The sequence below is a fragment of the Bidens hawaiensis genome, unplaced genomic scaffold (genome assembly GCF_021521415.1).
Source record: "Bidens hawaiensis isolate Kalapana, Puna unplaced genomic scaffold, B.hawaiensis_p1.1 tig00008841_1, whole genome shotgun sequence".
Taxonomy (NCBI): Eukaryota; Viridiplantae; Streptophyta; class Magnoliopsida; order Asterales; family Asteraceae; genus Bidens; species Bidens hawaiensis.
This window is the reverse complement of record NW_027491637.1, coordinates 800,082-855,939: the sequence shown is the minus strand read 5'-3', so window position 1 is coordinate 855,939 and position 55,858 is coordinate 800,082. Positions and strand designations below refer to the sequence as shown.

The 55,858-nt window shown below is 38.1% G+C and overlaps 3 protein-coding genes and 1 long non-coding RNA gene across 6 annotated transcripts; 3 read left to right on the top strand and 1 right to left on the bottom strand.

The window, feature by feature from the left end:
* Positions 1-25,323: 25,323 nt before the first annotated feature.
* LOC143530108 (EPD1-interacting receptor-like cytoplasmic serine/threonine-protein kinase) lies at positions 25,324-32,138 on the top strand. Its single transcript, XM_077025738.1, has 4 exons — positions 25,324-25,777; positions 25,865-26,000; positions 30,971-31,107; positions 31,361-32,138. The coding sequence occupies exons 1-4, from the start codon at positions 25,412-25,414 to the stop codon at positions 32,027-32,029; spliced, it is 1,308 nt and encodes a 435-aa protein (XP_076881853.1). The 5' UTR covers positions 25,324-25,411; the 3' UTR covers positions 32,030-32,138.
* A 2,643-nt stretch (positions 32,139-34,781) lies between these two features.
* Positions 34,782-36,795, bottom strand: LOC143530077 (multiple organellar RNA editing factor 7, mitochondrial-like). 2 transcript variants are annotated; one of them, XM_077025700.1, is made up of 6 exons: positions 36,418-36,795; positions 35,691-36,020; positions 35,518-35,615; positions 35,351-35,416; positions 35,064-35,227; positions 34,782-34,959 (listed from the first exon to the last, which is right to left on the bottom strand). In XM_077025700.1, the coding sequence occupies exons 2-5, from the start codon at positions 35,942-35,944 to the stop codon at positions 35,085-35,087; spliced, it is 561 nt and encodes a 186-aa protein (XP_076881815.1). In that variant the 5' UTR covers positions 35,945-36,020; positions 36,418-36,795; the 3' UTR covers positions 34,782-34,959; positions 35,064-35,084. The 2 variants fall into 2 exon arrangements, with proteins under 2 accessions (XP_076881815.1, XP_076881814.1); XM_077025699.1 differs by having other exon boundaries at positions 36,423-36,434.
* A 10,580-nt stretch (positions 36,796-47,375) lies between these two features.
* LOC143530074 (uncharacterized) lies at positions 47,376-52,370 on the top strand. Its single transcript, XM_077025698.1, has 5 exons — positions 47,376-47,574; positions 47,663-47,770; positions 47,837-47,900; positions 47,990-48,088; positions 52,181-52,370. The coding sequence occupies exons 2-5, from the start codon at positions 47,691-47,693 to the stop codon at positions 52,271-52,273; spliced, it is 336 nt and encodes a 111-aa protein (XP_076881813.1). The 5' UTR covers positions 47,376-47,574; positions 47,663-47,690; the 3' UTR covers positions 52,274-52,370.
* On the top strand, positions 49,363-51,545 carry LOC143530073 (uncharacterized). Of its 2 annotated transcripts, XR_013134790.1 has the most exons (5): positions 49,363-49,698; positions 50,152-50,223; positions 50,638-50,734; positions 50,879-50,951; positions 51,345-51,545. It is a non-coding gene; the product is annotated as an uncharacterized LOC143530073 (long non-coding RNA). The 2 variants fall into 2 exon arrangements; XR_013134789.1 differs by having other exon boundaries at positions 49,363-50,223.
* Positions 52,371-55,858: the final 3,488 nt, after the last annotated feature.

Genomic DNA, 55,858 nt, shown 5'->3' with positions numbered 1-55,858 from the left:
CACGGTACGGGTCTCACCATACCTAGATAACCTTAAACGAGTTATAACATCTCACTGTTTTAAAAATAAATCTCGCCAAGCATTTGATATGCAAATCTTATAAAGTAGGGATATACTAAATATTAATATCCAGTTTTTTAAGAAAAATATATTATTTATAATAAGAAACAATTTTATAGTAAAAAAAATAAACGGGTCATGGGTCTCACCAAACCCATATCTTTTAAACGAGTTATAACATGTCATTTTTTGTGAAACTATTTCATCATCAAACCTAAGTATATTATTAATTTTTTTATAATACATAAAATTAAAATGCAAAAAAAAATATGAATATTAGACACGAAAAAGAAACACAACCCCCGTAATACGGGGGATAAAAACTAGTGTGTGTATATATATATATATTGTATCTCCTTAATTCACACCTCACCGAACCCCTTAACAGTTGATCACCATGAGCGCCGAAGAAGTAGACAGCTCCAGTTCCGCCCATCACAATCGCCACATAATCTACACCATATTGCTTTAGTCTTTTCTTCTCAACAATCTTTGTATTTATATTCATATATACACATTATCTTCCTCATCTTGATCGCGTGCGCATTCGCCTTCGACGGCCCCTCCCCCAACTTCACCGTCAGCAACGTCAAAATTCACGCCTTCAACCTCTCCACAACCACCTCCACCCTCACCTCCGACTTCCAAATCACCCTCAACTGCAAGAACCACGACCAGACCGGTTTCCGCTTAGACAACATTAATGTTTACATGTCGTACACGAGCCAACAGATCACGCTGCCACAACGATTCCTCCAAGGTACCTAGACGTGTCGGACGTCATGGGTTGATCTCCGTTGGGACTCAAGTTCTCGTGACCCCGGGTCTTGCACTGTCTTTGGCACAATACAAGACCGCGGGGAGTATGATTATTACTGTTCAACTTGTGGCACGTGTGATACGGGAAGAAGCATGTATTTATACTACTTGTACCCGTCAATCGCGGTTGAACATACATTGCCCGGTGCATATCATGTTTGGGAACACCAGCAATAGTGACGTTCTTGGTTGGGTTGTTAAGGATCCATTTGTTGGAGATTGTGTTCAAGTTTAAGCCTTAAGTTCTTTTATTCGTAGGTTCATAATATTATCATTATCATCATCTGTATAGGAACTTAATAATCTCAAGATAACATTATGCTCTTTATGACTTTGTCATCTCTCTATTAATCTCTATCTTTTGTTCGTATATCATTCAAGATTGTCCTCTTATCATTCAAGAATATTCTCTATTGAAGAAACGTGGATCTACTCACTGGTAGCAGATCTAATTTCCTCGGGTATGATTAAACTGTTTCACCGATGGTTCCTTTGAATCCGTGTTCTTCCACCTACAAAATGAACAGCGCCGTTACTTACCCCTCAGAAAGGGACAGAGGGGTCCTCTTTGGGGTAACCCTCCGGCGTGAGAATCAGTATCTTTGTGGAGAAGATAATAAAGTGTGAGTCAGTGAAATCTCAAGAGTATTGCTGAATCGCTGAATACTCTTGATTGTGTGACTGTGTGTTTTTCTGTAACTGACTGTGAGTGAATATAATTCAATATGATTGAATGTGATATCACTGCTTGTAACTGTCAATGATTGAGTGTGAATGAATGTGTCATCAAAGTGGAGTTGATGCTGTATTTATAGTGCTAGGGTTTCCACTGGCTGGGCTCAGCCTCGTTGGCCTCCTCCAATCGCACTGCGCCACGTGTCCTCTGGGACACCTGGCGCTTTCTCGTTGGTTGAAATCATGTGGTAGCACATGTGTCATGCTGAGTTGTCGACCTTTCATTTGGCAGCTGTCAACATCAGCATATTCTTACTCCTTAAAAAGATGCCTTCTAGAAGAGTGTCTGACGTGCACAATCAAGGTTGCCCTGATCCTGATTTGGATAAGGACGAGGTTGATTATGTGCACGTGTGATATGCGCCCATCCTGAGGATGCGCGAAGTCTTCTTTTTATTCTCACGCGCAGATATTTCATGCGCAAGCATATGTGATGTGCAAGAGCATGCGATATGCGCCGCGCGCATATGTGATGCGCGAGCATATGATGCCTGAGCATGTTTTGTATGCGCGATGCGCCTGGGTTTTGGTTTTGTGCCTTCATAATGTCTTTATCTTGTGGGTTGACCCGCCTTGCTTGGTGTTGAGGCGGGTACATACCTCTTCAAGCCCCCCCAGTCTAATGTGTGTCTTATCTTGCGCGAGCGTGGTAAGATAGATATTAGACTCACTGAATTGTCCTTTTATAGGGGGTTTTGTCGTTTTCTTTGTTGTTTCCATCGTCGCGCGAAGTTCTATCCATTTGGTTGAAAACGAAAGGTCCAAACACGTGGTTGGTTGGTGATGACGTGCGCCGTAAACGTGTCAGACGTTTCGTGTGCTCGAGGTGCTACAGTTGCCTTTCACGTCCCCTCACACAGCTGTCTTGAACACGTGTCGCACTCGCATTGGTTAGTACCTGCGAGTGGGGGCGCGTCTCTGTTCCGTGGCAGGTCGGTTACATCTTTTTGTCCCCTCACACAGCTGTTAGGGACACGTGTCGCGCCGTCGTTGGGTTGCCCCTGCGAGTGGGGGCGCGTGAAACCCGATCAGCTGCCACATTTCTCTCTCCTGGGCCTATAAAAGCAGGCCCTTAGGAAATTTTTATCTTCATCTTCATTGTTGCTAAAATTCAAATTTCTGCTTTCACATTCTGATTTGAGTGTTTACATCGATTCGAATCCTCGATTATCGGCTATTACAGTTGTATGTCTGATAGTTCATACTCGTCTAGCCCTTCAATCACCTCCGTTGCCTCTCGAAGACGCCGTGTGAAATCTGTGGTGATGTCGACATTGAAGCAAAAGGGGAAGGGGAAGAAGGTTGTTGAGACCACATCGGAGGAAGTAGGGAGGACCAAGGCCACCAAAAGGTGGAATGAAATCCCCTGCAAATTGAAGCAGGCAGATCTCGACAACCTGATCACCTCTCAGGGCTTTCCCACCCTGTTTGGCTGCATGTTGCCTAGGTCCGGGCAAACGGCGGCGGACCCGCCTGCCGGCTATATATCCCTATATAGCCACTTTTTCTCCCACTGCAACCTTCGTCTCCCGATGACAAGGTTTGTGGGTGCACTGTTGAAGTTCTATGGGATTCACATATCCCAAGTCCATCCGTTTGGACTCGTGCGCGTGACTCACTTTGAGTTCATGTGCAAATCCCAGCGCGAGGAACCCACTCCTCGGCGCTTTCAATATTTTTATAAGGCCAAGATCCAAGACAATTGGATCTCTTTTATTCCTCGCAGTCAGAAAGTGAAGTGCTCCACTGTTTCATTCACGAGCCTTCATGACTGGTCTGAGAGGTTTTTTTACATTAAGGCCGGTGTGATCCCCATCCGTATGACCATGCGCTCTATCACTTCTGCGCCTGCGGATGAGGGTGTCCTCAAGAACCCAACTGGCGCATGGGTTAAGAAACTGACCGCCGAACCATCCCCTGCGAAGAAAATTTGCGAGGAGGCGCTGGTTGGGGTCGGCATGAGCAGGCTCTGGGCCGACAGCGCGCTTGAGCCCGTTATCCAAGTCGACGGGTTGTGTAAGTTTTTTTTTTTTTTTTTTTTTTTTTTTTTTTTTATATTTGCGCGAACATCGTTCTTTTGCTGATATCATTTAACTTGGCTTTGCGCAGTCACCAAGGATTACATCCTTGCCGCTTATGATGAACATGTGGAGGGCAGCTCCGTCGAACTTGGCGCTGGGGAGGTTGGTTTCCCGGATCGCTTCGATGACCTGTTCATCCCAGTAGATCTGGATTTTGACTTTGACGGTGACGCGCCTGGTAAGCCTTCGCACTGCTGCTCATTCCTTTAGAATACCCAAGTTTATTAACATTTCTGTCGCTTGTTTTTGTAGATGCGCTTGAAAACTACGAGCTAGAGCTCGCGGAAGAGGAGGAGGAGGAAGAGGAGGCGCCTCTACTAAAGCGCAAAGCTAAGGGGAAATCTGGCGCAGGGGCCAGTAAGAAACAGAAGAAAGAGGACACCCCTGTCGCTCATCCCCATGCTCAAACGAAGGGACCTAAGGAAACCCAGGTGTTTACCACAAAGGTTTCTTTAGCTTCTCTGCCTGTGAGAGTGGGCAGACCTCCTGTCCACTTGAGGTATGGTGGCGTCGCCTCCTCCTTTCGCGCGGCTGAAGAGAGAAGCAGTGCCGCGCCTGCAACAGGTATACTTTATTTATCTTCATCTGGCTGAATTGTTATTAAACCTTTGCTCCTTTAAATGTTTGCAGAGGCAGCGACGGTAACAGATCAGCCGCAGGCGCCACAAGGTGCCACGGCTGCGCCGGGGACTCCATCGAAGTCCCCTGTTCTACCCTCTGAAAAGGGTAGAATGGATTTTATGGCGATGTTCGATGCGCGAACAGAATTGCGCCAAGGTAAGTTTTGCACATATGTCTTCTAAATTTTTCCCTTTGGAGTCAGTCATAAACAATTTTTCCTTGTTTATTTGTTCATAGGAGTTGTAGCTGGCGCAACAGTTGCTGGTGATACTCCCGGCGGCACTTCCGGCGCCGCTGGTTCTGGTCCTGCTCCTGCTAGTGCTGAATCTCCCCTTATTGGGATTACCAAGGAGCAGGAAACCGTATTGCGCGCCGAACTGGCGGCGTCGAGACCTCCCTCGCCTCCTCCTGCACGCAGCCCTCCCCGCGAGGCTGGTTTGGAGCCTTCCAGGTCGCAGGAGAAGAGGCCTGTTGAAGAAGACGAGGAGGACGAGGGGGTTCAAGTTGAAGACTCCTTGGGAGACCGCGCCAGCCCTGCGATGCCGCAAGTGTTCGCAGCGCAGACCTCTGGTGGGGCTGGCGCTGACTTTCCTGCTTCATCCCCGCAGGTATGTATTGATTTGTTGGTCCGCTGCGCGTATCTCCATATAAGTATGTTTATGACTTAGAACTTTTCTTGTGTTTTGCAGGAAGGTGTCCCCGTTTACCGCCCGAGATGGAATATTAATGAAGAGAGTTCCTTTCAATCCATGGGCGTATGCGAGGACTTCTGGGCTCATGCCGTGCCTCCTACTGAAAGGAGGTATCAGGAGGAGCGCACCCGCGCGGACTTGCTGAACGACCATGTTTTCGCTGGGTCGGCTTTCTTCGCTGCTTCCCAAGAGCTTCGTCGTGATTATGTTAAAGTACGCGACGCTCTTGTGGAAGCCCAGCGAGAGGCTAAGGTGGCCGCCTGGAACCTGTCTGATGCTCGCGCGCGAGCTGAGAAACTCCAGGCGGAGCTCAGTGAAAACAGAGCAAGTGCCAACACCGCATACATCAAGCGCGGGCATGAGCTCCAAGCTGCGCGGGAGAAGCAGCAGTTGGCGGAGGCCGAAGTTGCCAAGTACGCGCGCAGAGTGCGTGTCTTGGAACAGCAGGCCGAGGCGCGTGACCAAGCTATCGTCCAGAGTATCACTGAGAAATCATCACTGGAGAGCGAGGTTGCGCGCCTGAAAAGGGATTTGGCGGCCGCGCAGGCCGATAGAGATGAGGCCTTAGCGACGGCGGCGTCTAGCCAGGAAGCACTTGGTGCTGCGCAGGCGGAGAAAGAAAAAATTTTGGCGGCAGCAGCGTCTGATAAGGAGGAACTAAAAAAGACTAAGGAAACTGTTGAGTTATTAAACTCTCAGGTTCCTGCCCTCGAGACGTCTGTTGCTGGCCTCGCGCAGGATCGCCAATGGCTGGTGTCACAGGGCATGGCTCGCTGCGCTTTGGCGATGAAATATTCCGCCGAGTTTCAAGCCCTTGTGATGGACTGCAATGCCGCCGCGCATTTGGTGGGCCGAGCTGAAGGGTTTACGGATGGGTATGAATATGGCATGTTGAGGAAGAACCCATCCGAGTACCCTTACAAGAGCGATGCGGCCTGCGCGGACATGGCCGCGGTGGGGGAAAAGTATATGAATACTCCCATCCCCATCCTTATGCAGGTACCTTGATCATAATGAGTTTTTCTTGACTAACTTTTCTAAGTGTTTTGTACTCATTACTTTTCTAATGATTTACAGATAGCTGCGCTTGCTGACCAGCCCGACCTCGGCGCGCTAAAGAAGTTGCTTGATGATTGCGAGAGGGCTGGTGGCGATGATGGTGGCGCGGGGGATGTTGCCCCTGCCAGCGGCTCTGGCGCGGCGAAAGAATCTGCTCGTGACACCGTTGTGATCGAAGACTCCAATGAGGAGGAAGAACTTGACTATGGTCAGTTCGGGGATGAGGAGCAGACCGCGCCAGATGCTGCGGGAGATGATGAGGGTGATGAAGCGGCTGACGTCGACGTGGAGACTTGAGAAGCCCTTCATCAAATTTTGTATATTTATTTTTTATACTTGTAATTTGTAACTCATCATACTTGTAAATTTCGATCCAATGGAATGAAACTTGTTCTCTCGTTTTCATATCTTGCGCATTTCCATTCATCTCTTCATGTTTGGTTGTATAGATATAAGATATGCTTGCACGTTAAAATAAGAACAAGGTTGTATGGAAATTATTCACTTAACCTCTGTTCTATTTTGTTTGTGGTTCTCGCAGTATCTTGCTCATGCTGACATGCGCGCTAACTTGTCGTTATTTTCTTTTTCGCGCGTCGTTGTCGCGCGGACTGGAAGTATGAGTTTAGCCATTACATGTCAGCTTGTGTTACTCAGATATCCACTATGATTCCGCGCGCGGCCTCGACCTGAGACCTTAACATGATATGGCATGTACTTTGCCTTAGTTGTGTTTAAGGATTTTTATGATCAGGCTGCGCGTGATGTAAGATGGATGTTTGTGAGTGTTTTGAGCTAAGGCTCTTTGTTTTGGGCTAAGGCCCTGACGTTTTTAGAGTTAAGACTCATTAACGTGTTTGAGCTAAGGCTTGTAAGTTTGGGCTAAGGCCCTGACGTTTTAGAGTTAAGACTCGTTAACGCGTTTGAGCTAAGGCTCGCGCATGTATGTTTTACTTCGCTTTATTTTGTTTTGAAGTCAATATAGTGTTGTCATATTGTTCCAATTTAATAAAGGAAGTGTGAAACATGTATGCAAAGGTAATAGAACAAATATTGAAAGATAGCGCGAATCATCATTCATGATGGCTTAAAAGCCTTCATTACAAATTTGAACTTTTACATGAAGCATTTTCTAAGTTGTGCCGCGTTCCACGAGCGCGGTATCTTTTTTCCATTCAAATCTTTTAAAGCGTACGCGCCTTTCCCCAAATCTTCTGAAATTTGATAAGGTCCCTCCCAATTGGGGGACATTTTTCCTGGGGGTATTGCGCGACTAGCTTCATTGTTTCGAAGGACAAAATCATTTTTCTTGAAGTGGCATTCTTTAACGCGCTGATTATAATATTTTTCCAGCTTTTTCTTGTATCTGGCTTCATTAATGATAGCCGCTTCTCTGCGCCCTTCAAGCAAGTTAAGGTCCAATCTTCTTTCGCGCTCGTTATCAGTTTTGCTCATCATGAGTACCCTATGGGATGGGCATCCAATTTCTGCTGGGATCATAGCCTCTGTCCCATAGGTTAGGCTGAACGGGGATTCGCCATTGCTAGTTTTGCTTAATGTCCTGTGCGCCCACAGGACATTAGGTAACTCTTCGACCCAAGAATGGGATTCTCCCTCCAACCTTTTCTTCAGCCCATTTAGCAAACTTTGATTCGCGCGCTCCACTTGACCATTCCCCTGAGGGTGGTAGACGGATGTGAAGATTTGGTTGATGTGCAATTCTCTGAGCCAGCTTGATATCTTCCTGTCAGTGAATTGTTTGCCATTGTCGCTCACAATTTCCATGGGAAGGCCAAAACGGCAAATGATGTGGCTCCAGATAAATTGCTTCATCGCCTCAGCTGTGATTTTTGCTAGTGGCTTGGCCTCAACCCATTTTGTGAAATAGTCTATCGCCACTACCAAAAATTTCACTCGCCCTTGCGCTTGCGGCAGGGGCCCTACAATATCAATGGCCCATTTGTGGAAAGGCCATGCGGAGGTGACTGGAATCAAGTTGTTCTTTGGACGCATGGTGTTTGGCGCGTAGCTCTGACATGCCTTGCATTTTTGGATTTCTTTTAGCGCATCCAAGTACATGCCTGGCCAATAGTAGCCTGAGCTCATCGCCTTGGCAACCACCATGCGCGGGCCAGCGTGAATTCCACAGATTCCTTCATGAATCTCCCTAATCACATAGGTTGCTTCTTCAGCATCCAGGCACTTCATGAGCGGTCCAAGATAAGAGCGCCGATATAATGTACCATCAAGTAATTCATAGTTCTGTGCCTTGTGTCTTATCTTTCTCGCCTGTGCGCGATCGTCCGGTAACTTCCCCTTCATCAGGAATTCTGTTATTGGAGTTATCCAGGATGAAGGGGTTGTATGAATTACAAGGACCGATTGCGTTTGCACTGACGGGCTGCTCATTACCTCCACCCTGACATCTTTGCCAAAGTGATCAAAATTAGTTGATGCCATTTTACTCAACGCGTCAGCGGACTTGTTTTCGCTGCGCGAGATGTGTATTATTCTGAAGAAGTCAAACTGCTCAACGAGCTTTTTTGCCTGCTCTAGATACAGAGGCATTGTGTTCTCCTTGGCGTCATATAGGCCGTTGACCTGAGCAGCTACCAAGTAAGAATCAACATGCGCCTCTAGTCTTTTAACCCCAAACTTGCGCGCGATGCGCAGACCAGCCAGCAGGGCTTCATACTCAGCCTCATTGTTGGTACTCTTGAAGTCCAACCTGATAGCATAAGTATATTCACGATTATCAGGGTCCATCAGTTTGAGGCCTGCGCCGGACCCTTCGCTGTTGGAGGCTCCATCAGTGAATAGCCTCCAAACATCTTCTTCATCATTTGCTCGCGGAGGATCTACCTCGCGCTGAGCTTCTTCAATCTTTCCGTCTGGGATTTCCGTGATGAAATCCGCCAAAACTTGACCCTTTATCGCTGGACGGGGCTTATAAGTGATCGTGTGTTCACCTAATTCCAGCGCCCACTTTGTCAGCCTTCCGGAGAGCGCGGGGCGTCGCAAAACTTGCTGGATGTTGTAACCAGTCAGAACTTCAATAGGATGACCATTGAAGTATCTATGGAGCTTGCGCGACGCGTGTGTTAGTGACAAAACTAACTTTTCCATTATGGAATAGCGCGTCTCAGGGTCTGTGAGCACCCGACTCACATAGTATATCGGCGTTTGTATCCCCTTGCGATCCACCAATAATACTGCGCCGATCGCGCGGTCTCCAGCTGACAGGTACAATGTAAGGGTCTCGCCAGGAAGTGGAGCTGTGAGCGCTGGCAATTTAATGAGACATTCTTTTATCTCAGTGAAAGCTTGCTCAGCCTCAGGCGTCCACTTGAATTGGCTCTTCTTCAAACAGTTCCTCAAGGTGTTAACGAATGGAGTAGATTTGCTGGCGTGGTTCGCTAGGAACCTGTTGATTGACACCAATCTACCATTCAGCTTCTGAACCTCTTTCATGGTGGATGGTGAAGGCATGTCAAGGATGGCTTCCACCTTTTCAGGGTTCACCTTGAAACCATCCTTAGTGACCATTACACCAAGAAATTTCCCCTCTTCTGCGCCGAAAGTACATTTGCTTGGGTTGAGCTTCATGTTAACCTCCGTTAGGCGCTGAAGGGTTTCCTCGATGTCTTTGAGCATTTGTCTCTCCTCCCTGCTCTTGATCACCAAATCATCGACGTAGACTTCTAGATTTCTTCCGATTTGTTCACTGAAAACCGAATCCATAAGTCTCTGATAGGTTGCGCCCGCATTTTTTAAACCAAAGGGCATTTTTGTGTAACAAAAAACACCCTTGTCGGTTCTGAAGGCCGTCTTGTCTTCATCCTGTGGTGCCATTTGAATCTGGTGATAGCCTTTGTAGGCATCCAGGAAACATTTTAGCTTGAATGGCGCCACGGAGTCCACCTTTGCGTCGATGTTTGGGAGGGGGTAACAATCTTTCGGACATGCTTTGTTGAGGTCCTTGAAGTCAATACACATTCTCCATGACCCGTTGCTTTTCTTTACCATCACAGGATTGGCTACCCATGTCTGGTATCGAATTGGGCGGATGATGTTTGCGCGCAACAGGTCCTCCACTTGCTCATTCATGGCCTTCGCCTTTTCATCCCCCATGATTCTCTTTTTCTGTGCAATTGGCTCCACCGACTTAAACGTGTTAAGAGAATGTTGCGCCAAGTCTCGCGGGACCCCCGTCATATCGGAGTGTTGCCACGCGAAAACCGACGTGTATTTTGTAAGCAACTTTTTCATTCTCAATCTCGTTTCGTCTGAAATGGTAGCGCCAATTGTGACCGTTTGCTCTGGGAATTTTGGGTTTAAAATCCACTTCTCTGGCGCATTGTCAGCCATTGTAAGTTTCATTCTCCCTTCCCGCGGCGTGCTTGTCACTGCGCACAAATGATCGCGGTAAACAAATGCTACGCCTGTTGGTGTAGGGATCCCCAATGCGCCGTGCGCTGGCGACGGTACAGCATTAAATTGGGCAATCGTTCCCCTACCCAGGATCATATTGTGGCATGACGTGGTGGGCAAGACCAAGAAGTTGACAACTTCGGCTCGCTTGTGCTCATCATCCCCCATAGTTAGTTCAAACTGAATCTGGCCTAGGGGATGTATGATTTCATTTGAGACACCACAGATCGGTGCGTTCACAATTTCGATCCGCGCTTGGTCTGCCGGGTCTAACTTTCTGAAACACTGCTCATACATAATGTCAGATTCGCTTCCAGTGTCCACCAGGACCTTTGACACTTCGTAATGAGCAATGTGTGTGGTAATGACTAGAGGACTGCTTATTGAAGGGCCTCCCCTGATTCTTGGGAAGATGACTTGCTGCTCGCGCCAATCTCCGTGAATTTGCGCGCTTCTCTTTCTTGACGTCTGCCCTTGTCGTCCCCCCTCAGCCACACAGATTCTTTTGTACTTCTTGCTGGCAGAGGCTCCCTCCGGTTGCTCATCTTCTATTCTTTGGTTTTTTACCAAGTGAGCCAGCCTGCCCGACTTTACATCCTTCTCGATCGCATCCTTTAAATGATGGCATGCGTCGGTGTTGTGGCCCGGGGACCTGTGAAATTCACAATATTTGCCACTGTTTTGCGGTCCCTTGTAGTGTAGTTGTTTGGGAGGCTTGAATTGGACATTCTCAGTACTTAACACCTGTGAAGGTGTTTTAGTGAGGGGAGTCCATATTCTTGGCAGAGGTCTGCTGGGATCTCTGCCGCCCTCCCTCTTGTCACCCTCCCCGTGTTTACGAGCATCCTTTTGGGGCTGGGGTGAGCTTGGTTGCGCTTGTTTTTCCGCGGAAGAAAAACTTGTTGGCTGCAACCTGGACCATACAGAGTTCTGTTTGGCCCTCTTCTCTTTGCTGCGCGGTGATTCAGCCTGATGCGCTCTTTCTCTTGCCCTATCTTGGGCAATCTGTTTCTCATTTCTCGCGAAAACTCGCGATGCCTCCATTAACTTGGCCCACGTGGTGGGCATACCATCTTTGCTTACGAGAGCTCGTCGTAACTGATCACTGCGCGCGCCTTGTATAAAGGCCACGCGCAGGAGCTGCTCAGTTATGCCCCCGATTGCCAGGGACTCCTGATTGAAACGAGTGATGTAATCTTCAATCGTTTCATCATTCCTGCGTATGCAGTGCATGATGTCATCAGGATCGCGCGTGTGCCTGCGCTGCTGTACGAAGTGGGCTTGGAACTTTTCTAATAGTTCCTCGAACCCATCAATTTGCCCTGTCGGCAAGCTTTCGAACCATACCCGCGCAGCGCCCGTGAGGCAGCGAGCAAACATATGACACCATGTTGGCATCGTCCAGCTCTCTAGGTTTCCCGTGTTATAGAAACCCTGCAAAAAGTCATCTGGATCTGTTGTGCCATCATATTTGCCCAGACCACTTGGCATCTTGGTCTTGTGCTGGATGGGAGCCTGCGCGATGCGCGCAGTAAACTTTGAGTGTTTTACCAGGATGGCTGGTCTGTAGGGTGTGGTTACGTCAACTTGCCCTCTGACCGGTGGGCTGTATGGCATGTGCAGATCCAGATCTGCTCTGGCCCCAGGCGCCATGTTCACAGGCGCGCGGAGCTGCGAGCCTCCTGCATGAGTATCCCTTGTCTTCCTCATGCTATGCACTTCTTCATCACTGAACTCAGTGTGTGCAGTGTGAACAGAATGCCCTTCTTCCGGCGCGCGCAGCCTTTTTGTAGGCTGCTTATCAATCGCTTGCCTTTGTGTTTGGTCGGCTAGCTTCTTCTGTTTGATCATTTCAGTGTACTTTTCCATCAGACGCCGCTGCTCATTTATGAGCCATTCATTCGGATCGTTTGCTTTATCTTCTGGACCCATTGGTCCTTTCAGCTTCGCGCCGGCCATATTTTGTAACGTGTGATCGTCTGGAGGAGTTTCAGTCTGGCCGTGAGGGGTTGTGACGAAGGGACGGTTGCTGGTGGTACGCGTAGAATCACGCGGAACCCTCAGAACCTGCTGTCCGTCGTTAACACCCTCACGTTCAATATCCTCCAGAGCTTGATCAACGTTACGAACTCCAGAAACCATGGTGATTGATTTTTTTTTTTTCGTAGATCTGGATGAGATCTGATTGCCGTTTGTAACAGTGGATGGCGCCAATGAAGAAACGTGGATCTACTCACTGGTAGCAGATCTAATTTCCTCGGGTATGATTAAACTGTTTCACCGATGGTTCCTTTGAATCCGTGTTCTTCCACCTACAAAATGAACAGCGCCGTTACTTACCCCTCAGAAAGGGACAGAGGGGTCCTCTTTGGGGTAACCCTCCGGCGTGAGAATCAGTATCTTTGTGGAGAAGATAATAAAGTGTGAGTCAGTGAAATCTCAAGAGTATTGCTGAATCGCTGAATACTCTTGATTGTGTGACTGTGTGTTTTTCTGTAACTGACTGTGAGTGAATATAATTCAATATGATTGAATGTGATATCACTGCTTGTAACTGTCAATGATTGAGTGTGAATGAATGTGTCATCAAAGTGGAGTTGATGCTGTATTTATAGTGCTAGGGTTTCCACTGGCTGGGCTCAGCCTCGTTGGCCTCCTCCAATCGCACTGCGCCACGTGTCCTCTGGGACACCTGGCGCTTTCTCGTTGGTTGAAATCATGTGGTAGCACATGTGTCATGCTGAGTTGTCGACCTTTCATTTGGCAGCTGTCAACATCAGCATATTCTTACTCCTTAAAAAGATGCCTTCTAGAAGAGTGTCTGACGTGCACAATCAAGGTTGCCCTGATCCTGATTTGGATAAGGACGAGGTTGATTATGTGCACGTGTGATATGCGCCCATCCTGAGGATGCGCGAAGTCTTCTTTTTATTCTCACGCGCAGATATTTCATGCGCAGGTGTGATATGCACGAGCGTGTGATATGCGCCGCGCGCTGGTGCGCCACGCGCATATGTGACGCGCGAGCATATGTGATGTGCAAGAGCATGCGATATGCGCCGCGCGCATATGTGATGCGCGAGCATATGATGCCTGAGCATGTTTTGTATGCGCGATGCGCCTGGGTTTTGGCTTTGTGCCTTCATAATGTCTTTATCTTGTGGGTTGACCCGCCTTGCTTGGTGTTGAGGCGGGTACATACCTCTTCATCTATTATTATCATCGAAATTGAAGCCATCTAAGTAAGCATGTTAACAAATAGGATGTTAATATATGAACTGGTTTTGAAGATTTCTTAGTTATTTTTCCGAAAGGTAACTTTCATTAAAAAAGCACAACTAGCAAGTCCCTATAGGCTAAACCAAGAAAATACAACTTAAAAAGAAAAAATTACACCAATCATTACAAGACAAAGATAACCAAAGTTATGCCAAGGACTTGATCTTCTCCATAACTTCTAAGAGGTTAAACAAGCTTCCTAAAAAAACGACATCGTTCCTCTCCTTCCAAATGCACCAACAAGCCGTAATAATGATGCCTAGCAGAACCTTTTTCTTTTTGTAACACAACAAGGTGGGGCACGAAGTAAAGAGATGGCAGGAGTTCTTAACACCTTCACCACACAAATCACAACCAATCGAACCAACATGTATGTTTCTGAAAGAAAGGGCCTCTTTAGTAGCCAGTCTATCCATTTCTGCCTTCCACATGAAAATATTTAATTTCTTTGGCACTCAATTGTTCCAAGGTAACACAAAGGAATCAGAATGACCATAGACTTTAAACAAGGTTGTCTTCATGGAAGCCACCGTGAACGTGCCCGAAAGATCCCCAAGCCAAACACATTTGTCTCTAATATCCGAAAGCTCAACTTTCCTTAAAAGATTGTTCAAATATGTGAATTCCGCAATTTCAATAACATTTAAGTTTCGTTTTTTCCACTTCCAAAACCACGGTTGGTTTTGCCCGTTAAAATATTCCGCAACCATCATGTTCTTGTGACGTTCTATAGAAAACAGATTCGGGAACTGGAGTTTGAGCGGTTGTGGCGCGACCCAAGAATCAACCTAAAACCGGATATTTTTTCCGTCTCCAATTTTACCTGTGATAAGTTTGAATAAATTGTTGTTAGAGGAAACAAGGTAATTTTCCAGCTTTTCAATGGTGTTCCACACTCCAGGGAGACGTTTGGAATGTGGTAAAACATGCGAAGTTCGATTTGTTCCATGTTTCGACAAAATAACTTTTCTCCAAAAAGCGTTTTGCTCGGTTTTAAACCACCACCACCATTTCATAAGGATGGCGATATTCACATCTTGTAAAGGCGTGAGGCCCAAACCGGCCGCTTCGATCGGAGTCATAATTTTACCCCAATTGACCCAACAAATTTTATTGTTCTCCGCATCACCCCCCCACCCAAAAAAAAACTTCCTGCGTTTAGCCTCTAACTTGTCAATAATATTAACCGGGGCCTTATTAAGCGAGAAAAAGTATGTCGACAGGGTCTCCATAGCTGACTTCAACAACGTTAGGCGACCCCCGACCGACAAAGTAGAGGACTTCCATCTAGAAAGCCTAGTATTGAACGTATCCAAAATATCATCCCAATTTGAGATTCGGTTCATATTAGCTCCCACCATGAGACCGAGATATTTGAACGGCATCGAGGCAGGAGAACAACCATTAGAGTTCGCTGCGTTTGTAATATCCTGACGACCGACTTTTATACCAAATAAATTAGACTTGTTGAGAATGATTTTGAGCCCCGTTACCAAATAAAAACACCTTAACAAACGGCCCAAGTTAAGCACTTTATATTGAAACCACCTGCCAATTAATAAGGGCGTCATCTGCATAGAACAAATGGGAGAGCAACGGTGGGAGTTTGAATTCCATGAAAAATACCTTCTTCGCTAGCACACAATATCATTCATGATAAAGCTTCCATTGTGATTATAAACAGGAAAGGGGATCCCCTTGACGAATACCTCTTGAAAATTGGAATTCAAAACTCGGCGACCCGTTGACCAACACCGACGACCGAGCCGAAGATAGGATACCCCTAACCCACCTGCGCCATTTGTCGGGAAAGTTCATTCGAGATAGGACCGAATCCAAGAAGTCCCAACTAAGGTGATCAAAAGCTTTCTCAAAGTCAGTCTTGAATATAAATGCTTTTTCTTTCTTATTTTTTAGCCATGAACACACTTCATTAATAATCAACGGCCCATCTATTATGTTCTGATCTTTAACGAAGGCCGATTGGGACTCCGAAATCACTGAACCAATCACAGCTTTTATCCGATTCGCCAAAAGTTTGGATATAATTTTATTCAAGGAACCGATTAAACTAATGGGGCGGAAATCATTGAAATCGTTAGAGTCGGACACTTTAGGGATTAAGGCGATAAACGAGGCACTGCACCCTGGAGACAACTTCTCAAAAGATGAAAAGAACATCACAGCATTTCAAATATCAGGACCAATAATCTCTCAGAACCGTTTGATAAATCTGAAGTTAAAGCCGTCCAGACCCGAGGCACGGTCAACCCCGCAATCCCACACTGCCCGCTTTGATCTCAGAAATGGTAAAAGGAGTGATCAGGGAGGAGGCATTCGCATTCGAGAGTTTCTTGATATTATGACAATTTAAGAAAGGTCTGTTACGATCAGTTTCTTTGAAGCGCGAAGAAAAGAACTTTAGAGCTTCTCGTTTTACCAACTTCGGATTGTTGCACCATTCACCATTAACATACAAGTATACGACCCATGAAATCGGGTTTTCAGATTCTTGGCCTTAATGATCCCATGAAAGTAGGCTGAATTTTCGTCTCCAAACGAGGCCCATTTAACCCTGGTTTTTTTTGTTTCGCGTCTTTTACCCGTTGCGAACCCAAATCTAAAAGTCGAGCCATACATTCTTCGTGAACCCATTGATCTTCTTCGGATAAAGGAGAGGATTCTAAAGCTTCATCTAGGATAAACAACTCTTTAGAAAGACAAACATACAATTCCTCTTCTTTAACCTTCGTCTCACCAATCCATTTTTTAGTTAAACCGTGAACCGGAACTTTATTAGCAATGAAAATTTAAAAATTGTTACTCGGCTAGATAGGCGAAAACTTAGGTAAATTAATACATCAAGTTAGTTTAACAAAATTGATTGGCCGGGCCAATATACCATTCAGATAAAAAAAATAGAAGTGTAGAACTCGAACTTTCATTGACATAAACTTTCGTCGGACCCAAGAAAAAGATAACCTATTCCTAGTTATCTAATAACTAATGAATGTACTCAAAAATCACCAAGATAATATTTGTGTGAACGAAAGTGTCTAGTAGCTATATCATGGTCTCATCTTCAACCTTAAACTTCTGTATGTGCTTGGTGGAGACGAAGCGAACCAAGGTACATTTGCTTGATGTCTTGTTCTCTGTCACAACCTGGGATCGCCCGCCAGCTAGGTGGAGCAGCATTGTATGACTAGTTATATGGTTCATCATCTATCCAGTTCTCACAGACATATACGTGTGAAAGCAGTTGTCTATTAGTTCATCGTTAGTGTTCGATTGAAATCCCTTTTTGAATATGGACCATTCATTCTACTATTATTAGAGCAATAATGAATTGATTTTATCATAGAAATATGAGACATAATTCATAGGGGTAGTAAATCTCGCTTGGGTTACTTTAATGGTAGTCTCTACACTATCCCATTCACTCGGTGATATGGGGAATAAGTGAACTTTAGAAGCACTTCTAATTTAGTTGAGGAATTAAACGATATCATTCTCTAGCAATAACATGTTTGACTAGAACTGACATTTACACTAACCCTCAAATTAAGTAACCATCTTCATGTCGCATTTTTCATTGTATCTCAAACCCTTAAAAATGTGTTCACTTTTCATCCCGTTTACAAAAATCATCATATCTAATCTTTAGTATACATAAGTAACTGAAATATCCAAGTTATCAATAAAGTACATTTATACCTAACAATATACTCATTCACAATCTCTCACAACCCAATTTTTATTAAAATAATAATATCTCCTTTTTCTATCTACACATCCAACCCTACTCAATTTTTAACACACATTCAGAAACAATTCCAACTTAAAAAAATATTTTTTTAACGAAATCCGTAATCCGTTTTTAATATAGTTTATGTCGGAATGTTCATAATTCTTTTTTAAGAAACATCATGTATTTAATTATTTTTTAGTTCGAATATTAAAAGTTAATTGAATAATTAAGTTATTGGGGGTTAGTTTGGATTGCAATGGCTTGCTCTATCAACCCAGATTGCCAATCTAGATTGTTTTATTTCTTTTTTAATTTTTTTAACTTTGGGTTCACTAATTTCATTATGTGATTGCCAATTAAGTAGTCTAAATGAAATAACAAAAACAAATGATAAGGAAATGAATATTAGGCACATTTTAACTTTATTTTATGACAAACTATATAATCAAATAATTATATTTGTTTCGTGTATGTTTCTTTTCATATTCGTATGTTATTTCTTAAACGAATGAACGTGAACAGCATATTCTTTTAGCTAGTGATCTCGATTAAGATTTGCATGGTTCCATCCAACATATTAACTCTTGTAAAAATGGTTTCAACCGAAGTAGTTTTCATTTTGGTATGGACATTTTACATAATAAATATTTGAAGTACCACATCCATATAAACGTTCATCTTTAATATTTTTTATTTTTTATTTTTAAAAGAAGGAGATTCTTTGTTTGGAGGGGAAGTTTGATCAAAAACTTAAAGGCCAATTAAGATGATGATGATGTCTCCATTACTTTCTTTTTGGACGGCTGTCATCTCACTTTTTGTTATATGATCAATTTACTTGATTCCTTCAACTAGCTTCTTTCCTTAATTCCTCTTCTATATATAAGCATTTGCTTTCACCCAAAACTAAAACCTTCGTGTTTATTGAATCTAATAATGGAGTGTGACTACGGGTTGATTCAGAAGTCGTCACAAAGAAGAGGAGTGGGGATGGTTTTAGCCATGGTGACAGCGGTGGTGCTCTCGCCCTTGTACGCAAATGGTCGTCAAAAGGAAACACATTTGGAGACAATGTTTTGGAACTCGGGGTTTGTTCTGCCTATGCTTCTTTTGGGCTTAATCATTGCCATCAAATCAACTTCATCTTCATCGGCATCGAGTGTTGCATCATGTGAATATGATTCACCGTCGTCATGGATGCTAAGAGCGGGGAGTTCGTCTTGGGGTTTAGCCGGGGTTCTAGGGATGTTGTTGTTTGTATTGTATTGGCAACACTCTGTTCAACATCTCTTGTGGAGATAGAATGCTTTTATCATTGTAGCAAAAATATATTCTTGTGATTAGACCTCACTCCTACGTTGTTTACATACATATATAATGAGTGTTTTCGTAGATTAATAAGTCTTTTAATTTTTCATGTTAAAAGTTTATTGGATTCTCGAGAGCTAGCTAGTGACAATTCATATATATTGTTCTTGAAATCAATACTTGACCATTTAACATTATGCAAGCCCGGTTTCGAGAACGGTTAAAAATTTTGGTGTCGAAGGCAAAAAAATTTTTAAAAAAATTTTTTGGGCCTTAATAAAAAAGGGGTATCTTATTGGGTTTACAATTTAATTTTTTTAAAAAGCCTTAATTTTTTGGGCCTTGGTTGTGTAAAAAAAAGTTTTATATAAAAATATAGTCAAAATGCCTCAAATGAGGTTAGAACCCACAATGTTTTGGTTGAAAGTCATACCCCTTTACCACTAAACCAAGCTAGTGGTTGTGATATTAAGTTTAAACATTATATATACATATTGTTTTTTATTAAAATATATATATAATTTTTTTTTAAATAAAATCCGGGCCTATCGAGGTGTCGGGCCGGGGTCCGTCGACCACCCAGCCCTCCCTTATAGCCGGGTCTGACATTATGTCCGGCCCAAAATTTATGGTATCTAATTTGATAGGAGTTAATACCATAAGGGGTCAAGATTTGGTGGTTAAAAGATTTATGAGTTGTTATGCTAATTTATTCACACAAACTATCAATTTTCTAAAGAGAAAATCCTAACACCATAAGAACACTCATCCATCATAAGCGAAGGCAATTAGACTCTTAATTAAGATCATCATCATGACTTCATCTTCATCGAACACTCATAAAACTGAATCTTCTACTTCAAGGTAAGTCACAAAGTCATCATAAATTGTGGGTCGCCCAGAAGACCTTTTTAATGGTTGTTCTTGAGTCTCTTGTTCATCAACTTCATGAGATGTTACGAGATTCGATGTAAATGTCTCGTTAGTCATATTATCATTATGAGGAACTGATGAATTATACAAGTCTCAAATTAATCTTCCACATAAATAATCTACCAATCTCTTATTGAAAGTTTGAGAACACAACATAATAAAGCCTTGTTTTCAGATAGCATAACCTCTTAAATTTAACAATTTTTCACCATTGCTTTCTCTGTTTATTATGTATTTTCTTTTTAACATGTGACCGTTGCATTATATTTTCACATGTTCAAGTTTTTGTTCTATAAATAACATTTATCTGTCTCATCCACTACATTGAGGTAAGCATATACTATATAGGGAGAACTATAAATTTAGGGTATTTTTTTCTTGTTTTTAATTTTTATGTATCACATCGCAAGTCTTGTTCAAAATGGAATTTCAAAATTCTTCTTGTTTGTGCATAATCTATATCAAATATTTGATTTGTTCTTATTTGAATTTTTTTATTGTTTTTGACTTTTTGGTTGACCAGGTGTAAATTTCCGAAGCAGTTTCCTATCAACCTATCCAAGAATACAAGCTTTTCCTATCTATAAATCTTTCATTAATCTCTTATGTTATGCAAATTATGTTAAGTTCTCAAATCCTTTTTAACAAGGTTCAAGGTGATCAAATTATTTGGAAACAAAGTAACTTTTATAGTTTCTTTGCGGATAATTGGAATAATAGGTGTAGAATGGATTCAAGATGGATGAGTATACGTGTCAGTTTTTTGTACCAATTATATGGTAAAGTTGATGTTACTTTAAAGAGAAAACAGTTTTAAAACCTTAATTCTCAAAAGCTTATCATATGCTATGATTGCGGGTTAAGGTTGGGACTCAAAACACAAACTATGTATTTAGACTGGCTTTTCAAAATGTAATACGAAATTCAATGTATGATAAAACACAATTATTATGAACGCGGGAATAAAACGTACACAAAATGTAATCATTTAGGTAGTTGATAACAAAGAACTCATGTGGATGTGAGAACAAAATGTCGGGCACCACATCAACCACCAATCTAATGTCCTTACTCTTGAGTTTGATTGAGGTTACCCGTTGACCGACTTTTGTTTGACCCATTCTTTTTATGTTAATTTAATATTAAGGTATTTTACTTTGTGTTCAAAATTAGCATATGCGGATGAAAAAGTTGATGAATTAGAATTGCATTAATGTATTGGTCATAATTTAAGGGTACAAATAGAAGGTTTTACGGCGAGGAAATGAACGACTTAATATAATTTGATTACTTTCATATAACAGTAATTAAGATTCAATCTCATTTTTAAATTAATCAACAAATATTAGAATGTGAATATGGGTGACCGCCATGTTACAAATTAATTATATTGCCGTACAAGTATAACACATGAAGCGATCAAATTATATATATAGATATAGATTTGTCATAATAATTCTTATCTTATATCGAAGTTTTATATAATTTACTATAAAACGATTACAATAAAGTGGTAGGCAAATATATATAGATATAGATTTAAATAAATAAACAAATTCCAAGAACAACAGCCATGACTTGTTTAATTCAATGGTCCACCCTCAAACACAACAAGAAAAACGCGCTTTACAGAAGCAACCAAGTCGCTATATTCAATTCATATTATAATTGTTTCAATATTTGTTTTCTTCTTTTTTTGGAATTCTCTATTATATCCAAACAATGCCAAAACGACGAGGGGCCATTATGCTACCTTTGAGAACCGTATTTCAGACCAACAAATTGGCAATTTTATACCTGGTTATGTTTTATAGGGTTGAGTTAGAATAAGAAGATTAGTTTTCCTAAGAAATATAGGAAATAATCTTGTCAAAATTGTTATATAAAAATAAAAAAAAAAAATTCGTGGGTTTTTTACAAAGTGTGTTTTATGAAAATTGTGTTTTACAAAATTGTGTTATACAAGTGTGTTTTATTTTTTTATGGTGTTTTTTGCATTGTGTTTTTTACATTGTGTAATTTAATTGTTTTTTCATTGTGCTTTTATTTTCATAGTGTTTATTCCATTGTGTTTTTTACATTGTGTCTTTTTCATTGTGTTTTTTATAGTGTTTTATTTTCCGACGAAATTTCCGAAGACTTTTCCGGCAAGATGGTGGCGGTGGGCGGTGGTGGTTGTAGGAGATAAGTGAAAATTTAAGTGGGTTTTAATTAAGTGGGTTTTTGAAATTAAATTAAGTGGATTTTCAATATTAAAGTATTAGACAAAAATACCCTCCTTCCTAGCCTTCTTAGGATAATCAAACTTCTTATTTGATCTTTTCTCATGTTTTATATATGTAACAAGTATTTTTACCCGTGCTTTGTAACATAACGGGTTAAATTACTTTGATTCAACTTGCTAGTAAGGAGTATACCAATATAGAATGGGACATGTGAACTGCATTGAACACCATCTTTCCATCATACACTACCTTTGTCACTTTGATCATGTAACATTTAACTATCTTTCTAAGTAGCGCGATTAACGACAATTTACCCTGAACATGTTGTGTTAATAGACAAAGATCCTCGCCTTATGTTTAGTTTGCAGCGTCTAGAAGGTGTTTTGACATTATATATTTAGCATTTGTATCAACAAAACTATACGACTTTGGTAGCATAAAGCTTGAATGTAATACCGTTTTACTAAGGAAGTAGGTGTTTGTGGGAGGTGACCCAAACTAGGTACTTTACTTTGTGTTTTTATCAACCTATTTTGTTAAGGCACAATGGCACGTGCACCTACTAACTAAAGGGATTATTCCTATGTTTTTTTTTGGTTTATTAAATTTAAATAATCTTAAGCCTATTGGCCAGTAACAGTCCCAACTGTCAGAATGTCCAATGAGAGTCATACATTTTAACATATTTGCTCTCAATAATCCATAACTAACAGATGTCTAACGACGTCAGTCTTTTGATTACGTGGCATGCATACGCGTTAACGTTAGGCGGCAAATACGACACCCATCAGCCGCCACCACCATGGCAGCTGCCACCATCAAGAAAGCGTTTGGGATGGGAATCCCGGAAACCGAGGCCCCAAGTCCACCAAATCGTGTCATAACCTCCTTCAGTTACTCAAAAGGCACTAAAGTGTTCACCCCCCTTTCTCACAACACCGCCATTGATTTGTTCTGCTCGAAACTTGTCACAACATCTACTCCCGACATTGAGATTCGATTCAGTGTTACAAATAAAAAGCCCCTTTGATTTGGGGTTTGGATCTGAAATGAAACAACCCCTAAAGAGTGAAAAAAAGAAGGAAGCGTCTTTTTGCAGATGCACAAAAGTGATAAATGATGAAGATGGGAGTTTCTAGCAAGTGTCGAGGTTGCGTGTGCATTTGCAGTGATGAAAATGGGGTATAGAGGAGTTTGACGGGGAATGATTGAGGGTTGGGGGGATTGGGTTTGAAGACTGTAAGTTGCAGGTTGGAAGGTTGACTGGTGGCCAGAGATGCTGACGGTGGCCAAAGATGATGGTGTTGGGCCGTTGGCAGTGCTGATGGTGGTGGTGCAATATGCCACATAAGACCATTTTTGCACATATACGCCACATAAGCATGTTTTTGACACGCAAGCATGCACGTCATCAAAAGATTAATGACGTTTGGATTCTGTTAGTATGAGATCGTCAGGAGAAAATATGTTAAAATGAGAAATTGTCACTGAATATTTCATTGGTTGGGACTTTTGCCGACCAATAGGCAGCATTTGAGATTATTTAATTCTAATAAACCTTTCTTTTTCAAAGTAAATAAAATTACAATAGAAGTAGATGTATTATAATTAAGATTTTGATCTTACTCTTTTCTCCCAATATAATTGTTTTATTGGGAAATAGGCATTATAATCAAGCCTAGTAGGCTACCAATATTGCATTGTTATTAACATTAATAACCTAACTAGTAAAATGAATACAACTTCGTGACGCTAATAAAAACACGCAAATGTATAAATAAAGTAATCTTGAGATATTGATTACATTTATTGCAATACAACTAAATATTTATGAATATGCATAGACATCTTAGGTGGGGGGAATCCCCTTTTACGATATTTGCTCAAAGAATAAAACGTCTAACCGACGATATTAATACAGAAATCGATATTGACTTGTGACAATACGTGTTTTTATTGTCTGTTAGATGTTTTATCCTTTGAGTAAATATTATTAAATAGTAGACAACACTCGTAGCGACAAAATATAGTAAATGATTATTCATAGACACGTTAACATTAGGTACCTAGTGGTTATTACGCGGTAAGTCATTGGCTTTCTAAATTCTAATAGTACAAACAAAATGTAATAACTCATGAAAAAATTTCCAAGGAAAAAGTTTATTTATTGTGAAACGAACAAAATATGTAGCATATATTTCCAATATTACACGTGTAAGTGGGACACCTATCCTCTGATGAGCAAAGTTAGTTGACCATGAAATTACACACTGTTTTTGTTATTTTAATAGCTCCTGTACAGGTTGTCACAGTCAAATCCTAGCCCACCCAAAATAACGTTAGTTAACTATTTTCTTTATACAAAATCACTTATAATTAATTTATTTTATTTAATATGATTGATTTTGTCATTTAAAAGGCGCGTCGACACAGTTTGTTATCGCTTATATGTCTTTTATTATAATTGGATTATTTTATATTATATTTAATCTATATAACATGCGGAACAAATTCAAAATAATATAAAGAACCTGTTGGGATTATGGTAATGCTCTTATATGCTAAACTTGAACTTATAACTGATCTTTCAGTTTTTAAATTTTTATAACTGATCTGTCTGGTATAACGGTTCGGTTAAATTCGCTTATTGAAATAGGGCTTTATTAATGTTGTTAACCTAAGACCATGCGTAGCGGCCTAGTTATGGCAGGCGTTTTGGCCCATAACGCCGGGGAACACCGCCCCCCAGGCATTATGGGTATTTTTAGCGTTTTGTGTATAACGTTGGTGGAAGACACAAAAATAAAAAAAATAATAAAAAAATAACAAAGTTATGGCTTTATGGGGCGTTATGACTACACCTTATTTTTTAAAAAAAACATAACTCTGACTGGGCGTCACGTGACACATATATCTGGGGGTAAAACTTTATAACTACGCATGGTCTAAGAGAAAATAAAAATGTGACGATAATCATATAAAGTGTTAGAAAAAGGATTACTAAGCCTACCTTTCTTTAATTTTAATTTATTCAGTAATGATTTATTTCAAAGATCATTATCCAAGTTACTTGATTATTTAAGTCCAAAATTAACTATTTTAATTGAATATTTAGAACCATTATTCCAAATTGTCCAACTAATAAAACATAATGGTCGGAGGGTTTGGTGAAAAATATACATATTTAAAAAAGTGAAGGACTACTTCAATTTCTCCATCTTCTAGATGCATAGTATTTATACACACTCTTCTCACATAAAATATTTCAACACCTCCTTAGAAGCTTGTACTTTACAAGAGTTATACCTTACTCTGGATTATTAATCTAAACTCTGCCAGAAAAAAATATATTGTCACAATTCACAACACTTTCACACATGTATATATAGTCAACCCAAGTGCTAACCCTGCTAACCCATGGCTCCCAACACCTTGAAAACCATTTTGTTTTCTTGTTTCATGAAGCCAACCATTGACCCTGAAATCCCTGTTTTTAAACCCGGTTCGTCACAGCGGTTATCGACAAACGATGTTAGTACATCACTTTCGATGATTAACGGTCTTTCGAATTCGATTGTTGGATGGGATGTTCATGAATTCACTTTTGATCAACTTTCTATGATCACACATGATTTTGCATCTAGTAACTACCTTGGTGAAGGCGGGTTTGGGACGGTTCATAAAGGGTTCATTGATGATAAGCTTAGGCCTGGGCTAGAGGCTCAACCTGTTGCGGTTAAGTTGTTGGATCTAGATGGTGGTCAAGGTCACAAGGAATGGCTTGTAAGTGTTAAATCTTTTAGAGTTAAATTAAATTCCATTGTTTTATGGAAATCTTTTTTAATATAACTTTTTTAATGATTATTATAGGCTGAAGTGACATTTTTGGGGCAATTGAGGCATCCACACCTTGTGAAGTTGGTTGGTTATTGTTGTGAGGACAGGAACAGGCTTCTTGTTTATGAATATATGGCAAGGGGCAATTTGGAGAGTCAACTATTTAGAAGTACTTATTATTATTCGAGTTAATTGCCCGTTTGCCCCCTGTGGTTTGTCAAACTAGCACGTTTGCCCCCAGTGGTTCCGAAATAGCACCATTGCCCCCTGAGGTTGTTTTTTTAGTACCCGGGTGCCCCCAAACATGAACGTCCGTTAGTTTTCACCGTTTGGTGTCATATCTTCTAGGGTATTTTCGTCTTTTAACCCAGTGGTTCCGAAATAGCACCATTGCCCCCTGCATAAAGATGGAACGTCCTTCGATTTCTTCACTTATACACCAAATACCAGCAGATCCTTCAACCCCCACATCCTTCGATTTCTTCTAGGGTTTTCAAACTCATACCAGTGAATCTTTGTTTGAACGATGGCTTGGGAATTAAGGAAGAAATACTCTAACCTTAACCCCCATATAAGATATGGTAAGGTTTAGCACCTTCTTCAATTGCGATTCTTGAAAGGCTGGAATCATTAATTTCAGAGTTAATTGCCCGTTTGCCCCCTGTGGTTTGTCAAACTAGCACGTTTGCCCCCAGTGGTTCCGAAATAGCACCATTGCCCCCTGAGGTTGTTTTTTTAGTACCCGGGTGCCCCCAAACATGAACGTCCGTTAGTTTTCACCGTTTGGTGTCATATCTTCTAGGGTATTTTCGTCTTTTAACCCAGTGGTTCCGAAATAGCACCATTGCCCCCTGAGGTTGTTTTTTTAGTACCCGGGTGCCCCCAAACATGAACGTCCGTGAGTTTTCACCGTTTGGTGTCATATCTTCTAGGGTATTTTCGTCTTTTAACTGCATAAAGATGGAACGTCACAGTCAGTTTAATATCAAAACATGACATAGTGTTAACAACAAAATGCATAAGCAACATGTTTAATATCCACCCTTAATTCATACCAAAATGGTGGCAAACATAAGCCGCAATAGTTTTAGGTAGTTTTAGACAACAAGACATCTACTAATGTTTAATACAACCAAGTAGCATAACAAAACAAGTTTAAGTAATATAATCAAAGCAGTTTCAACTAGCAGGAGCAGCTCCATCATCACCTAGCAAAGCACCTAAAACAGAGTCATCACAATCCATATCAGTAGCAGTTTGACCAACACTTTCACCACCATCTCCAGCAGCAGCTTGACCAGCAGCTTGACCAACACTTTGACCTCCATCCCCAGCTACATTCTTATGTTTTCCGCAACCTCTTGAATTGTGCCCTTTATCACCACACATCTTACAAGTTACAGTGCCACCCTTCCTTGTCAATTTTCCAGCAACTTCCATATTATCTTCAAGCTCCACCTGGTCCTTTCTTCTATTCTTCCTAGGCCTGCCTATTTGTGCTCTATGAAATGGTGCAATCAATGTTGTTGGATCCTGACATTTTGGCCATAACTTAGGACCATTCAGTGGCCCAATCTTGTACTTGTAAACTTCTTTCCAAGTATCCATAAAATAACATGGATTGACCCATGTCTCTAGTGGACCAACTTCTTGTTTGTGAACAACCATATCCCAGTTGACAGCAACAACATGCTTACATGGAATTCCAGACAATTCCCATCTCCTGCAAGTGCAAACCTTTTTCTCCACATCAACTGCATATTGACCTCTAGTCCCAGTTACCTGCCACCTTTTATCACCACACCACTTTACAATGCAACTTGGTGCATTTTTCTTATTTCTCTCTAAAATGATTGTAGCCTTTGGTGTTAGTGGACCATTCCATTTATCTTGTGCCTTCATCACATTGATGATCCTTTTCATCAAGTATTCTCTTATAAATTCCAAGCATGATATTATAGGCTTCTCTCTCCCATCAACAGTTTTTGAATTCAAGACCTCACACATGTTGTTGAGTAGAACATCACTTTGTGCTCTTCCTGTTCAATTATAACCAAAACAAAAAAGTTACCTCATTGAAACCTCATATTGATTAAGAAACATTTGAACAACAATGTACCTGTGAAATGAGACCTACTCCAATGTTGTGGTGGAATACCAGCCAACCACTTATAAGCTTCAATATTAAATTTCTTCAACTCTTCCATTTGTTCAATAAAGTCAGGAACTATTTGACAATTGCATAAATTAAGACAGATCTAACCTTGAAAGTACAATAAAAGTATTAACTGCATAAATTGATTAAGTTACCTGTTGTTGCAGTTGCACATGCCCACAAGCAATCCTTGAATGCTTTGCCTCTCCACTTTAACTTCATATTCTGGTGTATATGCCTAAGGCAAAATCTGTGTTCAGCAGCTGGGAATACTTGTGCAAGAGCTGGAATCAAGCCCTATTTAGAAGGAACATAAAAGATGTTAATTAACAATTTATGAGACATAAGGTTAAAAATAAGACAGATCTAACCTTCTGTCTATCTGAGATGAAAGTGAAATTGCTGTTACTTTGTAAATCCAGATCATCTTGAAGGCATTCTAGAAACCAGGTCCATGAACTTTTGTTTTCTGCCTCTGCAATTGCATATGCCAATGGATAGATTCCATTGTTAGGATCTAACCCAACAGCAACTAACACTTGACCTTGGTAAGATCCCTTCAAAAAAGCCCCATCTAACCCTAGTAATTCCCTCCCACATGCCTTAAAACCTTGCTTTAGAGGACCCAAGCAGATGTAAATTCTTTTGAATACTCTAGTTTGAGAAGATGGGTTAGGCTCTGACTCAACATCAATCTTCACTGTGGTGCCTGGATTTGCATTCATGAGCTCCATGGCATAGTCCCTCAATTTTGAATATTGTTCTTTGTAATCACCCCGGATCTCCTTTGAAGCTTTTACCTTTGCCTTAAATGCTTTAGGTCTGGAAACATTAAGTTCATACTTCCTTGATACCTCCTCCTGGATGGTTTTCGCAGAAATATGTGGGTTGGATCCCACAAGGTTAAGCACCGATTTATCTTTAGCCATGAACTTGGCAGTCAAATAAAGACTATCTCTTGATTGTACACAAGTGTGCTCAGGCTTGTAGGTCTTCACCATCCAAGTTTCAACCGAATCTTTCTCCTTAGATATGTATAACACATAAGGACAAGCTGCCTGTAAAAGTCTTTCTTTTCTTTTTCTACAGGCTATTGAATTGGCAGTAGGAGGATCTGCTGGTATTTGGTTGGGCCTGATAATAGGGTTTTTTTTTCTTGGGCTAGCCCTTTTAGCAGATATTTGTAAAGGCCCATCACCTTTATTGAATTGAGGAACACTTCCTTCACAAATGACTCTAATCCTATTTACCTCATCTTTCTTATAGGATAACTTTCTTTTAGTTTGAATTGCTTGCATTTCAACAAGCTTCTTAGCCTCTTTTTTAGTTCCAAATGTTTGACCAACAAAAAATCTTGCAGCTTGCATATGATTCTTGCCCTGCAACAAGTTAATCCCACAATTAATAACTAGTAAAAAAACAAAAGAGTACAATGAATATAACACTAACCTTTTCTTTACGTCTGATTTCCCTCAACATCTTGTTTCTCTTAGATGACAGGTCGGTAGTTGAATCATCACTCATGCTATCAAATGACTCGTCATCATCTACATAGTCATGGAAGTCCCTCATATCAACTTCCATGTCATCCGCATATTCATTTTCAATGTCCACCTTGAAATCACTATCTTGTGAATCATCATCTTCACTAGAATCCTCGATGCCACAATCAGTCTCACCATTGTCAACCTCATTCCCATTATCACCCGTACATTCGTTATCACCCCCTGGGTAGACCGTAGAAAAATCAAAATCATCAAAGTTATAACCATCTACAACCGGCTCACCCCCTTTTGCATTCTCACCCCCTTTTGCATTATCACCATCCTTTGCATTCTCACCCCCTTTTGCATTATCACCATCCTTTGCATTCTCACCCCCTTTTGCATTATCACCATACTCAATCATCAATAATTTTCTTCTAGGAACCATTTTTTTCCTAGGAACAGCAATGGCATTAGCATGAGCATCTCCATCATCTATTTCCTCAATAACAACCTTAGATGTTGATTGTGGTGATTTCAAATAAGTATCCACATCAGATTTATATTCTTCAATGAACAAGTTAATAATCTTATTTTCAGCCACATATTTGGACAAGTTAAGCACATCAGCATCACTACCTAAAGCTACTAAACCAGTATCCAAATCTTTACCTGGTATTTGAAAATGATAATATAGCGGAACATCATCTTTAAAAAATTCTAGCTCACGCAACATCCAATGGACTTCAATCACAGAAAACACATCTATGTCCACATCATCTATAAATGCAACCTTACCATTAGCATATCTTCTACCCGGAAAGTTCCTAAATGCACCACCATAGTTTATTCGTACAGAGAACAAATTAGGTTGTCCAACTGTTACAAAAAAACAAAAACAAACACATATAAAACATATAAACAGCAAAATTTAAACTGAAATTAATGATTCCAGCCTTTCAAGAATCGCAATTGAAGAAGGTGCTAAACCTTACCATATCTTATATGGGGGTTAAGGTTAGAGTATTTCTTCCTTAATTCCCAAGCCATCGTTCAAACAAAGATTCACTGGTATGAGTTTGAAAACCCTAGAAGAAATCGAAGGATGTGGGGGTTGAAGGATCTGCTGGTATTTGGTGTATAAGTGAAGAAATCGAAGGACGTTCCATCTTTATGCAGGGGGCAATGGTGCTATTTCGGAACCACTGGGTTAAAAGACGAAAATACCCTAGAAGATATGACACCAAACGGTGAAAACTAACGGACGTTCATGTTTGGGGGCACCCGGGTACTAAAAAAACAACCTCAGGGGGCAATGGTGCTATTTCGGAACCACTGGGGGCAAACGTGCTAGTTTGACAAACCACAGGGGGCAAACGGGCAATTAACTCTTATTATTCTCTTGCAAATTTAAATACTGGTTATATGATCATAATTCATAATTATAATAATAGTAATAGTAATAGTATTGATGAAGGTTTGGTGATTTTATGGATTCAGAGTATTCGATTTCGTTGCCATGGCTAACTCGGATTCGAATAGCACTTGGTGCTGCCAAGGGACTAGCCTTTCTTCATGGGGAGGAAAAACCAGTCATTTATCGCGATTTCAAAACTTCAAATATTCTATTAGGAACGGTAATTAATTCTCTTCGTTTATTGATATTTATTAGAGGTGACAATATGAGCGGGTTGCGTAATTGGTCAAAAAAAGGTTGATTTACCAACTTTTTTCAATAAAAATAGACTTTGAATGACCATAAAACTATTTGACATTTTTTTTTCTTTTTCTCTCTTTTGAGTCAAATTTGTAAACTCTATTGTTTCTATTACCTTAGCTCTTTGTGCAATGTATGTATACTAATTGTTATCTTTTGGATTTGGTTAACAGGATTATACTGCTAAACTATCGGATTTTGGGTTAGCAAAAGACGGTCCTGAAGGAGACGAGACACATGTGAGTACCCGAGTGATGGGAACACACGGTTATGCTGCACCTGAGTACATCATGACAGGTCATCTAACGACTAAGAGTGATGTCTATAGTTTTGGGGTCGTTTTACTGGAATTACTAACCGGAAAACGATCAATGGACAAAAAACGACCAAATAGAGAACAATGTCTAGTGGAATGGATTAGACCACTTTTAAAAGATTCAAACAATCTTGACCAGATCATGGACCCTAAACTAGACGGTCAGTATCCGGAGTTAGGGGCCAAGACTGCAGCGGCTCTGGCTAGCCGTTGCGTGAGCCACCACGCAAAATGCAGACCAACCATGAATGAAGTGGTCAAGACCTTGGAAAATATATTGGAATTAGATGATGAGCCGGTTGGTTCTTTTGTGTATATTGCTCCTAAAGAAGGAGAAAAGAGTGATGAAAAAGATGATATTAGTTGCAATGATGACGCTGAAGCTGCGACGGAGGTGGTGGTGGTAGTCGAGAAGAAGGAAAAAAGCCGGCAGGGGGAACATGGACGGAAAGGTCACAGGCACAGGCATAGGATAAGATCTCGAGCAGTATATTCGGATACGAGTTTGTATAAAAAGGGGATGTGAATGTGAATTTGTTGATTTTATTTAGTTTTTGATTCATCTTCAAAGGAAGATTTGTAATAACACTGCACCATCTTTAAAGTTATGGATTCTATTTTTTCATAACAAGGTTGCAATTATTTATATATTTTTAGTTCAAGTTTAGATTTTATATTAACATTTATGTTATATACAAGTAAGTATATGTTACAAAAATGTATTACAATTAACACAACTGAAGTTCTAGAAGAGCCAATTCTGAATGTTCTAATATCTTAACAGTTAACAAACAACTCAGTTTGAAAAACCAATACATATTTTATTATATTTAAGTAGTTTATCAAAAAGAAAAAAAAAATTGAACGGTAATTTAAATCACTGATAGGTCACTTACTCATTTGATTATCTTCATTCCGATTATCAATTAATATAACTATTTGATTGATTATATATGACGCCTTTAAAACATGGGTAGAAAGAATATCCTGGTCATCACCAATAAAATATAAGTAGATAGAGTTGGTGGGTGATAGAAACTTCAAACTTAGGCATTGAAATCATAGCGTTGAATTCTTTAATTATATTACCAAGTCACGTTATAATTACTCGTTTTTTATTCTACCATACTTCAAACGACTTCTCAGGCGACCTTTGAACGTTGATTCTCCACCTCCACCACCCACCAACATCTCCACATACATATTTATTAGACCATCTGTTATGATTCAACTAGCAACGACCAGTTAAAGCGCTACGTCGCTGTCGCAGACAGTGGACTTTAACTAAGGCCCCGTTTGTTTTTTTAGAGATTTAAGTCTGAATATGAATACCACATCTGAATGTTAAGAGGTGGTTCAAATGTCTGAAATCTGAATCATTAAGAGGTGGAGGCTAGAGAAGAACCTCTAGTCGTCGGAGATGGAGCCTAGTCTCCGGGTTAGAAGTTAATGGAGGCTGGAGACAAACGTATGTTTTTTTTGGGTTAAGAGGTTTTCAGACCCACTAAAAGCTCTTACTGGTTCAGATGCTATTAAGACGCTGAACCTCTTAATGCCAGAAAAAAAAACAAACAGCCCCACGTCTGATTACGTCTGACCGAATCAGACGTTTTCCTCTATTTAGAGAAAAGAGGCAAAAACAAACAGGGCCTAACTCATCTTTTCACATGCGTTGCAGTTTAACTAAGTATTAAAAATAATAATAATAAATAAATATATATATAAAAGTAACTGGCTAAAATGATATGGACCCCACCTTATTAGGCCCTCGTGGGGCGTTAAGGGGATGACACCGAAGGAGTGAAAGTATTATGACTTGACTAGAATCTTGACGTTAAAAGATGGTGAGGTACACGTGGCGCCCTCGTCAAACCATAACAAATGGACTTATAGATACACAAAAGGTCAAAAATACAAACTTAGGGGTTGTTTGGTTCATTCAGATCCGAATGAGTCAGATCTGAATAATCGTTTGTCTCATTCGACAAACACATGAGTCTGAATGAGTCAGACGTAACTTTAACTATCTGTCTAGAGCCAAAAATGTTGAAGTCTGAATGAATCAGACGTAACCATCTGAATTATGAATGGTTCCATTCAGATGTAAACAAACAGCCTCTTAGTGACATGTTCACATAAAAAGTGATTTTAGCGTGTGAAACATATGATAAATATGCACAACATATACAAATCAATAAACTATATGATAAATATGCACAACATATACAAATCAATAAACTACTAAGCAGTTTTAGACGCATCATTGTGACTAGTTATACACATCATTGTAACACACTGTTCTCATACATCAATATATAATCATTTTAAAAAATATATAGCAACATAACCCTCGTATAAATATAATAAATTGTCAATGTTCTGGTATAAATATTTAAAAAATAATAAATTCATTAAAAATAATAAAATAAGTTCAAATAAAAAAATAGTCACAATAAAGAAGCGGAAAAGATAATCACAGCTTATCTCACATTGTGTGATACCGTAAGTTTTGACTTATACCTTAAAATATAGCACGATACACTATACAGTACATAACTTTATTGCAGGTAGAACAAACAGGAAATAACACAAATCTGAGTTCGTTTAATAGTGATAGACAAACTGCTGATTTTCTAGAACTTCAATGATAAATGAGGTAAAAGATAATATTGTAAGGTAACCTAAGTTGTTGAACTTAATCAGGCTTGTTCACATGTAAAAAAAGTGAAACAGGTTGGTTGCTCAAGACTTGGTTAAATTTAGAGGTGATAAACTGACTGTTTTACCTTTTTCTTAACAAAACGACATGAGAGGCGTAGGCGCCAAACATATTATGCTCATTTTATCCTACGTAATCAGTTGACCCGTTTGGTTTCAGCTACAAAACGAACGAAACCACCATATAATATGGCACATACACCCTGAATCGACCCATATGATTATGACAAATACAAACAGGCAACTTTTGTAAGGATCAGGCAGTTGAACCAAAATACTTTTTGTCAACATTTTATACACAATCAAATAAGATTGCGAAAAATGATGCTCTTCCAAGACACTTTAAATAAACGATTATCATGTCACACATTAGTTTTTGTTTTAGTTAAGAAATATTCTTTTACCGGTTTTAACCATTTGTAAGTGAATAGTTTAAATTGCCAGCTTTAGGTAAAATACAAAATGCTGGTGACAATTTTAAGTCACAGGAAATTCAAGAAACAAAATAGTTGAAATACAAATGAGTAAAAAGCTTAGCACGTGATGCATGTTTACAAAAACCTTCCAAACAAAATTCATCTATCTTATAACTACCACATATGTAAACTAGAAAATTAACAATTTTTAAGTAAACTATAGGCCTCATTCAAGAAGGCAGCTGCACATACCTCGAATCATCAACGCATTTTAATGGTTTGGACAAGGGTGTATTTAGTTGTAGAAACTCTAGATGTTCTCCTGCAATTTTTTCATGGAAAACAAGTGAATCATAAACGTGTTCAAATATGTCTTTCCGGTTAAAAAAACATGGAAAACCAAAAACAACATTTTGTAAAACATACCAACATTGTTTTCCAGACTTTTCAGCCACAGTCTGTTTTATCTTCTTTTCTTCTAGATCTTTTTCTTCGGGTTCTCCTAAATCCATTGTCACTCCGATCTTGTAGCCAGTCCTCATGATAAATTTCATCATATGGAACAACACATCCATCAATAAATGGTTCTCCTGTAGAACAGATAACTGATTTTTTTAAACTGCATTAAATGATGTTTGTTATGTGACATTGAGCATCCAAATTAGCAGGCTCATTTTTAACCATAAAGGCATAAATCATAATAAAACACATACCTCCATAATCATTGTTACCACGAGAAATATGAGAATCCGGCATAATCCATCTCACATTGGGCATAGCTGCATACAAAGGGCATGATCAGCACTACAATAAACTTCAGTTACCAAGCAAACAAATATATGAAAAAAAAATTTATAAACATTATATAAAAGAATGTTACATTTGACTCTATGAATCACATTTTCATCGACTTTGCAACCAAAAGCATAGTAATACTTTGTGGATACCGAGTACATTGATTTCTTAGCTTCTTCTTCACTGTAAAATACTCCAAAACCAAAATATCTCAACATGGTACTTGATTAAACTATAATACAATCAGTAATCAGATACCTGCCCAATGCAGAAGCCAGGGTTCGTATATAACGTTCAACAATTTGATAGCGAAGCGGGTAACCTACGGGCGGGTCCATAACCACTAGCCAGTGCTTGTAATCACAGCCATCGATCGGCGTTGCAGCCTGATCCAACTCTACGCTCCGAGTTTGAGGTATAGATGAACAGCGACGGGTTGGAGCAGCTGATGCTACACCGCCCAAGTACTGAGATACGAAAGTCAAGGGAAGTCGGAAGGTCCGTCTCATCATCAGATATTCGAGCCGAATGGAGGCGTTCTGAAAGCTCTGTTTCAGGACCTTGTCCTTGGTTAACGATGTTTGCCTCCTTATTAGAAAGAGTTACTACAAAGGTTTACTGAACTTATAAGTAGGAGTGGCAAATGGGTTGGGTCAAAAGGGGTTCGGGTTAGAACGGGTCCGGGTCGAAACAGACAGTTTTTTTTAGGTTCGCCAAATCTAACTTCTCATGCCAAATAAGCAGAGTGTTGACCTACCAAAATTAATGTAAAAAAAGAAAAACACAAGTCAAACATGTATAAATTCAATATAAAAACAATTAATGCATTCTATTAGAGCATATGAATTATGCAGAATGTGCAGTTAGTATTTACATCAACTCAAGATATAGAGGCTGATTATTAGGTTTTAATCATACTAAACATCTACATTTTTATATAATCTTTTCTGCTGATCTTTTTTATGTCAATTAAAGTCATGTTTACTTTACATTTTGGTGGGATGTAGCTACAGAATACAGATACAGTGAGAACACACATCAAAATCTATAACAAATGCATATAAGTATAGAATCTCATTATTAAATTGATCATTATTTAACAAATGCAATATAAAAATTAAGAAACTGAACTAGAGGAAATGTATTTTTTGTGGTATCTAGGGTGCAAACGTGCCGAGTCGCTCGCGAGCTACTCGAGCTCGGATCGATAAAAAGATCGAAATGACCCGAGCTTTTTCAAGCTCAAGCTCGAGCCTTAAGTAAATTTTACTTCTTTTGGACTTAAATGTATTGATTTCAAATTGTGCATCCCATCTCGAGCCGAGCTTTGGCTCGTTTAAGGTGCTACACGAGCTTAGCTTAGGTTCGTTTTTTTTTTTCCAAAAATGTATAAAAATAATTAAAAAGGTAAATAAACTAATAAACGAGCGGAGCCTGAGCTTTAAGAAAAACTACGAGCCGAGCTCGAGCTTTAGAAAAAGAGCTTGAAACGCTCGTAAGTGAAAACGATCCCTAGTACTGATATCAATAAACAGTGTGAGCTAAATACGGACAAATATCCTTGTTAAAAGATCAAATTATTTGAATGAAAACTACATTCTAACACAGCCTATTCTGCATTAGCATGAAAACAAATTACAAACATGAGTAATCAAAGACACATTAACCACCAAATTGAAGCAACATGTGTGTTTGATTAGTATTACTAAGAAACAGCCCTAATCGAACCAATTAATCATATTAAATGTAATTTAGAACTCACCAAAGTAGACCAACGAGCAGTAGACGGCTGGGAAATCCAATCACCGGCGATGCAGACTACCAGTGGTTAATTTAGGGGGTGTTTGGCCTAGATTTTTTAACAAAGCTTGCAGGCTTTTTTTTTTTACAAAATAAGCTTAAATTAGTGTTTGTTTAAGCTTATGCTTATAGCTTATATAATCTTATTTAATAAGCTTATTAAAAGATGGTTTTTTAGCTTATTTGATAAAGCTTATTTGTTTAAGGGCGTAAATTAATCATTTGTCCTTAAATGGTGGTGGATTAGTAATTATTACTCTAACAAATTAAAGAATGATGGATTTAACAACTTATTAAGACGCATAATTAACTTGTAAAATATAAGTTAATCCAAACACTTAAAAAGAGCTTATCAAAAAATAGAAAAAAAACTATAAGCTAATTTTTTATATAAACATAAGCTTAAAAATAAAAGCTAGGCCAAACACCCCCTTAATTGACTTGCCCTACCCTACCCAAACCAACCCATATAATTTTTAAATCAGCCCAAATTAACCCATTTGAATGGCTTTGGGTTAACCATGTAGATTACTTTGAAACATTACATATATAAGTTCACAAAAATTATATCGAAAGTTTGATATGAATTTGACCCGGCTTAGTTTTGACAGACGTTTAAGTCGGTAAATAAAAATGCGAGTAAAGTTAATTAGATTAACATAATATTCATATAAAAGTTAAGAATATAAAGTGTTCGACATGTTTTTTAGACGGCTGTTGGTTTTTTTATAATATCCGGACAGAAAAATCCAGACAGACCGTCGTTTTTTATTTCCCAGAAAAACGAAAAAAGTGCCCCGATTGGATATGGATATATGGCTTTTCTAGAGCATCCATAATAATAACACTTTAACAAACCGTCACATCATCACCACATCAGTTTTCAAAATTTTCTTAAAAACTCCAGTTTTTCCTATAACAACAAACCACTACAAACCGACACATCATCACATACAATTTTATATTTAATTAAGTAAAAGTACTTTTATTAATTTAATTATTATATTAACCATTTAATTTTCATTACCTAATAAATTATTTGTTAACCACCTAATGAATTTTGTTTTGAGTCCTGACCTCACCCGGTTTTACCGGCTCCTCGCTGTCGTGCCGTTTGGCGGGCGTGGGGGTCGGGTTTTATCCAGTGAATCCCTCAATATGTGGACCGTTAAGGGGCTCCGTCCGTCCGGACTAGTGGCCGGCTCGGGCTACCTTTAGTCAATGGGGGCCGCGTACGAAATACTCGGCGTTACTTAGTTGGCCGTTTAAAAAAAATGAATTTTGTTTTGTTTTAATAAAAAAAAACCCCTGATAATATTACTAACATTAACACACAGCACCCCACCGCCCCCACACTTCCTCTTTTCTCTCCTCTTTCCCCTTGTTTTATTCCAGATCTGAGATCACCATAAAGAAAAGAATACGAAGCCAGTGAAATTGATCTCCCTATTTATTTGAATCGTCCGTCGTCAACTAAAACTGCAACCTACGAATCACGGCTAGTCTCATTCAAATCGATTACATCAAAAACCTGGAAGTTGAAATAGATTTTGAGGGGTTCCATCGATCCATTGCTAATATTCAAGAATGTTTTAAATTGTTTTTCTTATTAATTAATATATAAAGGGCCCACATCTATCAGTTCTTCTCACGTCTGCAGAGCCGGACTTTGGAGCTACAAGGGTGACGTCCGGTTGATGTCAGTCCGCAGCTTGCCAACTGGACTCGGACCTCGGGCAACCCACTTCCATGATTTGTATTTTTTTCTGGCAATGCCATGATTTGTATTTTTGTCCCTATGCTTTCGCATCGCCGGCGATGTTTTAGGTTGTCCCGCCCGATGAGTTAACAAACCAATCACAACAAGACGTGTGGCCGGAAACACTCCGTCCCCTACGTGTTAAACACCTATCTCCCCGTCCCCGATGTGTTATGGCCGTTTAGTATCTCATCATCAATGCTTGGTTGCCAAATCTGACAACCATGTTCTCACCGATGGCGACGTGTTATCGTAAAATAATGCATCGTGGACGATGCATTTCATTTGCTAGCGTAGGGTCTCCGATGTGTTATGATTTAAAAACCCAACTGATTATCTTTAAAAACCCAACTAATTATCTTTAAACAAATCAAAATTTAAGTGTCTATACTAGCGTTTTCAGTTTATGTATTTATCTATTTTAATGCAATAAATAAAATTGTCTTTATATCTGCATTATCAATTACTTTATGTGTCTTGAATGTTAACTTGGCATGAAAAAACAAGTTAACCAAATACTACAACATTGAGAATCCAATGTAGATCTTCATCTTCGATAACATTCATAAACCATACATAGACCAGAAAATTACATCTTTAATGCATAGATACATAAACGAGAATACATCTACGATAACATTAACCATGAAACCACCGTATACTCAATAATGTAGTCGTTTATGGCTTAACATATCTTGATTTGTTTAAAGATAATTAGTTGGGTTTTTAAATACCAACGCATCGGGGACCCTGTGTTAAAAAATGAAACACATTGCCAACGATGCATTATTTTCCGTTAACACACGACCATCAGCGAGAAGATGGTTGTCAGATTTGGCGACCAAGCGTTGACGATGATATACTGAACGAACATAACACATCGGGGACGAGGAGATACGCGTTTTACACTTCGGGGATGAAGTGTTTCCGGCCACGTGTCTTGTTGTGATTGGTTTGTTAACAAATCGGGTCGACAGCCTAAAACAACGTCGGCAATGCGATAGCATAGAGACAAAGCTGGAAATACGAATTGGGGGAGGGGGGGGGGTCAACTTAGAATCACTCTCTATTAATAGGTATTTCGGGAAAGGTTAAAATGGACATTTTAATCATTTTTCCTTTTCTTTATATCAAACTACTTCCAACACTAACCCATTTTGACCCAAACCCACATGTCCCGAACCTTCTATTTTGCCCTTCATAATCCAAACTAAAGTTCATGGGCGAATCTTCATTGAGGCCCGGGGTCCCCCCCCCCCCCCCCCCGTTTTTTTGCGCAGTAGTGTAAATTTACCCGTTTTCGACCAAAAATTTTTATACGTAGTGTAAGTTTAGCCTTTTTTGGCTGAAAATTTGAGTCCGGCCCCCCCTTGTTTGTGAAATTTTGTATACATTTTGAGCTCGCCCCCCCCCCCCCCCCCCGGTGCCTCATTCCAAGCTTCGCCACTGGTTTATGTAATTAATTAAACACCCATGTTAAAGCAAATCTTGGACCCTTAAGGAATATGGACTAAGACCAGCTCGATTAACAGATGATGCGAGTGATATTTGAGAGATTGTGTAAAACACATAGTTGAAGGTGAAATGATATTCTTTGTATATCGTGTATATAATATGACATCTACACATGTACTATTGTCTCTCATGGATGAGCACGATAGAATCTCTAATGGCTAAGCACGATGGAATTGTCCTTTTACAGATGTGCTCTGTTGTACGGCCCTCTTTGTCTTTAGTGAGCCCTTTAATCTCCTTTCGTAAAGATGCTATGAGCATAGCTCTTTTGGTTTCATTCGTACCAATGCTCTTTTCCGGGTGTTACCCTTACAGAGTAGTCCAATCTCTCTCTCGAGAACCTGAGCCTTAGTAACCTGGCGACGTTTGCTGTACAAATCAACATAGACTATTATCGGATGAGATGATATAGAAGTTCCGGGCTTCCGACCATCCGAAATCTACGAGATTGTTGACGGCTGTTTAGTCAGATTGACGAGACGTAAGTTGGGTTTTGTTCTCCATGTGCGCACAGCGTATATCACGGTCACGTGTGTCCTTGTTTTGTTTGACCATCTTTGTCCAAAGTGTACTTGTCTAGGTTATGAACTTATGATTGTACATAAAGAGAAAAGGGGCTTTATTCATTAACCTTGAAACTAAGATCGTGTTTTTTCTTTCTGATGCTACCTTTTCTTTTCTTTTTATAAAAATCAATATGTTTTCAATTTACTATTCTTTTCATCATGTGCATTGCCATTTTCATTTCATATTTTGCTTAATAAAGGACTAAACCGATTGTTGAAATAATAACTTTGTGTTCGTTAGTTTAGTCAGCTGTATCGGCTGTCTATTTTATATCAATTTAATCAGTTGGCATGGTCACGAAAACCAGTAGTAAGACAATGAATTGAGACGGTACTCGTTGGCTTTCCACCCGTTTTCTTTAGGAGTTAAAACAGTTGCGGTTTGGTGGGTTGAAATAGAATAACCAAAACATGGCGCATATATTTATTAATCTTAAAGGCAATAAAAACCAACCTAGACATCCTTAAAATCATATAACTTACACATGACTCGTGTAGACGGGTCAAACTGTGGGTAAGTTATAGCAGAATAACTTGTTATAAATGAGTTGTATTAAGTTATAAGTTATAAGTCAGTGAAATGGGTCGACATGTTATAAAGGTGTTGTAGTAAAATGGGCTAAATGGACCGGCAGGCTGAATTTCTAAATTATATATTCTTTTTCTTATTTGAAACGGGCAATAGTCACCTAAAAATGATATGTTTGGTAAACAAGTTACTTAGGTTGACAAATTCAGAACCTGGACATTTTTGTATCATGATTCATGACCGTGTTCATTAGTGCCACCTTTATTATTGCTTTTGTTTGCTCGACGACGATTAGTCGAGTTGTGTTTGATCCCTTAACTCGTAACCAGGCCAACAATGCAGCATCACTAGATATAACTAGTTGGACCACCCTATGAGTCTAGTTCATAAAACATTAAAGCCAACATTTTACATACCCGTTACGTACCATAAATGACATTGTTTTCTTATATTTATTTTAGTAGTAAAATAACTTTAATATAGTATATATTTTGATATAGAAGATACAACAAAATTAATTATCAAAAATACCTCAAAATAAAAATGAATACAACAATTACTGGAACATACTAATCCAAAGAGAAACCAAATTCCCCAATATTTGGTTGTTGACATGTTGTCTTAGAAATTTCAACTCTAACCCTCACACACTTAAAACTATGTAACCCGAACACGATACATTTAACTGTTTTAATTTATGTAATCGAGTTGCAATATGAAAAGGTTGTTTTTTGCTAGTAATATGATGATTTTGGGTACAATAACTAAACTAAACATATGGTATTAATTCCCAAATCCTGTTCAAAGTGAAAAGGAACTAAACTTCCATTGTTCATCATTCACCAGGTTCTTCCGATTCGCAATACAATGGTGATTCAACAGTAAGCGATGTAGTCGGTATACAGCTTTCTGATCGAACAAACCCGGTCTTTTCCCGAGGACTACACGGCATAGACCTTAACGGTCTCGGTGAATCCAAACTTCGCCTAATAATCTGCTTCATGGCTGCAATTAATAGTACCGCTGGATTAGTGGGCGGGCATGATGATCGAGCCGCCCTACGAAATGCCAAGTGGCGCCCCAAGGCTTCTTCTGCGGTTATTAGCCTTTCGCTCCTCAGGATTTCGTCTTTCACCGCCTCTCCACACAATCCACATACCCATTTGCCTTGATACCTCTCTCGGATTCTCTCCATGTACTCCCTTGTACACTTCTCTGTCAATCCACAACAATCGCACTTCGCAAACTCAACTTCCATCGTCAAATTCTCCATCATCATCGCATCGCTCATCACCGTCGTAGACATTCCTACAAAATCTTCAAACGTATCATTAGTGTTATGATCAAATACAAACCGGTACAGGAAATTAACTATATTAATAATAGTAATTAAAGTATCTCAGTGGCAAAGCTTAGACAAGAACGTTGGGGACAGACTCAAAATGTATAAAAAAAAGTTTAGGGGGGGGGGGTTATCAATCGAAAACGGATAAATTTGCGCTAAGTATAAAAAATTTTAAAGAAAAAAACGTTAAATTTACACTAGTGCGAAAAAAACAGGGTCGATGCCATCTCTGGCCCTTACCATCCTTCGCTAGTGATTTACTTCAAAACAGTATAGTAATAATAACATTACTATAGTTATTTATACGTTTTGTATACTAGTTTAATTTGTATATGATTACACCCATATATTATGCACCAAAAAAAAACATTAAAACGTTCATATCAAATACCGTTAATAAACTAACTCAACTTACCAGAGCAACTAATTTAATTTTTTTTTTAAGATGGCAAGTATTGGTGATTATCTCTCCTTCTCCCACTCTCCTTTAACCTTGGAATCTTGTTGAAAAAGAAAGAAAAAACCAAAAGACATTGCAGATAATTAATCAGTTTCCAAATAAAGTCAAGGACCAAAAGCAACAACTGAAAAACAGAATATTAATATATGAGCTGAAACAACACAGGACTTGGAGCTAGAGAGAGAGAGAGAGAGAGAGAGAGAGAGAGGTGGGCAAAGAGGAAGAGGAGAGAGAAATATATTGTGGTGTAAATGAAAATATAATACTCAATGATTGGGGGGTATATTCCACTTGGAAATTGGGATTAAAATAAATTCCACATCAACAAAGGTGGTTAGGTGCTCTAAAAACCAGATATTAATCTATTATTCTCTCTTTGTGACGACTATTCTTGTATATTATAATATAGTAGCTTGATCCATGCACGGGTAACTGATGAAAATTTACCATTTAAATCAATTATGTAACTGTCTAGATAAATACATCTAAACTCTTAACATTCCAATATCTTCAAAACACAATTCTAGATAAAACACAATAGTTTCAACTGTCTAGATAAATATGTACTTATGTTCTTTAACATTTCATTTTTTATGTGAAGCTGCATTGACCTGTTAAAGATAAAACACAATTCTAAGTGATCCTTCTGAGATAAAACACATTCCGAAGTGACTCATTAGATGGGAATGTCAACCAGCAGTGTCCTGTTATGATGTTGAATTGTAGCTCAAGCCGAGTTAAGTTTCTTAAGCATTATATTTAAGTCCTTTTAGGGTGTGCAAATTGATATTTTCCTTTCTTCATCTTTACATACTACATGCGTTGATGCTTATTCTGATTCTATGTCTATTGGAAGTTTGGAACAAGCAGAAACGGTGAAAATATATTGCATAGGAGTTGAAGATCTTCATCTATATAAAGTTTTAAAAAAACTGTTAGCAACTTATTTTTATTAAGTTTGTGAATTTGTAATTTTAAAGTATTCAACACTAGTCAATGCCCGATCATCTTTTGCATAATCTTTATGGCATTCGATTGTTTGCAGGTTCATCATATATCTTTTGCATAATCTTCAATTCTTCATGTGTTGCAGACTTGCATGTACGTAGGTTGGTGCATGTATGTGGCTTGAAGCAAAGGGCTCATGGGCTGAGGTAATAAGCCTTTTTAAAGGATTAAGGTGAGATTCCTTATTCTCATTACTTGTATTAATACATCCGTAATGATCATAATTAGTATGCCACTATTCTGTATTTAAATGGAAACAAGAAAATAGATGTTAAATTGAAGAAAAATATCCAAACCACAGTTTGCCATTAAGCATGAATTAGTTACTACAATTAGTTATGATAGAACATATATAGATGTGTAAATCATAGGAATAACAGCAAATACCATTTTTGTACCATAACATACATCATATTAATCGGTGTAATATTATTATGTAAGAGTAGTAATACCCGTGTAGTACACGGGGCTCACACTAGTCGAAATATATATAACTTGAATTCTTTCGTAGACTTCACCAAACCTTTCAAGAAGCTGATCGCAATCTGAAGAAGGCAAAATGTTAAAAGCTGCCCATATGACAACACAAAATCTGAGACGTACACATAACCCCACCGACAAAACTAGCTCCAAGTAAATAATGGGTTTAGAAGTACCGAGCTATTAAAAGTTAAAAGTAAAAAAACAAACAATATAATATATCAATAGTCCAAGCGTATGATTCATTTAATTTATTCAACTAATTTTATTAATTGATTCCAAGTTGATGCATTAAAATTAGTAGGTTAGTTGATTAATCAAACATTTAAAACTTTCAAGTCAGATTAACACGCATACACTATTTTAACTTGTTTTTATTCTTTAGATTTCGAAACATTTACAACTCATGACGGCTCTATGCATTGTTGGTTAACGTGAAGACTAAAAACACAGTTTTAGTTATGGCTAAACTAAAAATTGAAAAATAATCTTTAACTGCTTATTGTTTTCTAGTTTAGGTATTCTGTATATGGTTTTAGATTATTTTGCTTTTTAGTTGGTGTTATAAAAATTATGATATTAAAACACAATTCCTGTTTTGTGTGGAAGCATTAGTCAGCTTCACATGACAATTCGTGTTATTATCATGGATTGATATCCACATATATATTATTATTGATTGATTGATACTGTCATTTATGCATGTTTCACACATTTCTAATTCGCTGTTTGCTTAATAATCAATAATCCATCATTAGTTAATATCAAATATCAATACCAGTCTTGTTGATCAATTGACGCTACACGTTTAAATTTAATTATAACATTTTGTCATAACAAGAGTTATCTTTTTTAAATACACCAATTTGGAATATCATAAGCATTAAAGCAATTTCAACTCTTTGACATATTCTATTTCTATACGTATCACATGTCTTATTCTTATGTACAATAATTAATAAAAAGTTACCGTATCTATAGAATATTATATTATGTGCTCATGATTTCAAATATTTAAAAAAATATTCATGTTGTGGATTTATTGGCTCGATGGCTTCAAATTTCAATATTGTCCTGTCTAAGCCCCATTGCTCGTCTACTTTTATATGTATGTCCCACATTCGCCACTATATAGAAATACCCGTGCATAGTGCTTGTATTTTAATTATATCAAGGTGTTGTAAATACATTCTTCTCAAATGGTTAAAGGCTAAGGTTCGCCAAATATGTATGATAAAACATTTATGTGGATTTAAGAGTAGGTTTAATGTATGGAGTTGGTCATTGTATTACAAAATTGAAAAATTAAATATACCACTATAAGTTATATATGATCGAGAGCATTAGAACATGCATGTATAAATTTCCACTAGTAGAAAATATACCTTTAATGACACGCCAATCATGACATACAGTAATTTTATGACGTTGTAAAAATCGCGCGTCACTAAATATTGTCATCTTTTATAGAAATTTGAAGAAACGAAGACACACGTATGTTTGTCAATATTTTAGTATCATAAAAGTTTTTTTTTTTTAAAAAACACGAGCTACACTTAAAAAAAACTAAGTACAAAACCCCTCTTTCATCTCATCGACCTCTCATTTCTATAACCTAATTCCATCATCTCTCATGGCTATAACCTAATTCCATCATCTCTCATCATCGATCTCCGGTTATTTCATCGCGTTGCTGACGTATTCGCCTCCGATTTATTTCCGCCGTTGCGATTTTTGTTTCGGACCGGTATTGTTTATTCGCCTCCAATCGTTCGGTTTCAGGTTCGTATTTAGTGTAATTCGATTCGGTATTGCAGTTTGAGTTGATCGATTAGTTGTGTTTGATTTAGGTTATTTTGAAACTGTAGCATTTTGATTTGATTAAATGAGTTCGAATTAGGTTTTCGGAAACTGTTAGCATTTTGATTTGATTAATTGAGTTTGAATTAGGTTTTCGGAACCTGTATCATTTAGAGATCGTTTTGATTCGATTAAAAGTGTTGAGCCAGATGAGAGAGCTTAGATTATTTATTAATTATTTCTGTTATTTTTAGGTTTTTGTTTTCATTTTCCTTGGTTCTCTTTTCTTCTCATATTGGGCTCGGTAAGTTATCAATCTTATGAGGGCTTATGATTAAAATCCAAATTAAATGCCATACGTCAAATTGGTGCTTTGGACTGGATATCAAATATGAATCTTCAATCATCATGAAAACATATAGTGATTTCCTGTTGTCTACACTAGGAAGAAATGAAAATCATGATTTCTTATTATCTTAACGAAACGGGCCAAATATGGTGAATTAAAACGAAACAGGTTAAAATATGATGTACAAGTTCATTGCCGATGATTTTGAACAAGTTTTTACATTGTAGGAGATTAGCGGTTTTGTCGTTATAACTTATATGATGCAAGTGCTTAAATTTTATCTTAAATAATTGTTCGTAAAATACAATTTATTCACTCAGTTTAGTTTTTGTATCTTATCAGGCACTTGTTTGAGCAAATAAAAAATGGGTCAAAAAGAAATTATGGAATTTGTTTTGTGAGCCCGACTACAGCCTCGCCACGTGAACGTAAATCAAAGTTCAAAAATATTGATGATTCAAGTCGAAGGATTGCAAATCGGTTGCTTAATCGAAAGGACAATGACAGCATCTTCACTCCCTACAATCCCGGGTCTAATTATCAAAACCATCCAAATCGAAATCCAAGTTTTACTAGTTTTATTATTTGTTTGACTAAATTTGGTTTTTGTTTTTTTTAGAAATCATTGGGTGCTGGCCGTACTACACATGAAAACAATGACTTGCTATTACCTTGATTCTCTAAGGCCAGGAACTGTTAATTTGCAGTTGCAGCAGATTATCAATGGGTAAGTTATACAAATTATGGAAACATTATGCTTTAGTATTTGATATATTTCATAACATTTTTGTAGTGCAATGAACTTGTACGGTACACAAAGTGGATCGGGGGTAAAACTCAATTGGGTCAACGCTAGGGTGAGCATTTTATTCCAAATTGAAATAGTAGTTTTAACCCCATTATATGAATCTATGTCACGATGACTATTTGTAATGCATTTATGTAGTGTCCATGTCAGCCGGGAAGCACCGAATGTGGCTACTTTATGTTAAAGTTCATGAAAGAGATAGTTGATGAAGGAATTAAAATATTGGTCAATGACAATGTAAGTACAGCAACTTTTTATATTTTCATTATTGTATCAGTTTAGTAAATTTATGAACCGATTATAAATGGGCTTTGACTTTTGTTGACCAAACCGAACCAAAAGTTTTAAATGGTGGGCTTGTGAAAATGTAGAGTGGATGATGCAGGGCAACTGACTGATATTATATCTACTTATTCATGTCACCAATTATGATACAGTGATGGAACTTTAAGGAATTAATTAACTGTGAAATTCAAAGTTAGCAACGCGGTTTTAGAATTAAGAGGTTCTAAGGAATTACTGGATTATATATATTTATGTATGAGATGTAATGAAATATGAAATTAGATGTTACAGTAGTAATAGAGCTGATGATGTTTGTGAATAATTAGTTGTTGATATTCATGATTTACTAATAATAATAATTAAAACAATTTCACCATAATAACGAGTGTTTTTTTATCTTTTATATGAGTACCATATTGCTATATAAAAATTAATAAAAAAATTCGTGGGTTTTTTACAAAGTGTTTTACCAAAATTGTGTTTTACAAAATTGTGTTATACAAGTGTGTTTTATTTTTTCATAGTGTTTTTTGCATTGTGTTTTTTACATTGTGTAATTTAATTGTGTTTTTCATTGTGTTTTTGTCATTGTGTTTTTATTTTCATAGTGTTTATTCCATTGTTTTTTTTACATTATGTCTTTTTCATTGTGTTTTTCATAGTGTTTTATTTTCCGACGAAATTTCCGAAGACTTTTCCGGCAAGGTGGTGGCGGTGGGTGACGGTGGGCGGTGGTGGTTGTAGGAGATAAGTGAAAATTGAAGTGGGTTTTAATTAAGTGGGTTTTTGGAATTAAATTAAGTGAGTTTTCAATATTAAAGTATTAGACAAAAATACCCTACTTCCTAGCCTTCTTAAGATAATCAAACTTCTTATTTGATTTCTATATATTAAAAACCAAAAGTCATTCCTCTCACAAAATCCACTATTCATCGTTTCCTTGCATTTCAGCCACACATTCTCCACCGCCTCATATTAGTTTTCAGTGTACTTTCTTCTTATCAATACAGGTTCTCCTCTATCTATATCAAAAACACTGCCTCATATCCTCTGTAATTTCTTTTCGACTGTCATGCAACAAAGGTAATTGATCCTTATTCGTACCTGTATCCCCGACGTTTGTTTACGTTTGTTTTCCCTGTGGGGTCTGTTTCATTTGATTGTTAGGGTTTTAAAGTTTATCAATTGAGAATTGTTGTTTTCTTTTTCTGAACAAGACCCTGTTCGCCACCACCCTCTCTTTAATTTCTTTGACTGGCCTGTCGTCTGTATCTTCGACAGTCGCCGTATGTCGGAACCCTTGGTGGCGGTGTACTGGTGGTGGACCGGTGGCAAACCCCAGATAGCGGTGGTGTGGTGGTTCAGTTGTTCGGTGGGTGTATTTACTGCCCTAGGCGTCCGTCACTGGCGTGCTGGTGGCACCAGACGGATTGCTTGGTTTTTTCGTTTTGTCACCGTTGCCAGTTGTGATGGTTGAGTACTCATGTGGCCAGATTTACTGTTGCAAGATTCCATTTAGGAACCTAGGTAGTTTTGACGTGGTGGTGCCGGTCGTCTAATCGGTACGGTATTTATTTCATATATTCGCGTATTTTCCGTTTCGGTTGTTAGTTTCAAAAACTGATGAATATAACTATGGATGTTGGCTGAATTAGCTTTTAAAATTCGATTTCATTCGTTCTTTTAAACTTTTTGTAAGAAGTAATAATATTTACTTTATGATGTCTGCATTTTGCATTCGAGAACCAAATGATTTAGCTTTAAAATCAGTATGAAAAATGTCTATGGAAGTTAGAATCATTGAATCCAGTCATGGACTTTGGTGGTGGTGGTGTTGCTATGTGTACTATTATGAATCTGAGTTAGAATTTACCATTTTAGTTTGTTATTTTTGTTCGTGTTGCACTGCTTGCTACAAGTAAATATGGATGGCGGAAGCCGGCCATATACTTTCAAGATTTGTATCAAATAAGTAGATTTTCTCATCGCTTAATCGTGTGCATCTCTCTCTGCAGGGGCCATGGCTTCTTTTGCTAGGTTGCAGTAGAGATTCATAGCTGATACCCTCAAATTGAGTTTGTTAAAAGGTAATTTGCTTATGCATTTGCTTAATTATTTAAAGATAATTGTGTCATGTAATGTTCGAACAATTATTTCATTCTGAGTGTGGACAATACTAAAGGCAGTTAACTTTTATTTGTCTTCCAAATATCTTTATACATTTGTAGAACACCCTTCACAGGTCATATGTTCAACCTTTTTTGTACTAATTATAAAATATTTTAAACTTACCAACTCATATATAAAACTGAAATCATTGGTAATATATTCCGTATATGAACACTTGGTAATATATTCCGTATTAAATTATTGGTTGAAGTAATTTGTGAAGGCTATAGTAACACAACAAAAGAAGTTCAATAATATGATTAACAACATTGTGTTGCTTATATTCTATCATTTCTAATTGCGTGGTGTTGCGATTCTTTATTTGGTTTCAGTCAAATACAACTTCGAGTTTGCAACAAGAGATTAGCTTGGTGCACATGGGAGTAAGAACGACAAATGCAATTTTTATATATGGATCAAAGGGTTTAGGTAATCTCTCATAGTTACTTCTTATAAACAAATCACAAAAAGACAAACTGCAAGAAGGGATGAGTTTTCCCAACGATCTTCATTTTTTATCCTTTTCAGCCTACAAATGGTATTTAACACGTATTATGTATTTCTTATAATCAGGGATATGTATGCGCTGACAAAGTTGCTCATGCAGAATCAAGAATTACATGTAAAAATTCGCCCAAATCTGCAGGTTAATTCAATCTCCTTGACATTTTCTCTATTTCAAGTACTTTTAATTTCTAAATTTAATAGATTTGACGAACACAATTGTGTTTCTTTCTCTATTTCAAGTACTTTTTGCTAATAACTAAATTAAACACTATAAGTCATTCGTTCTTTGACCAAGGGTATTTAGGAAATTTTTGTAATCTATTTATCGGTTAGAATTACGAGTTTTTGGTGAATGGAACTCAAATATACATCGAATTTGTAGTGGGTCAACTTTACAACTAGGGGTAGTTTGGAAAATTGGAGTACTTAGTCCGATTTAAAAGTCCACATTCACAGTTTTGAGTTACACTTAGTCAAACTTCCAGTTTAGGCTTGATTTGCTGATATGGATGTACCTAACTTATGGTTGCAGGTTTGATGAGAATTAGAAGGGATCACACTTGATTTTGGGTCCAATATTTTACATGGAACAAGCATGCGGGTTGAAAGTGTTTTAGGTCACATAGTGCAAATGTAGGCAGATTGATAATTTCATTCGCTTTCGTTTTGTGTCAAAATTCTGTCTAACGTAATTTTTATTTGGAGGGTATGTTTGGTACACTTTTGTTTGCTATATAAAGTTTCAAATTTTTTGGGCGTTAACTTTTTTTTCCCATTTGGTTAACGATGTAAAGAATCTAAATTTGTCTTCTCTTTTACCGGTAACGGGCCGAATTACAACTTTGTTTTTGTTGATAATACATTTAATGCATTTAGTGTGCCCCGCAACGCGCGGGTTAGAATTCTAGTTATTATTATTACTTGTTATCTGTTAATTTTTGAATGGCTAGATGATACTTTTAACTAGGATATTAATCTGATTTAACTAATGATGAGATAGTAGGGAGAAAGGTATTATGTTCAGAAGCAGTTTAGAAACAATAATAGGAAGTGAATCATATCTGTTGAAGATGATACTTAATTATTTTATTATTATTTTTGTTATTTGTAAAATTTTTAGCTTACAACTAGTGCAAACTGATAAATTTACCGATATACCCTGGTGTGAACCAGTTAGTTATTTAGAATGAAATTGTTTGACTTCAAATTTTTTTTTTTGTGGATTTGACTGCAAATTTGATTAACGGATCAAAACTGTAGTTTAATGGTCAAAAAAGAAGCTTTGACTGTTAAAAGTCAAACGGATTTGATAAATAAATCTTTAAATTATTTGAACTTTAGGTTTAACTAATCTAAATTTTTCCTCAGGTTGAAGGAGGGAATAATGAATACATGGATGCTGATATTGATGGAATTCGTGAAAAATGGTCGACTTTTGTGGCATCCTTTATTTACCAGTGAATGTTCGTATCGATGTTAATTAAATGTTAAACTTTGAAATATTGTGAAGAATGGTCGACTTTTGAATGTTTGTTAGTATGTTGAAATATTATATGAAATGGATTATTTGCTATATATGAATTTTAGTTTTATTATGAGACGTTAATTGCCATTATTTAATGTTGAAATTATAAATCTTTCAAAAATATTCTATTTTATAGTACTTGAAACCATGACATGCAAACGCATGTCGAAAAAAAGATGTTAATAATGCTTGTCATAAATGCATGTCATAAAAAGATGACAAACAAATTTTGGTCATTGTTTCTTTATGACAAGGCCTTCCTTGACACGAGATATCGTGTCATCTACCCCTTTAATGACGCGCATAGGACTATTTTCTAGTAGTGTTCGTTTATGTAGTATAGAACCTAAACATATGTAAATTATGTTACATATACATAAACTGTACGTACATGTGTAGGAAACTATTAAGAATTGCGGGAAAAAAACCATACGGAATTTTTTTTTATGCATTTTACGTACACAAATCTATAAATATAAATTGTATATACATAAAAAGTATACAACTAACTTAAGATGCATCATGGGCTTTAGTGAGATGCACCCATTTTTGTTTTTTTTTTCTTTAATTCTTTTACTTATAACATCGATGTTTTTACATCTTTTACTATTTAACCTCAACACTATTTACTTTCAACTTTGATTTCCTATACTTCTCATTTTTTATAAATTATGTTTTGCTCTAAGTTTTGTTAAGGTTAACACGTTGTAACGTGCGGTGTGTCGTTCAACTTTTATGTCTATGTTTTTCCTACTTAACAGTCTTCTCACAATGTGCGAGTCTTAAATCGACTTAGTTATATTCTATCTTTTACGTTTCTCGGGCGATGTTTAACGTTTTCGAGTCTACTTTTCGCTCGGTTCTATATGCTTTCATTTTTTATTTCATCTTGATACGAGTTTTTTCTGATGTTGGTAGTCGTTTGTGGTGGTGTGGCACGGGTGCTACTTGTCATAGTTTTAACCCCCCCCCCCCCCCCGAGTGGCTTTTTACTAGTACTAGGTATCAATAAAAACTTAATTAGTCTATGTTTAGTATTTAAGTTCTCGTGGCAAGTTAATGTTCTTAACTTCTTATTTATATATATATATAGGGAAAGATTGATAAAAAAATATTAGATTATTGCGAGAACAATAGATCATTTATTAAATTGTTTATATCTTTTATAATTTGTTCATGTTTTTAAAATACTAGAAACGAACAAAACTACATTTCAACCAGTTTTTAAATTTTAAAATAAAAAATAACTGATTTATTTTTTATTTTGTTTTCGTTAAAAACTGTGTTCTGCTTATACCGCTCTCATGCATACATATGATAAAAATGGATTTATATAAAAAGAAACTTGTTATGGGTAACTTCTCTTGTCACCACTTACCAGTTAGCAAAGAAAACGATTAATATCATTATCACTAAATATTTAATTACGGATTAAAAAACATAAGTTTTAGAAGATCGGTAATTTGTATTTTCAACTATATATTATTGTTTACCACACCTTATGAAAGTATCAACAACCGGGTTATTTAGATAAACAAAATGAACGGTATACACTCTACATATCATATGTAAGTAACCAGAACCTTTCATCACGGTACATGGCCTACATATAATATCTTGAATTAAAGGTGGATACATGCAGAGGTGAAAAAAAGAATCGGTTTGGAATCAATATGAACCTAAAGCAAATTAAGTTGGTCCGAAACCTGATGCGAGCTAGCAATTTATGCCAGTCTGAATTATGTACGTTGAAACGACTGGTTTGAGTCTGAGTTGAGAAACTAGTTATTTTTTTAATTCTTTTTTTGAAGCCAGTCATTGCACAATCGTTAATTTTTGTTTCCCAAATGATCATTTCCTCGTCATTTGTTAGTATATAGAGTTATAGGATGTGTTAATATAATGACATCATTTAAAAACGCTCTAATCTCTCAAAAATCAAAACGTACTCTAATAACGGCATCCAAATGTGGCGTTAGATTACGTCAACCAACTTAACAACGGGTTGTGACTTGTGGATAACTGGGTATTAATGGCCGACGATCTTAAGCCCACGAAAGACTTTACACTGATTTGGGCCTATTAAAATTAGTGTTTTCAGGCTCAACTGCTTCTAGTTGCTAATTGGGCTTCAAATGAAAACGTTAGCCAGATTCAAGCTTTTAGGGCCTACGTTGCTATTATTGAATATAGAGGTGCACAAAAAACCCGTACCCAGAACCAGACCCGAAAAAATACCCGGGACCGGTTTTTTCATACCCGGGTATTCTATACTCGAAACCGGAACCGACCCTACCCGTAGGGTATGGATAGGGTATGCTTTTTGAGCTCAATACCCGTACCCGGAACCGTACCCGATTTATACCTGTAAATACCCGAAACCGGTCATACCCCATACCCATACCCGGTTATACCCGATACCCGATAACAGTTTTCTAATACCCAAAATAATACATGAGTTTTTATAGTATATTTTTATGTTTACTTCACAACTATTATGTTTAAGTTTTTTAAAAATGCATATTATTAAGTAAATAATTTGTACTTAAGTGGATTTATGGTTTTTGTAATATAGTTTAGTTATTTTTATAAATTACAAAGCATACTTAAATTTTAAACAAATTTAAAAATGAATAAATAATTTACAAATTCAAAACCGGGTATTAATACCTGGTCGTACCCGGTTCCAATACCCGAACCCGATTATATAGGGTTGAGTTTTTCTCGTCAATACCCTACCCGAACCCTACCCGATTTATCTCAATACCCGATTTTCCAATACCCGATCATACCCAAAACCGGTTTCATACCCGAACCCAAGTATTAGAAAAACCCGATTTGTGCACCTCTAATTGAATATATGAACGATTTATTAATGAGGAAATACTCATAAAACAAAAACGCGTATAATAATAATAATATCCTCCCCCCGCTTCTCTTTCCCCATACGGGTTTTTGGTTATATAAGTCCAAGCTAACCAACTATATACTATTAGGGTTCACACTGAACCGGACATGTTCATCCTGGAACCGAAAAATCTCAGAGTTTAGATGGGATTTTCCCTCTTAGCCCAGGTTGAATAAGTCTAATGACAAGACTTTTTGTGTATAAAGTCGATGATCTAAACCTGAACAACAAGGCAACAACCTGATCAACAATCCCTTTGATAAGATTAACTAAAGCGAGAGAGTGATCCGCCACCTAGTCAGACACACTATGTTCCTTATCTTTTTCAAGAAATTGTACGACAAATATCTCAACACTTTTATCTTCACGTCATCATGTGATTGGGATTCACCGAGCATGAAGAAAAAAAGCACCAATTTTATACCGCCTAACGTAAATGAAAATTAAATAACTCTAGTTCTCACTTCCTTGGTCTCAACTCACAAGCAGCCTACTTACCATGTCCTACAATTTAAGGGGTGGAGACCAAAAGTAAAGAAACTAATAATAATAAGTAATAAATAAGACATTAACATAATTAATATCGAAGGTATTGGTCCCCATTAATGGCCCC

Bases quoted from the DNA above. Each gene is read 5' to 3' on its own strand.
- LOC143530108 (XM_077025738.1), top strand. From the start codon at position 25,412: ATGGCTCCCAACACCTTGAAAACCATTTTGTTTTCTTGTTTCATGAAG. The intron at 25,778-25,864 runs GTAAGTGTTAAA...TGATTATTATAG, and splicing joins AAGGTCACAAGGAATGGCTT to GCTGAAGTGACATTTTTGGG. The intron at 31,108-31,360 runs GTAATTAATTCT...TTTGGTTAACAG, and splicing joins CAAATATTCTATTAGGAACG to GATTATACTGCTAAACTATC.
- LOC143530077 (XM_077025699.1), bottom strand. The intron at 35,417-35,517 runs GTAACATTCTTT...CTTTGTATGCAG, and splicing joins TGTGATTCATAGAGTCAAAT to CTATGCCCAATGTGAGATGG. The intron at 35,228-35,350 runs GTATGTGTTTTA...TCTGTTCTACAG, and splicing joins TGGTAACAATGATTATGGAG to GAGAACCATTTATTGATGGA.
- LOC143530074 (XM_077025698.1), top strand. From the start codon at position 47,691: ATGAAAACAATGACTTGCTATTACCTTGATTCTCTAAGGCCAGGAACT. The intron at 47,771-47,836 runs GTAAGTTATACA...ACATTTTTGTAG, and splicing joins TTGCAGCAGATTATCAATGG to TGCAATGAACTTGTACGGTA. The intron at 48,089-52,180 runs GTAAGTACAGCA...ATTTTTCCTCAG, and splicing joins AAATATTGGTCAATGACAAT to GTTGAAGGAGGGAATAATGA.